We start from the raw sequence: 72,089 nt of genomic DNA on the forward strand, positions 1-72,089 counted from the left end.
AAATAGACAAAGAACTCAAGAAGTTAGACCACAGGGAGACAAATAACCCTACTAAAAAATGGGGTTCAGAGCGAAACAAAGAATTCACAGCTGGGGAATGCTGAATGGCTGGGAAAAAACCTAAAGAAATGTTCAACATTTTTAGTCATAAGGGAAATGCAAATCAAAACAACCCTGTGATTTCATCTCACACCGGTAAGAATGGCTAAGATCAGAAACTCAGGGGACAGCAAATGCTGGCGAGGATGTGGTGGGATTGCAGACTGGTACAACCATTCTGGAAATCAGTCTGGAGGCTCCTCAGAAAATTGGACATTGAAATACCCGAGGACCCAGCTATACCTCTCTTGGGCATATACCCAAAAGATGCCCCAACTTATAAAAAAGACACGTGCTCCACTATGTTCATAGCAGTCTTATTTATAATAGCCAGAAGCTGGAAAGAACCCAGATGCCCTTCAACAGAGGAATGGATACAGAAAATGTGGTACATCTACACAATGGAATATTACTCAGCTATCAAAAACAATGACTTTATGAAATTCATAGGCAAATGGTTGGAACTGGAAAATATCATCCTGAGTGAGGTAACCCAATCACAGAAAAACACACATGGCATGCACTCATTGATAAGTGGCTATTAGCCCAAATGCTTGAATTACCCTAGATGCCTAGAACAAATGAAACGAAGATGGATGATCAAAATGTGAATGCTTCACTCCTTCTTTAAAAGGGGAACAAGAATATCCTTGGCAGGGAATAGAGAGGCAAAGTTTAAAACAGAGGCAGAAGGAACACCCATTCAGAGCCTGCCCCACATATGGCCCACACATATACAGCAGTCCAGTTAGACAAGATGGATGAAGTAAAGAAGTACAGGCCGACAGGGTCCGAATGTAGATCTCTCCTGAGAGACACAGCCAGAATACAGCAAATACATAGGCGAATGCCAGCATGAAACCACTGAACTGAGAACGAGACCCCCGTTGAAGGAATCAGAGAAAGGACTGGAAGAGCATGAAGGGGCTTGAGACCCCATATGAACAACAAGGCCAAGCAACCAGAGCTTCCAGGGACTAAGCCACTACCCAAAGACTATACATGGACTGACCCTGGGCTCCAACCTCATAGGTAGCAATGAATATCCTAGTAAGAGCACCAGTGGAAGGGGAAGCCCTTAGTCCTACTAAGACTGAACTCCCAGTGAACAAGATTGTTAGGGGGAGGGTGGTAATGGGAGGAGGATGGGGAGGGGAACAGGGGGGAGGGGCTAGGGGGACGTTGGCCTGGAAATCGGGAAAGGGAAATACAATCGAAATGTAAATAAGAAATACTCAAGTTAATAAAGAAAAAAATAAAAATAAAAATAAAAAGTACCTGAGTTCCATGTCTTTGCTAAGTTCTTCCTAGAATAAAAATTACTCAGGTTCATCACCTGTAGTAGTTAATTGGAAACCAAAAAGATCTAGGCATAAACGAAGAGCATTTGAGTTTGGTTTCTATAAATTTACAGTTTCTAATGATTCCATTATGTGTAATAATTATATCTGAACTTCCTCTTTCCTAATGATGAAATTAGAGGTCTAGAGGAAGGTAGTTAGCTACGTGTTGACAGTATGCAGTGGAGTAAGGAGTAAGTAGTGTGTGTAAGATCAGCAGACACACCCTTCTGCTTGCTTTGTAACTTCTGAAAGGGGATTTAAACAGGAAAGATGGCTGTTACTTTTGAATTTGTTTCTGTACTTTCTGTGACAAAATATCTGATGGGGAAAACCAGTCACTTATTTCAAGGAAGGAACAGGGAGGCCTGACTTTTGGCAGTACATTATTGGTTCTCACAGGCTGATAGACCGGGAAGCAGATAACACAGTACTGGTACCACAAGTAGTCACAGCCATTAAAATCTACCACTGAAAACCTTCTGCTAGCGAGGCCAGACCCCAAAAGTTAAACAATCTCCCAAACAGTGGCCAAGTGTTCAAACACATGAACTCACATCTCTTTGTCTGATCCTCCCATGCACTGCTTAGCATTTGTGTTAATGTTAAATAACCCCGCCCCACACACACACATGCAGAGTTTATCTACTGTTTGTCTGTTAATGCTAACCAAAGTGTAAATCATGCTACAAATGTGATAAACCTACTTGGAAGCCTGACTGATAACTTGAATTTGATACCTGAGACTGGAAACAGAGGAAGGGAAAGATTGATTCATACAAGTTATCTTTTGATACCCACAATTCAACTTACATTCTCGTACTCCCCAAATAAATTAAGAACCGGACGTCCTTGAACTGACAGAGACCACCCTGCCTGCTTTATGAGTTCGTGAATTAACTGTGTACTCCAACATACCCAGCCACATGTTGTGGGCACCCTGCCTATAAGTACTTTGGACTTCAATGGGTAAAACCAGAATGCTGAGGTCCTGTCCAGGAAGTTAAGAAATATCAGAAGACTGACTTCTTATTTCCCCTGATGATAATTTTAATCTTTTTGCCTATCAAACATATTAAATCTGTGTGCTGGAAAAGGGGCTGAGGAGTTTAAAACATTCATTGCTCCTCCAGGACACCTGGCTTTGCTTTGTAAAACACATAATATTGGCTGACAAAGTTCTGGAACAACAAGAACAAAGGATGAAATGACCTCTTCTGATTTTTGTGGGAAGCACACGCACATGGTATACAGACAGAATACACGCAAAACATTCACACACATAAAGTCAGTCAATCCAAAGTAAATGAAACACAACTATGGTGGTCGCTTTCATGTTGACTGTACCTATTTCCAGGAGCATGTACTATTTGGTTTCTGTATTTTTATGAGTTCTCCTCAGTGAGTTAAAAACATGCTCATTTTCTGTTTTTTCTTCTGTTTCCATAGTCTAATTTACTATTATTACATTTTATGACAGTGCTTCTCAACCTGTCTGTCATACCCTATTGGAGGAGGGCATAGAACAGTCTCACACAGGTTGGCAAAGACCTTCTGAAAATACCAATACGACATTACAGTTGATGATATTATCAATCTGACACTGATGCAGTAGCAACAAAACAGTTGTATGTTTGGGAATCACCACAGCATGAGGAACTGTATTAAAGGTCACAGCATTAGGAAGGTTGAGAAGCACTGCCTAATGCAGTGACTGGCAAGGAGTGAGGATATGGAGAGTGTGAAGGGAATGCTCAAGGCTGATCTTTCTCTACTCGTTCACTACTTGCACTAGGAAGGCATAGGCACAAACACCCATCACTCCCCTTCACAAAAGGAAATAGGTTACTTCTCACATCAGTGGGGATTACCGTTGCAGATGTATTTTCTTCCCATACTTCAAGAATTGGGTCTACCCGAGAAGACACATAAACTCCAGATTTTCTAAAACTGTTCTGGCTCTTCTTAGGTTTTATGTGGATCTTTCTCCCTGATTCTCCCTGCAATGCAGAGGGGACAGTTAACTTTTTATTTGGTCCCGAAATTAACTCTTTTCTTTTATGATGCATGCTTTTAAATCAACTTTATTACTTAGGAATTACAGGATATTGACACATGAAAATTAAAATTCATTATTAAATATAAAATATCTTCTAATATGCCTACTTACAACTTAGCAGAGGAGGACGGTAATGGGGGGAGGATGGGGAGGGGAACACACATAGAGAAGGCGACAGGGAGGGGCTAGGGGGATGGGGAGGGTTTAGGGAGATGTTGGCCAGAAACCCGAAAACAGAATAAGAATCGAAATCTAAATAAGAAATACCCAAGTTAATAAAGATGAAAAAAATTGCAAGCATTTTCCTGAGGGTCAAGTCACTTAGGAGATTCCTGGATTATAGAAATGTCTGGACTTACTAAGAAGTACTTATTATATATAAGTGCACTGTAGCTGTCTTCAGACACACCAGGAGAGATCATCAGATCTCATTATAGATGGTTGTGAGCCACCATGTGGTTGCTGGGAATTGGATTCATCAAGACCTCTGGAAGAGCAGTCAGTGCTCTTAACCACTGAGCCATCTCTCCAGCCCAGGAAAACCCGTATGGGAGAGGGTGAGGGGGAAGGGATGGGGGCTCATGGACAGGAAACCGGGAAGGGGAAAAACATTGGAAAAGTAAAGAAATATATCTAATAAAGAATTTTTAAAAAAGAAATATTATGGTCTAGTAACAGTCACATTTTAAAATCAGTCAAATGTGTACTCACCTCTGCAAACAATACTTGTCAAACATCAGACATCTTCTATTGTACAAGGACTGTGTTCAATCTTCCACTCACTATGTCTTTTGAGTCCATTCTCTTATTGGCCACCACTACCCACAAGGACTTACTGCTCACTTGCAGTTTGTAGAAATCTCCACATCTACAATGTAGACTCCCTTGAGCAATCTTTCCATATAAAACTGATCCCAGTTACACTATTGCTGAATTATAACAAAATTCATAAGAAAATTAATTTCACAATGAAGCATTTTACCTTCACAGAGGAGGTAGAGCTGACATTATCCACATTCACACACCTAGGAACAACAAAGGAGGGCTTGTCAGGGAGCCTTTAGAATAACAGCATGCAACATTCTTCCAACCTCAGTTTTGTGGCTCAATCCCTTCTTCGTGAATAAGAAACCCAGGCAAACTAGCCAGTAAACTTCAGGGGATTCTCTGTCACCACCTCCTGCCTCATCGTACGTGCCCCAGGATTCAGATGCACGTGAGATCATCAGACTTCATGTGGATTCTGAGAATCCAAACTTCCATTCTCACAGACTCATGGCAAGCACTTTATCCACTGAATCATCTCCCTACCTAAGGATGTTTGTCCATATCTCATGCTGTGTGGGAGATAGGTCTAGTAGTTTGAACATGGTTTGCTCTACAAATAATTGTTTAGCTTGTGATTATAGAAGAAATAAAGAAGCTGAAATCGTTGTACACAAAGGCAAAGACAGTGTCATGTTCTGAACATTATACTTTTTACAGATTAATGTATTGTACAATGCACACATTCTCACCACGGTGATCTTCCTGTAAGTTGCATACCAGCTTCTAAATAGGGAAGCAAAATTTGTCACTAAACAACTATAGGAAACATGACAATAAGTGCAAAGGCTAATATTTGTGACCCTATATCTTTTGGCACCATTTATGAAAAGCCTTTAAAGTGAATAGTTATTTGTAAATAATAAATATATGCAAAAACCTTCCTTCCCATTTCCTAGTATATTTTAAAGACAAAGAGAAAATTTCATCAAAAGTTACTACTTATAAAAATTGTTGTGCAAATTACCTATGATCCTGATCACTATCAGACACAGAAATTACCATCTTAGCCTGAATTGTTGTCCCATAGTGAAGGGTTAAAAGGACAGCGTCATGTTGCCACTGCTGCTTTTTGCCTCTGGACTAGGGATGTTTGCAGCGCTCTAAGTGAGCATGCTCATCTGGTACAGCAGTGAAAGGGGCTGCTACAAAGGTCGACTTGAACTTCCTTCACTGTGGAGGAACATTCATTGCTACCACCGGGAAGCACAGTCTCTGGTGACTGTCATTGCAGGACAGTCAAGTATAGGAGACCCAAAGAACTTTACAAAACATTTCCAGCTGCAAGTGTGACAAAGCTCTTGAGAGATCAGTGTGTTACTGTAGTCGAGATCTTCTGAAGAAGATGTTAAGGGCCCTCAGATCTAGCATTGACCCCTAGCTCATTTCCAGCAAAAAGAAGTTCAACATCAACTTCCATTGCCGGCCATGGCAAGAGCAACTGGAAAGACTTCCTTAGTAGTTATGCAACATGAATTATTACTCCAGAGAGAGAAGCATGAAAGAAACTTGCAGATAGAGCAGCAATCTCACATAAAACATTTTTAAAATATATTTCCACATATAAACCATAGTGTGTCTCAAGTTTCACTCTCTGGATAAAGCCTGTCCTTGAAACATGCTTCAGAGAATGAACAACCCTAGTTCATTTCCTTTACAGTATGTAAAACTCCACTGCACACCCCTTGGCATTGCCCATGACCAGAGCAAGTTTTTGTCCTATCAACAAATGGGCTGAGAAAATGTCTCTATGGTGGACCATATGCTCAGCATGTGTGGGGCCTCTTTCAGTCCTCGACAACACAAACAAAACTCCAGTGCTGAAATACATTTTTAAAAAAGACACCCACATTATGATAATTCTGTTTCCCTCAGGGTTATGTGAAGAGGGTCATTTAGGTTCCTCTACACTATTCTCTGGCTGGCTCTCTCCAAAGGCACAGTAGGTATGAGAGATGCTGTGGTGTAGGTTGCTGAAAGGATAAATTCTGTGGTGCTTCTCCCACTGTTGGAATCTAATCTTATTCAGACTCAATCAAGGGATCATTCAGTGCTGTGTACTGGAGAATGATGTGGTTTTTCAACCTTCCATCTACTGTGTCAATGTTGTTTGTACTGGAAATTTTGTCTTGCAGCATATAAATCAAGTATCACTATATCTTTTGCTAATTAATAGGACTACAGGGAAAAGGTGCTGTCAGAGTAGCCCATATGGAGGCCGCTTTCATTGAATGCTAAGAATATCAGTTTTTATTCCCCAGCACTACCTACAAATCTCACACACCATTCACTTCTCCAAAGGTTCCTGAGTGAGCCAGATATTTATAATATCAAGATATTCACATTAAATGGAAGACAACTAAAAATAACTATAAGATAATCTATGAATTATCAAATAAGTATGATTGAAATATTATGAAGGGAAAAATTCCAGATTATGCTAAAAACATTTAGTCTCCAAAACATAATGAAAGTAATTGAATATTGTTTTGGTTTGTTTTTTAACCTTATCATATTTTACAGACACTAACACCTATAATACGTAGCATTAATCATATATATATTATATATAAAAAACTGAAATTAAAATGTATTTTATTACAAAGTCAACTTACTGCTATGTGTCTAGAGAAGACACAAATCATGGAATAGTGTATTTTTTGTATCATAAGACACTACACGCATGAGTAGTTCAATTTGAAGAAGCTAACACATCAGACGGTATAATTTGAATTTGACATTTCTTAGAAACAATACCTTAATAAATCTATAGTCTAAAAATTGTTGCCAGCAAGTGAACAAAGAATATAAATATATTTGTATTTGATTTCCTTATTCTTTTTATAGTAAGGGTAGAATCAGTAGAGGACTTACACTTAATCTTACCTGAATTATGCTGGATAGATGTTTTCAGAATGGATTTTAGCTGTCTTGGTGATCTTACTCAACTGTGGGGTATTTTAAGAATGTTATGTTAATATTCATATTAAACATTAATCCAATGCATTGAATTACTTCTTGTTTGATTTCCTAACTTATATTACATTACAAGTCTGGGAATACTTTCCTTTCAACTTTTCCCAATGTGGAAAAAAGGGAAGGAATTTAGCAACACAAATGAAACCATTACACAGTTACACACACACACACACACACACACACACACACACACACACACACACACACCTTTCCAGCTTTTGCTCTCATAGCTATACCAAGTGATATTTTTAATCTGTAGATGCAATGGAATTAGTCCCCTGACTACATTAATCATAACAGTCTCTGCCCCTGATGCAACAAAGCACCTTTTCCCATGATACTTTGTGAATATTTCACTATCTATGATGGTATCACCCAAGTGGTTTGCTTGTCGAACATCAAATAGATTTCTGTTGCTGCTAGAACTCTTCAAAACCCACCACTGCTTTTGTAATGTTCAAGCTGCTCCTTCTTAACTCATGCATGAATGAATCCTGAAGTCACAATATGCCTGTTTCTGTGCCATTTATGCGTTTTTATGAACATAAGAAGGTAATAACAGAAAAAAAGAACAATAAGACTAAGCGCATTGAGACTGTGAAACTGTTTGCACTTCCAAGTATAAGTTAAAATGCATATTTTGCAAGGAGTCTTTGAACAGTTTTAGTATGGAAAAGTTTGAATCTTGATTTTTGACATTAGCTTGTATGATTTAGGAAATTTTAAACATGGAGGGAATAAGTCATTTGATAGTATTTATAAAATGTTTTCCTGATGTAGAGCCCAAATAAAGAGAACAACATAATTGTCTTCTCTTGTGGAGGTAATTACTCTTAATGAGCACAGAATTAGCTTGAAATACACCTTTTAATTTTCTACCAAACCAGTGTCTAACCTAGCATCCTGGACAGGAATGGATGGGCCTTCACCTGTATGTTCATGTCCAACTGATGTGGAAGGCAAAAACCCCTTTTATACAGAGATAAATAATTGTCACATGGTCATTTAGTTCTATACATTCAGCTAACCTATTGAGATTCAAAGGATCTGTTACTGTGGAAAGCAGATCATATGAATGGATAATTGACGGGTGGAACTTTCAGGAAGACATGGGACTTGTGGAATAATTAAAAGGTGAATGATTCCCTCTAGTTCCCATGCCAGGTGGAATCACATGCTCTAGATGTTTCTCTGTCCTCCATTTTCACACACTGTCTCCATAAAGGGTTGTTCCCAACCTGAAACCCACATCACGTTCCGTGGGCCATGCTAGTGTGGCCAAATGTCAAGCTAGCCCCAAGCATTCTATAGCCTAGCACGGCTTCCTGTCACAGACTCTTCTCACACTCCCAACAACCCAGTGAAGTCATGACTCAACAAACTGTAACCCAGCAACCAGAGTCATATGTTAATTACTTAATGAACAATACATTCGCACAATTAACTCATAACTAACTTATAAGGACATAAACCGCCCACCAAGATAAGATATAGTTTGTTCATCTAGACACACAAAATCCTGTACATATCCATCCCTTCAGAATAACCATAACACCCAATAAATGTACAGAGAGAATTCTTAACATCCACCTTCAAATTCTCTCAGCCTGTCATTGGATGGACTGCAACTCATGGGTGTCTTCCAACATCTATGATATATGCTACACCTTTGCATTCATAGCTGGTGCCAAAGGAGGAAAGAAATTGTTGCCATTCTCTAGTAATGACTGACTGAGAATCATTCCAAATTATGTAACATGTCAGACAAGATGAATGACTGAAATGATAACTATGAGTGTGGGTCTTAGTGCACAAGTATTTAGTAAGGCTTTGAAAAGCCAAAGAATCTTAAGTAGACACTAACTTGCACAGTTAATCCTAGCAGGCTCTTTTTAAAAACTGTATAGTTTGTTCTTGGAAATGGTGGGTGAGTATAATTTTCATTTTCTTATGAAATACACTGAACAAGTTTTCAACCTAAAATTATATTCAGAATATTGTGGGACCTGTAAGACACAAGTCTCAAAGTATACCCAAAATAATTTACTTATTATCTTTGCATTTCTCTAGTATTAATGTATTGTTAAACCTTACCGGGACAAAGGCCTTTCATCGTTAAAAACAAATACTTCTGAAAATAAAAACAAAGAATGTATTATTACAAGTATAGAAGAATATTACGAATAATCAGACTCATTATTAGTATCAATGTCTATAAGAGCAATCTAGAGAGTATTCTAGAGTAAATATTCATTTGTAGCCAATTACTTCACTTAGAACCAATCCATTCCCTATATATTTCAAATCAAGGATGACAGCAATTTATCAAACATTAATGTCTAGAAATAAATAGCCATAAACAATTGCGATGATCCTAACTGAACTCTCTCAGAATGACAGAAAGCCCAATCCTTACCAGTATGAATATAATCAACTGTGATTCTTTTTACTCTGGGCTAATGATTCTGGAAAGAATAACAGATTGGGTCTGGTGGTGCATAACATGAATACCAACACTGAGGAAGCAAAAACACATTGATCACTGTGATTCCTTAGACAAACAGAACTACAATTTAGTGAGACAATGTCTCAACTTCACCCGTAAAAAGAGAAAAACACAGAGCCCACCTCAGGACACTGCACCTGAAAAACACCCAGGGATAAACAGTTGGTTGAGGGCCAGCATGAGAATACATTCAACAAGAGCCAAATCAACATGACACATCCTGAGCCCAGATATCCTACTACAGCAAGACCTGGATATCCTAACACAATCAAAGCACAATGAAATTACTTTGAAACCAATCTTATTGATATGATAGAGGAATTTAAAGGAGAAATTAATAAATCCCTTAAAATGTACAGGAAAATATAATCAAACAGGTGAAAAATGAATAAAACATGTCAATACCTGCAAATGATAAAAAAAGAAATAAAGGAAACAAACTGATGGAACCTTGGAGATGGAAAATCTACAAAAGAGAACAAGAACAGAAGCACAGCCAACACAATAAAAGAATTGGAAGAGATGATCTCAGGCATAGAATATATACTTTAAGAAATTAATACATCATCCAAAGAAAAGGTTACCTAAAAAAATGACTGACCCAAAATGTTCAGGTAGTCTGAGACACTGTGAAATTTCCTACTAAGAATAATAGCCATGAGCAAAAGTGGAGAGTACGAGCTCCAAGGATGAGAACATATGTTCAGCAAAATCATAGAAGATAATTTATACAACGTAAAGAAAGAATGCTTATGAACATAAAAGAACCTCACAGAACACCAAATTGATTAGTGTTCCCAACATATAATAATCTCTTCACAAAACGAGAATGGTAGGAATTAACACTCATTGGCTATTAATATCTCTCAATATAAGTGAACTCATCTTCCCCACTAAAAAGACACAGCCTGACAAGCAGGATGTGAAATTAGGACCAAATCTATGAAAAATAGGAATGGAAGAAGTTTCCCAGAGTAAAGGCACAGAAAATATCCTCAACAACATCATAGAAGAAAACATCCCAAACTTCAAGAAAAAGATGCCTATCTACACACAAGAAGCTTAAAGTACAAATAATACTTTATTGTGCCAGAAAAGAAAATCCTCCAGCTACATAATACCAAAACAGTAAATCCACCAAAAAAGAGAGAAAATTAAAAAGCGGCAAGGAGAAAGAGGCAAGTAACATATTACATATAAAGGCAAATCAATCAGAAATATACCGAACTTCTCAACAGAGAATTAAAAGCCAGAAGTGCCAATGAGATGTCTTCTAGACCCTAAGAGACTACAACTGTCAGCCCAGACTACAACACTTAACAAAATTTTCAAACAACATACATGGAGTAAAAAGATATTTTGTGACAAAACCAAATACAAACTATATCTTTCTACTAATCCATACCTACCAGGGATGCTACAAGCAAAACTCCAAGACAAGTAGAGTAACTGAACTCAACAAAACAGAAGAAATTAATAATCACACAGCAAAACCAATAGAAGAGAAAGACATGCAAACCAACATCAAAATAATAAGTAAAAGCAATCGTTAGTCATTAATACCTCTGAACAGGAACAGATTCACTTGCCAAACAAAAAGACAGGGTCTAAGAGAGCAGATGTATAAACAGAATCTATCGTTCTGTTGCATATTGAAACGGAACTCAGCCACAAAGATAAAAACTACCACAAAATAAAGGGCTGAACCAAAGGACTGAAAAGCAAATGGACCCAAGACACAAGCTGAAGCAGTCAATCTAATAACTGGTAAAATAGACCTTCGATCAGAAATAATCAAAAGAGATGGGAAAGGACACTGCATACAAATCAAAGGAAAATACACCAACATGATGTCTCAATTCTGAACAATGCCTGAGATGCAAGGGCATCCTGCTTCATAAAAGAAACATTTACTAATTTGGCTAAAGCTTAAACCACACCTCAAACCTCACAAATTAAGAGTAGGGGGCATCAACTACATATTATCACTATTATGACCAAAGGACATGTCACCAAAAGAGAAACTAAACTGAAAAATTATGCAACTCATAGATGGCATGTACCAAATGGACCTAACAGATATCTACAGAACCTTTCACACAAATAAAAAATATGTACCGTCTCAGCATCTCATGGAATGTTCTCCAAAATTGAACATATATAGATACAGATCTACATCAACAGATAAAAGAAAAGGGAAAAAAAGAACCAACAACAATCCCCCCAAAAAACTCTTGCATCTAATAAGGTCACCATGGACTAAAGCTGGACTACATCAACAAGAAAACAATAGAAAGCATACAATCTGATAGAAACTGAACAATGCTATGCTCGGTGACCACTGGTGCAAGAAGAAATCGAAGACTTTCTAGAATTCAATGAAAATGAAGGCACAAAACATCCCAACTTAGGGAACACAATAAAAGCAGTGCAAAAGGAAAGTTCATAGCACTATGTCCCTTCATAAAATGGAGCAATTTCATAAATCAGCTAAACATCAAATCTGAAATATTGAAAAAAGAAGCAAACAGGCTCAAGAGAAGATGGTATGAAAATAAACATAGAAACATGGCAAACAATACAGAGAACAAAACCAAGGGCTGCTTACTCAAACCCACTGACATGTGATTTGACACCCATCACAAAACAAGGTGACAAACTCAAGTGAGAGTAAATGCTGGCAGGATGTGGAGCAAAGGGAAGTCTACTTCATCACTGGTGGGTGTCAACAATAACTGGATATCAATTGGGTGGTTTCTCAGAAAACTGAGAATAGTTCTACCTCCAGGGCCAGCTATAACTCTCCTGGGTGTAGTCAGAAAGATGTCACACGATACCAAAGAACCACATCTTAAACTATGTTCTAGTAGCTTTGCTCATACCAACCAGAAACTGGAAACAACCTAGATGTCCCTCTACTGAACAATGGATAAAGGAAAAGATGTGTACCTACATGATGGCATACTATGCAGCCATTAAGAACAAGGGCAGCATGAATTATACAGTCAAAGCAATGGAACGTGAGAACATCATCCTGAGTCCCAACAGGACATGTGTGGTATGTACTCACTTATAGATGGTTATTGGTCAAAAAGTGCAGGTACCATAGAACTATCCACAGACTCAGAAAAGCTACACAAGAAGGAATGCACAAGTGAGGATGCCTGAATCTCACTTAAATGAGTGTACAAAGCAGTCCTAAGAGGAAGTCGGAGGGAGTGAACTGGATAGAGAAGCGATACAGAGGGGTGGGGAGGGGTTCAGAATCAGGTGTGGGGAAGGAAGAGGAGTGATGGGTGGAAGGTTCTGAAAATGAATGGAAATCTGCAACTGACAAGGGTGAAGAGCAGGGGGCATCTCTGATGAGACAGAGACCTAGAATCATTGAGGCACCCAAGAAAAAACTGGGATGACCTTAGCTGTGACTGACCACGTTGGGGATATGGCACCCATAATTTATTTTGTCTACCAAAAATATTGCAAGTCCAAGGTTAGAGCAGAGACTGAGAGTATGGCCAACCAAGAGCAGCCCAAATTGAGACCAATCTCATGAGCAGGTACCAATCCCTGACATTATTAGTGATATTCTTTAATGTTTGCAGGCATGAGCAAGCTGTCATCTGAGAGGCTCCATCCAGCATCTCACTTGGACACATAGATACAGATACCCACAGCCAAACAGTGGAGGGAACATGGGAATCTATGTGGAAGAATACAGGAAAGTACTGAGTACCCAAAATGGGATAGCAATTCCACAGGAAAACCAACAGAGTAAACTAACCAGAACCCTTGAGGCTCTTAGGCTAGGGACCACCAACCAAAGTACATACATGGGCTGGGCCTAGGCCTCCCCGACCTACATAGCAGACATGCAGCTTGGTCATCATGTGGGTCCAAAGAACTGGAGCGAGGGCTATCCCAAAAGCTATTGCATATCCTTGGGATATGTTGTTCTAACTAGGCTGATTCGTCGGGACTCAATGGGAAAGGAAGCACCTAGCCTTGCAGACACGTCAAGTGCAAGTCTCCTACCCACTCAGGGGAGAAGGAGTGGGAGATGGAGGAAGGATTGTGTAAAAGGAGTGACCAGGAGACAATCGATGAGCTGAATTTAAAGTGAATAAGTAAAGAAAAATTATATTAAGTAAGAATAATAATTTATAGACCTGAGATATGGGTCAGCATTTAAGCACACATGGTGCTCTTCCAGAGGACTACAGTTCAGTTCTCAGTCCCGTCTCTAAAACTCTTACTCCAACTCTATGAGAATGACTACTTCTGGCTTCATAGGTCACATGTACACATACTTTTTTTTTTTTATTAACTTGAGTATTTCTTACTTACATTTCGAATGTTATTCCCTTTCCCGGTATCCGGGCCAACATCCCCCTAACCCCTCCTCCTCCCCTTCTTTATGGGTGTTCCCCTCACCATCCTCCCCCCATTGCCGCCCTCCCCCCAACAATCACGTTTACTGGGGGTTCAGTCTTAGCAGAACCCAGGGCTTCCCCTTACACTGGTGATCTTACTAGGATATTCAATGCTACCCATGAGGTCAGAGTCCAGGGTCAGTCCATGTATAGTCTTTAGGTAGTGGCTTAGTCCCTGGAAGCTCTGGTTGCTTGGCATTGTTGTTCATATGGGGTCTTGAGCACCTTCAAGCTCTTCCAGTTCTTTCTCTGATTCCTTCAATGAGGGTCCTATTCTCAGTTCAGTGCTTTGCTGCTGGCATTCGCCTCTGTATTTGCTGTATTCTGGCTGTGTCTCTCAGGAGAGATCTACATCCAGCGCCTGTCGGCCTGCACTTCTTTGCTTCATCCCTCTTGTTTAATTGGGTGGCTGTATATGTATGGGCCACATGTGGGGCAGGCTCTGAATGGGTGTTCCTTCTGTCTCTCTTTTAATCTTTGCCTCTCTATTCCCTGCCAAGGGTATTCTTGTTCCCCTTTTAAAGAAGGAGTGAAGCATTCACATTTTGATCATCCGTCTTGAGTTTCATGTGTTCTAGGCATCTAGGGTAATTCAAGCATTTGGGTTAATAGCCACTTATCAATGAGTGCATACCATGTGTGTTTTTCTGTGATTGGGTTACCTCACTCAGGATGATATTTTCCAGGTCCAACCATTTGCCCCTTGAATTTCATAAAGGCATTGTTTTTGATAGGTAAGTAATATTCCATTGTGTAGATGTACCACATTTTCTGTATCCATTCCTCTGTTGAAGGGCATCTGGGTTCTTTCCAGCTTCTGGCTCTTATAAATAAGGCTGCTATGGGCTGGAGAGTTGGCTCAGCAGTTAAGAGCACTGTCTGCTCTTCCAGAGGTCCTGAGTTCAATTCCCAGCAACCACATTGTGGCTCATAACCATCTGAAATGGGATCTGATGCCCTCTTCTGTGTGTCTGAAGACAGCTACAGTGTACTCATATAAATAAAATAAATCTTAAAAAAATAAATTTTTAAAATGAAAAAAGACAATGTGGGATACCATTCACCTACTAAGGACAAAGATAATGAATTTTGCTGGTGAATGAATAGAACTTGAGAGTATCTTCCTGAGTGACATAACCCAGACCCAAAAGACATGGATGGTGTATACTCACTTCTAAGTGGATATTAGCAATAAAGTACAGGATATCACTACTATACTCAGGACCAAAAGAAGATGAGCAAGAAAGAACCAAGTGAGGATTTTGAATCTAACTTAGAACATACTGTAAAATAGTCAGAGGAGGCAGAGGAAGGAAGGAACTAGGTGGGAGTGGGTAAATTTGGGACAATTGAGTGTTTCAGGATCGGGTCTGGGGAGATACAGAGGAGATGGCTTGACAGCCATGAAAATGAATAAATAGCTGCAGCTGGTAGGGGTGGGGTTATGAAAAAATTTTACTTGATCATCACATTAGATGCTGATAAAGCCATATAAAAACAAACACCCCTTCATGTTAAAAGTCTTAGAGACCTCAGTGATCAAATTTGCATACCTAAACCAGCCAATAGACAATAACAACTTAAATGCAGAGAAACTTAAAACCAGAGAGTAAGCAAAGCTGCCCACATACAAAGGAGACCTCGCAAAATCTACCAAAGTACACCTACACCAAAGGTGATAAACCCTTACAGAAAAGTGTCTGGATACAAGATTAACTCCGAAAACCAGCAGCCCTCCCTCATACAATAGTTAAAAGAGATAAGAAAAAATTCAGCCAAGCAAAACCCTTCACAGTAACCACAGGGAACATTAAATAGCCGAGTACAACTCTAATCAAGCTACTTAAAGTCCTGTCTGTCAAAAACATTATGTCTCTGAAAAAGGAATTAACAGGACATCTGAAGATGGAAAGGTCTCCTATGCTACTGATGGATAGGATTAACAAGGTGAAAATGGCCATCTTATAAAAAGCATCATCACATTCACTGCACTTCCCATCAAAATTGCAAGACAGTTATTTACAGACCTTGAAAGAGCAATTCTTTCAAAAAAAAAACCCAAGATCGCTAAGACATAGATAGATAGATAGATAGATAGATAGATAGATAGATAGATAGATAGATAGATAGATAGAGTTAGATATCGATATAGATATAGATCTTGAAAAATGAAATAATTCTTGGAGGTATCACCATCCCTGATCTCAAGACATATCACAAAGCAATCTTAACAAAAGTTGTATAGAATTAGTACAGAAACAAAAAGTTGATAGGTGGAATCAAATCAAAGAAAAGACACACATACCTACCAACACATGATTATGACAAAGAAGGCAAAACCATACAATGGGGGAAAAATGAAAGTATCTTCAACAAATGATGCAGGTGTAACTGGATGTCTGCATGAAGAAGAATGCAAATAGATGAGTATTTATCACCCTGCACAAAACTCAAGTTCACATGGATGAAAGACCTCAGCATTGAAGCAGAAACATTAATATCCTTGGAACATTAGTACAGTAGACAATTTCCTAAACAGAACACCAATGTCCCAGCCTCTAAGACCAACAACTGATAAATGGGGACTCATGAAACTGAAAACCTTCTGTAAAGCAAAGGAAACCATTAAAGGACAAAACAGAAGCCTACGCATTGGGAAAAGATCTTCACCAGTCCTGCACTTGAAAGAGAAATAATGGTCAAATTATATATAAAAACCCAAGGAGTTAGACACCAATAAACCAATTGGAAAGTGAGGTAAAGTGGTAGATGGAGAATTCTCAACAGAGGAATCTCAGGAGGCAGAGAAATAGTAAATGTTCAGTCTTCAGTCATCACTGAATGCAAATAAAAAGAACTCTTAGATTTCATCCTACCCCAGTCAGAATGGCTAAAATAGAAAACACAAGTGACAGCACATGCTGGCAAGGATATTGAGCAAAGGAAACACTCCTCCATTGTTGGTGGGAGGACACATTTACAACCCCCTTTGAAAAGGAACTTGACAGTTTTTTTTTCTAAAAATTAAGAATGGATGGGATTGGCAAACATCATAATGGATGAGGTAACTGAAACCGAGAAGGACAGGCATGGTATGTACTCACTTAAAGGTGAGGACCTTAGCAGCCATAAATTACAGAATAACCAGGCCACAGTGCACAGACCGAAAGAAGCTAAGTAATGAGGGCCCAAGGGAAGATGCGTGAATCTCACTCAGGAGAGAAAATGAAATAGATATCAGGATTCAATTGAGGGAGGGAAATTTGTGGGAGATGGGGAGGGGAACTAAGGTGCAGAGCAGGTGTTGTATGGGAGCTGGGACAGAAGATACCAGTGGAGAGGCATCTCTGTCGTGAAACAAAGACCAGGAACCATGGGGGCTCTTAGCAGTCTATCTATGGAGCTGAGACTCTCGGAGCCTACTAGCAGCAGGTGATATGCAGCTTTCAGTGGTCATCTTCTGTACACAGGGGAGACTTCCAGGAGAAGGAGGAGAACACCAAAGCACTTAGAAAAACATCAACCCAAAATTTATCCTACCAGCAAGATAGGCAGGTTAAAATGGAACGGACATTAAGGAGATACCAAACCAATAACTGGACCAACTTGAGACCCACCCTGTGGAAGAGAGCCAATCTTTGACTCCATTAATGATATTTTGCTATGCTTGCAGACAGAAACCTTGGCTAATTGTTCTGAGAGTCTTCATCAAGCCCTGGATAGAAACAGATGTGCACACCCACAGCCAAATAAATATCAGGTGGAGGTTGGGGCGTCTTGTGAAAGAGTTGGGTGAAGGATATTGAATTCAAAGGAGGACAGTGCCATTGAAGGTTCAGAAACACAACAAGAAAACCTACAGATTAACCAACAGGGGACCATGAGGGCTCACAGGGACTGAACCACCAATCAAAGAGCACGCAAGGCTGCACATAGACCCCATATTCACAGGTAGCAGACGTGCAGCTTCATGTGCTCTTCATGTGGACTCCTGGTTTACTGAACTGAGGGCAGGTTCACATTCTGTTCACATTTGGATTCCTTTCTGCTAGCTGGGCTGCCTTGTGTGGTCACAGTAGGAAAGGAGCTAAAATGTCTGCACTATTTTATCTAGGGTGAATAAGACCAGCTACAATATAGTAAATTTATATATGATATAAAAATCTTACCTTTGTTAAATCTGACATGCTTCACTTTTTTTTTTATGTGCTGGTCTTCTTGCACTGTGGCATAGATTTTAAAGTTATGGTTATCGTACTATTCATAAGAAAAACATTTAGCGAGCATTTGAAGCCCTTTATATTTGAGTCCCCTGTGTCTTAGTTTAGATGTTTACAAACATTCTTTTTTGAAACCGGATCTCACTATGTAGCCATGCTGGTCTGAAACCCACCCCATAGACCATGTTGGACTTAACTCACAAAGGTCTGTGTCTCCTACCTCCCACAGTCTGGGATGTAATTCATGGAACTACAGGTCTAGGCAAATAATCTTTAATTCATTTTTCAGCAAATGATTATGATTATTGACTGGTATCCTCCCGAATTTCACAAGAGAAAACATGAGGCATGGTTAAGTTTTAAATAGAGCACAAACTAAAAGGCTCGAGAAAGCATACACACAATCTTTCCCTCTTTCCCTCTTTCCCTCTTTCCCTCCCTTCCTCCCTCCCTCCCTCCCTCCCTCCCTCCCTTCCTCCCACTTAAAAACTCTAATGACAAGATTTGCCTTGCTCAGGGATGTATGGCAGTAGACTCTTAGGGAACACTAGGAGGAAAGATTCCAGGTCTGCAAGGAGATAAGAACTCCAGAGGACAAACAACAGAGTGAAATAACCTGGACACCTGGGGCTCTCAGAGACTGAACCACCAACCACAGAACATACACGGGCTGGACTCACACCTTCCCACTCATATGTAGCAGAAGAGTAGCTGGATTTTCATATAGGTCCCAGTCAACTGGGATGGGGCCTATCAAAAAGCTGTTCCTTATACATGGGATACCTCCTTCTAGCTGAGCTGCCTTGTCTGACCTTGGAGAGAGAGGAAGTGTCTACCCTTGCAGAGACTTGAAGTGCCTGGGTGTGGGGATATATAGGGGATCCATGACTGCTCAGAGGTGAAGGGGAAGGGGAACCGGAAAGGACTGTAGAATAAGGAGACTGAGACAGGGTCAGTGAGTTTGATGTAAAGTGAATAAGAAAAAAAATAAAATTAAATATTTCAAAGAGCATTAAAGTTTTGAAATGAGAGTGAGCTCTCTCTAGAAAGGCTCACCTTAAAGCACAGATCTGTTGTCTGGAAATAATGGCTCAACATAAACAATAGGTAAACATGTGTACTAAACAGGGAATTTCAGCATAAACAATTTTATTTCATATGGAAAGGAATATAGCTTTGTAAGATCATTTTGTAGAGCTAAACATTAACAAAGTCTAGGACAAGATTTATAATTCTACAATACCAGAATATGTGGAAGGAAATGAACTATTTATATATCCACATTGAAAGCTCCATCTGAAATATGACAAAAAAATGTCTTGGACTGCAGTATCAAGAACATTGCTGGTTCATTACAGGATGAAAGTTTACAGAAAACCTCCTAGCAAAAGGTAGTTTTCTGCTGCATTGGACATTTCAAAACTCAAACAGATCATTAGGAAACACTATTTATTACCTGTGATTATGTATGTATAATTCTAAACATGTGGCTTATGCTGTCATTTTTAGAGTCAGAAATTATAAAATTTCAGACTCAGGGACTGGGGGTGTTTATTCATGGTAGAACATTTGCCAATGACACACATGACCTTTAATTCAGTGGCAAACTGTGTCAAAATAAAAAATACTGAAGTGGACCAACAGCTGATCTAGCTTATTCTTTGTCTTGGTTCATGACTCACGAACTGAACTACTGAACTATGTAGTAATCCTGGTACTGCTGTTCTTTTGTTGTGTTGGAACAGTCTCCGTATTTCCTGTGTCATAAGCTTTCTAAATATTTGTCTCTGAGTTTTTCAAATCATTTAATATCATTTGAATATTCATACTTAAGTAATTGTCACCATCAAGAACAACACTAAGATTGTAGGGAAGGGAGAGGTAGCAATGAATATCCTAGTAAGAGCACCAGTGGAAGGGGAAGCCCTGGGTCCTGCTAAGACTGAACCCCCAGTGAACTAGACTGGTGGGGGGAGGGTGGCAATGGGGGGAAGGTTGGGAGGGGAACACCCATAAGGAAGGGGAGGGGGGAGGGGGATGCTTGCCCGGATACCAGGAAAGGGAATAACACTCGAAATGTATATAAGAAATACTCAAGTTAATAAAAAAAAAAAAAAAAAGAACCTATTCTGCATACAGGCAACATCCTTTAGGATAACCCATGCTGTAATTGTTTGGGACTCACACAAAGATCAAGCTGCACATCTCATACCTATGTGTGTGGAGGCTTAGGACCAGCCTCTGTATGTTCTTTGGTTGGTGGTTCAGTCTCTAAGAGCCCTAAGAGTCCAGGTCAGTTGATTTTGTTAGTCTTCCTGTGGCGTTCTTATCCTCTGAGGGACTGCAATCCTTCCACTTATTTTTCCATGACAGTCTTCAATATCCATCCAATTTTAGCTGGGAGTGTTCATCTAAGTCAGCTTCTGGGTGAACCCTCTCATGGGACAGCCTATGCTAGACTCTGTCTGCAAGCATAACAGGATATCATTAATAGTGTCAGGGACTGTTGCTTGACAATGTGATGGGTTTCAAGTTGGGTAGGCTGGTGGTTGGCTTTTCCCTCAGTCTCTCCTCCAGTGTCCCGCGTGACCTCGCCAGCAAGAATACATGGGAACACACGAATTCTTACTGCAGCTAAACATTTTTTGAATCTTAAGGAGAGGCCCGGGACGCCGGCAGGGTGCGTCTTATATACACCCTAGCGTGGCACATCCACACCTGATTGGTCGCTTACCCAAGATCTCATTAGGCACGCCCCGGAGTGGGCAAAGACCTGGCACGAAGGCACTCTTGCACATACACACACAGTTAACTTCCTGAAAGGAAGTCGGCTGGCGCGGCGGCGGCCAGCGCCATCTTGTGGTGGCGAATGTTATTGCGGCCCTCTACACTCCAGCCCTGTTCCTTCATTGACTGTAGACAGGAAAAAAATTGGATGTAAAGTTTTGTGGTTGGGTCGATGTTCGAATTGCTCCAGTGGGCTTGCTGCGTAGCTAGAAGAGCCAGTCACCCCAGGTTCTGTATCCCCAAGGCTATGATTCACAACCTCCAGTGATTCTTGTGTGCCTCCCCTATCCCATTCTCTGTCTCTCTCTCTGAGGTTGTACCCTCACTCAACACCCTTACAAGTTACAGATCTCCATGTAAGGTTTGTATGTAAGGTTGTGGACATGACCTGTGGATGATTAACAGACTATGGCCATTTTTTATGCGTGATTGACAGGCTGTGAAAATTTCTTCTGGATGACAGAGAGTTGAGAGTTGCTTGTAGATGACTGACAGGGCAAGGAGGTTTCCAGTGGATGATTGACAGGACTTAGGCAATACTTATTGATGATTGCCAGGCTGTGGGATTTCCCTATGGATAATTGACAGACTATGGAGGGTTTGCGGACAGATTTTTTGATAAGCTGTGTGTCTTGTGGATGAGTGACAGGCTGTGGGTCTTAGGCTGGATGATTGACACAATGTAGACATGACCTACGGATGCAGTTTTCAGACCACGTGTATCTATGTAAATTCTTACCAACAAATGAACAAGGAAACCCCCAGTCACTAGTACTTTGATTTTTTTTTCATTTCCAAATTTCATTTTTTATGCCCAGGAGTAATGTTTCTGTATTTGCTTCCATCAGGATCACAACATGCTTCTTAGGTAATAGATAAAGTATCAATGGTAACACAGGGACTAAAAGGTAGCAAAGCAGGACTTCACGCTTTATGGTAAAATGGTCAGTGTGTGCCTGGACTTACACCAAAATTGGTAAATATCACTATGAGGTGAGAAACAATGGCACCCCAGCTCCTGGATTTTAGATTCAAAATGGTTTAAGCAAAATGAAATGAGGGTCCCAAAGACCAGGGTTCATTTCATAATATTTAAATTTATGAACTGTAAGGATCTTGACTGGCTAAAGAAACAAAAAGGTGTAAGAATGGGACAATCTTGAGAAATAGTAGAATGGGGATTCTACACAGTACATGTTGGAAGTTACATGTGGGGAGTAAATGGACTGACAGAATGAAAAACTACAGTTCATCAAGTCGGAGTATTTAAAGAATATGTTCAATAAACAGAGGAATATTTTGGAATTAGAATGCATAATTTATTATTTATATGAAACTGCAGCTTAAAGACTAATTAATTAAGCCTTTAGAACTACAAGATGATCAAGAAGCATGTGGACAATGGAATGTCTACTACTGTGCTACTGGTTCTCCTTCCTAAGCTAGTACAGCCTAAAAATAGGAAATAAGGGATAGAGACTGGGGTGCTTGGTAAAACTCAATTGGCAAAACACTTGTCCTAAAAACCTCATTGCAGATGTGGGTATAATGGCGTCCCCAAAGCTTACTTTCCTGCAAGTATGAAGATAATTTTGCTCCAAGACAGAAAATCAAACACACTAGGGATTTGAGTGAGTGAACAGTCTCCAAAATGGAGGGACCAGGGGTGGAACGAAAATGAGGGTTGATGGCCTGAATTCAGTCCCTAGAACCCACAGTCTAGCAGAACAGAACTGTCAAGTGGCATTGTCCTTTGGCCCAAACACAGTAATCCACGTGTGGGGGGTAAAGTGAGAGAAAGACAATATCAGTCTCTATCTTTCATATGTGGATCAATGCACAAACAAGATGTACACATGTACACAATGTGAGTACTGGGGTTCAGGGTCATAGATCCAATTCAAAATGTCTTTGACCCATCTGCAAACACAGGTCACATTGGAGTAAAATGTTCTTAGTGATTTTTTTTTTACGTAAACTAGACAGTGTATTGAAATTTCATAAGATTTTATGATAAAATTTACCATGTTGAGATATATATATATATATACCTTTAGAGATGGATGGGCTGTTAAGAGTTCTAGTTTTGATTGTAGAGCTCTCAGTTTTAATTGCTAGCACATTGCTGGTCACTCACAACTATCTGTAACTCCAATTCCAGGGGAACCAGTACTGAATTCTATCACACATACTGCATAGAAAATGCACAGCAGCAAAATCTCCTACATATAAATCTAATCAATTTAACGATATAAAAAGAAAACAAAATGCAATTTCTTTAACTTAAACATATTAAAGTGCTCAATAGATGAGCTCTAAAAGAAACATTGGAAAAGTATTTATGACTTAATTCAATGATTTTGTTTTCTTATAGAAGGCCTAGGATTGGCTTTCTTTAGTTATACAGGCCTCTTATGCCTAGGAGCCCTAAATAGGAATGCAATCCAGTGGGGCTCAGTGAAAAGGAAGGTAAGCATGACCCTTCCCTCTCAGGAGGCAGCCCATAAAATACAGGATGCCCATGATAGACTCTACAGACCCAAGAAGGTAGAAAAAGAAGGGCACAAGAAAGGATATTTGAGAATATAGAATGGTCATGGAAGGCATATGGATGGATGAAAGGAGCTGATTAAGAAAGGAGATAGAAAGGGATAGGGTCAGGCAGGGTTCAGTGTGGGAAGGAGGAGGGAACCATGATAATGAATGGAGATCTGTAACTTGTAAGGGTGTTGAGTGAGGGTACAACCTCAGAGAGAGAGACAGAGAATGGGATAGGGGAGGCACACATGAATCAGTGGAGGTTGTAAATCACAGCCTTGGGGATACAGAGCCTGGGGTGACTGGCTCTTCTAGCTACGCAGGAAGCCCACTGGAGCAATTCGAACATCAACCCAACCACAAAACTTTAAATCCAATTTTTTTCCTGTCTACAGTCAATGAAGGAACAGGGCTGGAGGAGAGACTGAGGGAAAAGCCAACCACCAGCCTACCCAACTTGAAACCCATCACATTGTCAAGCAACAGTCCCTGACACTATTAATGATATCCTGTTATGCTTGCAGACAGAGTCTAGCATAGGCTGTCCCATGAGAGGGTTCACCCAGAAGCTGACTTAGATGAACACTCCCAGCTAAAATTGGATGGATATTGAAGACTGTCATGGAAAAATAAGTGGAAGGATTGCAGTCCCTCAGAGGATAAGAACGCCACAGGAAGACTAACAAAATCAACTGACCTGGACTCTTAGGGCTCTTAGAGACTGAACCACCAACCAAAGAACATACAGAGGCTGGTCCTAAGCCTCCACACACATAGGTATGAGATGTGCAGCTTGATCTTTGTGTGAGTCCCAAACAATTACAGCATGGGTTATCCTAAAGGATGTTGCCTGTATGCAGAATAGGTTCTTCTAGCTAGATTGTGTCCTCTGGACTCAGTGGGAGAGGAAGGGATTAGTCTCACAGAGACTTCATGTTCCAGGGTGGGAAGATAACCAAATGGCCCCTACCCACTGAGAGGAGAAGGAGAGTGGGGCACAAGGGAACAATTATGGGAGAGGCTCACCGGGAATGGGCAGTGAGCAGGATGTAAAGTAAATAAGTAAATATTAAAATTGAAAATAATTGAAAAAAGTTTCCAGGAAGCATCACATGGCACAACTGAGACTCCAATGAAACAATCAATTTTTACTTCAGTCTACAATCAGATTGAACATTTTATTTTAAAATTTATATATATGATCAATTCTCCCACACAGACTATGTTTTGATATTCCATTCGATCCTGGAGGAGCATCAAGGGTCTAGGGATCAGGAGCCGCAGCCACTAGAAGAAAAAGAAGAATTATCAACAGTATCATCAGGCACATCACTGGTGATATTGTCATGCCCAGCATCAACAACATCAGTGTCATTATCATCTGGATCAATGTAGAGAGAAACAGTGAGAAGGTGGATGCTTCTCTTGTTATTTTTAATCTCAGAAGTTGCTTCTTTTGGAATGTTGCGGTCAAAGGCTATGCTAACTTCAGAAGTCAGAGTTCAGAATGACAGCGATAAATAGACAATAACATTTAACAGGAAGTTTTCCCGGCTTAGTCATTCAGGAAACACATGTTTTCACTGGAAGTGACAATAATCTCCTCATTCTAGAATAGGAAACATCCAAGTAGGAAAAAAATATTACCTGGTCAGTTGTATTTCTCTAAACTGGATTTGTTACATTATGAAAATTATTTTCTATAAATTGAGAAAAAATAAATTTTTCAGGTTCTAGGTTATGCGTAAATAGCCCTATAGAAGTATGAAATTTATTAACAAAAGAGACCTAGGTTTCTACTAAAACAATCTTAATCTATTTTAAGCTACTATTTTAGTTTAACTTACCTGGTCCGACTCTCTTGTTAGTGGGAGCTCCTTGGCCATTTTCTTCATGCCATGCTTGTTGAATTTGGATTTTCATCCATGTTATGATGGATAAAAGTGAGGATATAAGCCATATGAAGAGCAAAAAAGGTATGCGTGGTATCTCTGTTGCCCGAAGATATCCACTCTCCCTGAGAAGGTTCAAGCTGTGGTTTATTGGTTCAGCTCGTGCGGAAGCATGAAAAATATCCTCAGCACCCTGAGTAGCAGGCAGACCTTCTTCTACGTCAGGGGTAAAAGAAGATTTCTCATCTGAAGTAGCAGAATCAAATATTTCTTCTTCACTAAGGGATATCAAAAGAGTCAAGTTAGTCATTTGAATGGAGTCAAGGGAATAACAAGTGCAGGAACCAGGAGTGGGATCTGGGTCAGCATGGGGTTTGTACCTTGTACTCTCCTTGTAAAGAGGTAAATCAACAACATAATCCAATCCAATGTGACTAGCTGGTCCTGAGTCATGACTCTCAACTAACACACTACTGTCAGCAGCACATGTAACAGACAGCCGAGGTTCAAGAGCAGCCAGACAGTCAGCAACAATGGCAGGATCTGTAGGCTCAGCATCAATAGCAGCCATACTGTCAGCAGGGTGGGTGGACATACTGGACTCAGGCTGAACAGCAGGCAGACAGTCAGCAGTACTGGAGCAATTAGTATGTTCAGGCTCAACAGCAGTCAGAATGTCAGCATGGTGGGTGGCCATAGTTGGCTCTGGCTCAGCAGAGTCCAGACAGTCAGCAGCTTTGGTGGAATTAGTCGGCTCAGGCTCAACAGCTGCCAAACTGTCAGCAGGCTGGGTGGACATGGTTGTCTCAGACCCAACAGCAGCCTGACAGTCAGCGGCATTGGTAGAAATAGTCGTATCAGGCTCAAGGTCGTCCAGACAGTCAGCAGCAATGTTGGAATTAGGCAGCTCAGGCTCATCAACTGCCATACTGTCAGCAGGGTGGGTGGATTTGGTTGACTCGGGATCAACAGCACCCAGAAAGTCAGCAGCTTTGGTGGAATTAGTCAGTTCAGGCTCAATAGCTACCAAACTGTCAGCAGGGTGTGGGGACATAGATGACTCAGGCTGAACAGAATCCAGACAGTCAGCAGGGTGGTTTGACCTAGTTAGCTCAGGCTGAACAGTAGCCAGACAATCAGCAGCTTTGGTGGAAAAAGTAGGCTCAGGCTCAACAGATGCCAAAGTGTCAGCAGGCTGGGTGGACATGGTTGGCTCAGCCTTGAGAGAAGCCAGACAGTCAGCAGCTTTATTGGCATGAGACAGCTCATGCTCAAGAGCAGCCAGACTGTCAGAACGGTGGGTGGGCATAGCTGGCTCTTGTTCAATAGAGTCCAGACCGTCAGCAGCATTGGTGGAATTATTATGTTCAGGCTCAACAGCTGCCAAACTGTCAGCAGGCTGGGTGGACATGGTTGTCTCAGTCCCAACAGAAGCCAGACAATCAGTAGCATTGGTGGAATTAATCAGCTCAGCCTTGAGAGAAGCCAGACAGCCAGCATCTTTGTTGGCATGAGACAGCTCATGCTCAAGAGCAGCCAGACTGTCGGCACGGTGGGTGGACATAGCTGGCTCTGGCTCAACATAGGCCAGGCAGTCAGCAGCACTGGAGGATTTAGTCGACTCAGGCTCAAGAGCAGCCAGACAGTAAGCAGCATTGGTGGAATGTGTAGGCTCAAGCTCATCAGTAGCCATATTGTCAGCAGGGTGGGTGGACATAGTTGTCTCAGTCCCAACAGAAGCCAAACAATCAGTAGCATTGGTAGAATCAATTGACTCTGCCTTCTGAGAAGCCAGACAGTCAGCAGTGTTGTTGGAATTAGTCAGCTCATGCTCAAGAGAAGCCAGACTGTCGGCACGGTGGGTGGACATGCCTGGCTCTGGCTCTGGCTCAACATAGGCCAGACAGTCAGCAGCATTGGAGGATTTAGTCGACTCAGTCTCAAGAGCAGCCAGACAGTAAACAGCGTTGGTCGAATTTTTAGGCTCAAGCTCATCAGTAGCCATATTATCAGCTGGGTGTGTGGACATAGATGACTCAGGCTGAACAGAGTCCAGACAGTCAGCAGGGTGGATTGACCTAATTAGCTCCGGCAGAACAGTAGCCAGACAATCAGCAGCTCTGGTGGAAATTGTAGGCTCAGGCTCAACAGCTGCCGAACTGTCAGCAGGCTGGGTGGACATGGTTGGCTCAGCCTTGAGAGAAGCCAGACAGTCAGCAGCTTTGTTGGCATGAGACAGCTCATGCTCAAGAGCAGCCAGACTGTCGGCACGGTGGGTGGACATAGCTGGCTCTGGCTCAACGGAGTCCAGACTGTCAGCAGCATTGGTAGAATCATTATAGTCAGGCTCATGAGCAATAGGAATATCAGCAAGGTGGGTAGACATGGTTGTCTCAGACCCAACAGAAGCCAGAATATCAGCAGCATTGGAGGAATTAGTCGACTGGGGCTCAAGATCGGCCAGAAAGTAAGCAGCATTGGTGGAATGTGTAGGCTCAAGCTCATCAGTAGCCATATTGTCAGCAGGGTGGGTGGACATAGTTGTCTCAGTCCCAACAGAAGCCAAACAATCAGTAGCATTGGTAGAATCAATTGACTCAGCCTTCTGAGAAGCCAGACAGTCAGCAGTGTTGTTGGAATTAGTCAGCTCATGCTCAAGAGCAGCCAGACTGTCGGCACGGTAAGTGGGCTTAGCTGGCTCTTGTTCAACAGAGTCCAGACCGTCAGCAGTATTGGTGGAATTATTATGTTCAGGCTCAACAGCTGCCAAATTGTCAGTAGGCTGGGTGGACATGGTTGTCTCAGTCCCAACAGAAGCCAGACAATCAGTAGCATTGGTGGAATTAATCAGCTCAGCCTTGAGAGAAGCCAGACAGTCAGCATCTTTGTTGGCATGAGACAGCTCATGCTCAAGAGCAGCCAGACTGTCGGCACGGTGGGTGGACATAGCTGGCTCTGGCTCAACATAGGCCAGACAGTCAGCAGCATTGGAGGATTTAGTCGACTCAGGCTCAAGAGCAGCCAGTGTGTCAGCACGGTGATTGGACATAGTTGGCTCTGGTTCCACATCAGGCAGACTGTCAGCAGGGTGGGTGGACATGTTTGGCTCAGGCTCAAGGTCAGCCAGACAGTCAGCAGCTTTGGTAGAAGTATTATGTTCAGGCTCGTCAGCAGTCAGAATGTCAGCAGGGTGGGTGGACATAGTCGGCTCAGGCTCAACAGCTGCCATACTGTCAGCAGGGTTGGTGGACATAGCGGGCTCTGGTGCAACAGCAGCCCGACAGTCAGCGGCATTGGTAGAAATAGTCGGATCAGGCTCAAGGTCAGCCAGACAGTCAGCAGTGTTGTTGGAATTAGTCAGTTCAGGCTCAAGAGCAGCCAGAGTGTCAGCAGGGTGGGTGGACATAGTTGGCTCTGGTTCCACATCAGGCAGACAGTCAGCAGGGTGGGTGGACCTAGTTGGCTCTGGTGCAACAGCAGCCTGAAAGTCAGCGGCATTGGTAGAAATAGTCGGATCAGGCTCAAGGTCAGCCAGACAGTCAGCAGTGTTGTTGAAATTAGTCAGCTCAGGCTCAAGAGCAGCCAGAGTGTCAGCATGGTGGGTGGACATAGTTGGCTCTGGTTCCACATCAGGCAGACAGTCAGCAGGGTGGGTGGACCTAGTTGGCTCTGGTGCAACAGCAGCCTGAAAGTCAGCGGCATTGGTAGAAATAGTCGGATCAGGCTCAAGATCAGCCAGACAGTCAGCAGTGTTGTTGAAATTGGTCAGCTCAGGCTCAAGAGCAGCCAGAGTGTCAGCAGGGTGGGTGGACATAGTTGGCTCTGGTTCCACATCAGGAAGACTGTCAGCAGGGTGGGTGGACATGTTTGGCTCAGGCTCAAGGTCAGCCAGACAGTCAGCAGTGTTGTTGGAATTAGTCAGTTCAGGCTCAAGAGCAGCCAGAGTGTCAGCAGGGTGATTGGACATAGTTGGCTCTGGTTCCACATCAGGCAGACTGTCAGCAGGGTGGGTGGACATGTTTGGCTCAGGCTCAAGGTCAGCCAGACAGTCAGCAGTGTTGTTGAAATTAGTCAGCTCAGGCTCAAGAGCAGCCAGAGTGTCAGCAGGGTGGGTGGACATAGTTGGCTCTGGTTCCACATCAGGCAGACAGTCAGCAGGGTGGGTGGACCTAGTTGGCTCTGGTGCAACAGCAGCCTGAAAGTCAGCGGCATTGGTAGAAATCGTCGGATCAGGCTCAAGGTCAGCCAGACAGTCAGCAGTGTTGTTGGAATTAGTCAGCTCACGCTCAAGAGCAGCCAGACAGTCAGTAGCATTTGTAGAATTTGTCGGGTCAGGCTCGGCAGCATCCAGGCTGTCAGCAGTAGAGGTGGAAGCTTCACGATCAACAGTAGCCTTAGGAATAGAATTTCTATGCTCAGAAGACACAGCATAGAAATTATCTGTTTTATATTTTTCATCCTAAAACGAAAATTAGCAGTGATACTTTTGATTGAAAATTTACTGATTTTATTCATTCTATCACCCTTCTGATAATGTCAGAACCTGGATTCATAGTCCCCAAACTATTTGTGTATTCTGTCGAAATTTAGCACTACATTCAGTGACATTCAGTGAAGTCTGCTTCCTGTCTGCTTGAGTAATTGGCCCAGAGTTTTTCAAAGTCTTTACTGTGGATCTCTTTAGGTTTATACTTAGATTTCTTCTGCTCTTTGCTACCTAAAGTCATTTTTCCTTGTAAGATGGAAATATATAAATAGAAAGGACAAAATGTGACTCTTGGCCTCTGATGTTTTGCTCTACTCTTCCTCTAAATAATGATTTTGTAATATTCTCTTTCCTTCATATTCTATGGTTCATTCTGCACTATTTCTCTCTGAAACTCTCCAAGTAAAAAGGCCACCTCCCTCCCTCTGCCCCTCCCTCCCTCCTCTCTCTCTCTCTCTCTCTCTCTCTCTCTCTCTCTCTCTCTCTCTCTCTCTCTCTCTGTCTTTTTGTACTTTCTGCTGCACTACCCCTCAAGTAGCCACTTTTCTTATTCCTTCGTGAGAGAGTTGGGAATATTCTTTATACCAAATCTTTCTCTGGATAATCACCTTCTCTTTCATGCAATTAAGCATCACTTTTAAACGAGGTGCTTCATTCTATAAACTAAGGTTACATTGATTACTTAGCATTAAGGGTGGGTACTAAGGAAATGTCTACATTCCAGTTTGAGAGATTAAAGGTCTGTGCAAAGGCTGAACCACAGCAATTAGTAGAAATTTGTTTATAAGTAAACAACGCAATCTGGGAGGAGGGCACAGTATCGTCAACTATTCTGTAACATCATGACTATTGCTACACTTACAGGATGTATATTAAGACCTCATCCAGCACCTCTGTGGTGGCTTGAATGTCAACAGCCCCATAGGCTCACATTATGCTTGCTGTGGAGAGCGCTGAATTATTTTCAAAAGGAGTAGGTGGTGGGGCTGTTTTGTAGTAAAACTGTTGCCAGGATGAGGTTTAAGATTTCAATAGAGAGACAGAGCTGGAAACAGAGTAGAACAACAGTGCTTTCTTTTGGCATCTGAGACACCGCCGGAACCTGAAGGGACCGACCATATAAACAGTTCTCTGCACCCAAATCCCGTGGGAGGGAGAGCTAAACCTTCAGAGAGGCAGACATGCCTGGGAAACCAGAAGAGACTGCACTCTGCACACATTACTGACTCCAGAGGAAAACCAAATGCCATCTGGAACCCTGGTGCACAGAAGTTCCCGGAAAGGGTGGCTCAGAACTTCCTGGTGGCTGCCGCCGCGGAGAGCTCATAAGCAACACCCCATGAGCAACCTTGAGCCTCCGGATCACAGGTAAGACCAACTTTTCTGCTCCAAGTGACCTGCCTGGTCAATTCAGGGCACAGGCCCACAGGAACAGCTGAAGACCTGTAGAAAGGAAAAACTACACGCCCCAAAGCAGAACACTCTGTTCCCATAACTGGCTGAAAGAAAACAGGAAAACAGGTCTACAGCACTCCTGAAAAACAGGCATATAGGACAGTCTAGCCACTGTCAGAAATAGCAGAACAAAGTAACACTAGAGATAATCTGATGGCGAGAGGCAAGCACAGGAACCCAAGCAACAGAAACCAAGACTACATGGCATCATCGGAACCCAATTCTCCCACCAAAGCAAACACGGAATATCCAAACACACCAGAAAAGCAAGATCTAGTTTCAAAATCATATTTGATCATGATGCTGGAGAACTTCCAGAAAGACGTGAATAACTCCCTTAGAGAACAAGTAGAGGCCGACAGAGAGGAATCGCAATAATCCCTAAAAGAATTCCAGGAAAACATAAATAAACAAGTAGAAGCCCATAGAGAGGAGTCACAAAAATCCCTGAAAGAATTCCAGGAAAACACAATCAAACAGTTGAAGGAATTGAAAATGGAAATAGAAGCAATCAAGAAAGAACACATGGAAACAACCCTGGAAATACAAAACCTAAAGAAGAGACAAGGAGCTGTAGATACGAGCTTCACCAACAGAATACAAGATATGGAAGAGAGAATCTCAGGAGCAGAAGATTCCATAGAAATCATCGACTCAACAGTCAAAGATAATGTAAAGCGGAAAAAGATACTGGTCCAAAACATACAGGAAATCCAGGACTCAATGAGAAGATCAAACCTAAGGATAATAGGTATAGAAGAGAGTGAAGACTCCAAGGTCAAAGGACCAGTAAATATCTTCAACAAAATCATAGAAGAAATCTTCCCTAACCTAAAGAAAGAGATACCCATAAGCATACAAAAAGCCTACAGAACTCGAAATAGATTGGACCAGAAAAGAAACACCTCCCGTCACATAATAGTCAAAACACCAAACGCACAAAATAAAGAAAGAATATTAAAAGCAGTAAGGGAAAAAGATCAAGTAACATAAAGGCAGACCTATCAGAATCACACAGACTTTTCGCCAGAAACTATAAAATCCAGAAGATCCTGGACAGATGTCATACAAAACCTAAGAGAACACAAATGCCAGCCCAGGTTACTGTATCCTGCAAAACTCTCAATTAACATAGATGAAGAAACCAAGATATTCCAGGACAAAACCAAATTTACACAATATCTTTCTACAAATCCAGCACTACAAAGGATAATAAATGGTAAAGCCCAACATAAGGAGGCAAGAGATACCCTAGAAGAAGCAAGAAACTAATCGTCTTGGCAATAAACAAAGAGAAGAAAAGCACACAAACATAACCTCATATCCAAATATGAATATAAAAGGAAGCAATAATCACTATTCCTTAATATCTCTCAACATCAATGGCCTCAACTCCCCAATGAAAAGACATAGATTAACAAACTGGATACGCAACGAGGACCCTGCATTCTGCTGCCTACAGGAAACACACCTCAGAGACAAAGAGAGACACTACCTCAGAGTGAAAGGCTGGAAAACAACTTTCCAAGCAAATGGTCAGAAGAAGGAAGCTGGAGTAGCCATTCTAATGTCAAATAAAATCAATTATCAACCAAAAGTCATCAAAAAAGATAAGGAAGGACACTTTATATTCATCAAAGGAAAAATCCACCAAGATGAACTCTCAATCCTAAATATCTATGCCCCGAATACAAGGGCACCTTCCCACATAAAAGAAACCTTACAAAAGCTCAAAACACACATTGCACCTCACACAATAATAGTAGGAGATTTCAACACCCCACTCTCATCAATGGACAGATCATGGAAAAAGAAATTAAACAGAGACCTAGACAGATTAAGAGAAGTCATGAGCCAAATGGACTTAACGGATATTTATAGAACATTCTATCCTAAAGCAAAAGGATATACCTTCTTCTCAGCTCCTCATGGTACTTTCTCCAAAACTGACCATATAATTGGTCAAAAACGGGCCTCAACAGGTACAGAAAGATAGAAATAATCCCATGCATCTTATCAGACCACCATGGCCTAAAGTTGGTCTTCAATAACAATAATGGAAAAATGTCCACATATACATGGAAATTAAACAATGCTCTATTCAATGATAACCAGGTCAAGGAAGAAATAAAGAAAGAAATTAAAGACTGCTTAGAATTTAATGAAAACGAAGGTACAACATACCCAAACTTATGGGAAACAATGAAAGCTGTGATATGAGGAAAACTCATAATGCTGAGTGCCTGCAGAAAGAAACAGGAAACAGCATATGTCAGCAGCTTGACAACACACCTAAACGCTCTAGAACAAAAAGAAGCAAACACACCCAGGAGGAGTAGAAGGCAGGAAATAATCAAACTCAGAGCTGAAATCAACCAAGTGGAAACAAAAAGGAACATAGAAAGAATCAACAGAACCAAAAGTTGGTTCTTTGAGAAAATCAACAAGATAGATAAACCCTTAGCCAGACTAACCAGAGGACACAGAGAGTGTGTCCAAATTAACAAAATCAGAAATGAAAAGGGAGACATAACTACAGATTCAGACGAAATTCAAAAAATCATCAGATCTTAGTATAAAAGCCTGTATTCAACAAAACTTGAAAATCTGCAGGAAATGGACAATTTCCTAGAGAGATACCAGGTACCAAAGTTAAATCAGGAACAGATAAACCAGATAAACAACCCCATAACTCCTAAGGAAATAGAAGCAGTCATTAAAGGTCTCCCAACCAAAAAGGGCCCAGGTCCAGACGGATTCAGTGCAGAATTCTATCAGACCTTCATAGAAGACCTCATACCAATATTCTCCAAACTATTCCACAAAAATGAAACAAATGGAGCACTACCGAATTCCTTCTATGAAGCCACAATTACTCTTACACCTTAACCACACAAAGACCCAACAAAGAAAGAGAACCTCAGAACAATTTCCCTTATGAATATCGACGCAAAAATACTCAATAAATATCTGGCAAACCAAATCCAAGAGCACATCAAAACAATCATCCACCATGATCAAGTAGGCTTCATCCCAGGCATGCAGGGATGGTTTATATACGGAAAACCATCAACGTGATCCATTATATAAACAAACTGAAAGAACAAAACCACATGATCATTTCATTAGATGCTGAGAAAGCATTTGACAAAATTCAACACCCCTTCATGATAAAAGTCCTGGAAAGAATAGGAATTCAAGGCCCATACCTAAACATAGTAAAAGCCATATACAGCAAACCAGTTGCTAACATTAAACTATATGGAGAGAAACTTGAAGCAATCCCACTAAAATCAGGGACTAGACAAGGCTGCCCACTCTCTCCCTCCTTATTCAATATAGTTCTTGAAGTTCTAGCCAGAGCAATCAGACAACAAATGGAGGTCAAGAGGATACAGATTGGAAAAGAAGAAGTCAAAATATCACTATTTGCAGATGATATGATAGTACATTTAAGTGATCCCAAAAGTTCCACCAGAGAACTACTAAAGCTGATCAACAACTTCAGCAAAGTGGCTGGGTATAAAATTAACTCAAATAAATCAGTAGCCTTCCTCTACACAAAAGAGAAAAAGCTGTGAAAGAAATTAGGGAAATAACACCCTTCATAATAGATCCAAATAATATAAAGTACCTCGGTGTGACTTTATCCAAGCAAGTAAAAGATCTGTACAATAAGAACTTCAAGACTCTGAAGAAAGAAATTGAAGAAGACCTCAGAAGATGGAAAGATCTTCCATGCTCATGGATTGGCAGGATTAATATAGTAAAAATGGCCATCTTACCAAAAGCGATCTACAGATTCAATGCAATCCCCATCAAAATACCAATCCAGTTCTTCAAAGAGTTAGAAAGAACAATCTGCAAATTCATCAACAAAAAGCCCAAGATAGCTAAAACTATCCTCAACAATAAAAGGACTTCAGGGGGAATCACTATCCCTGAACTCAAGCAGTATTACAGAGCAATAATGATAAAAACTGCATGGTATTGGAACAGAGACAGACAGATAGTCCAATGAAACAGAATTGAAGACCCAGAAATGAACCCACACACCTATGGTCACTTGATTTTTGACAAAGGAGCCAAAACCATCCAATGGAAAAAAGATAGCATTTTCAGCAAATGGTGCTGGTTCAACTGGAGGTCAACATGTAGAAGAATGCAGATCGATCCATGCTTATCACCCTGTACAAAGCTTAAGTCCAAGTGTATAAAGGACCTCCACATCAAACCAGATACACTCAAACTAATAGAAGAAAAACTAGGGAAGCATCTGGAACACATGGGCACTGGAAAAAATTTCCTGAACAAAACACCAATGGCTTATGCTCTAAGATCAAGAATCGACAAATGGGATCTCATAAAACTGCAAAGCTTCTGTAAGGCAAAGGACACTGAGGGTAGGACAAAACGGCCACCAACCGATTGGGAAAAGATCTTTACCAATCCTACAACAGATAGAGGCCTTACATCCAAAATATACAAAGAACTGAAGAAGTTAGACCGCAGCAAGACAAATAACCCTATTAAAAAATTAGGTTCTGAGCTAAACAAAGAATTCACAGCTGAGGAAGGCGAAATGGCTGAGAAACACCTAAAGTAATGTTCAACATCGTTAGTCATAATGGAAATGCAAATCAAAACAACCCTGAGATTTCACCTCACACCAGTGAGAATGGGTAAGATCAAAAACTCAGGTGACCACAAATGCTGGCGAGGATGTGGAGAAAGAGGAACACTCCTCCATTGTTGGTGGGAAAGCAGACTGGTGCAACCATTCTGGGAATCAGTCTGGAGGTTCCTCAGAAAATTGGACATTGAACTGCCTGAGGATCCAGCTATACCTCTCTTGGGCACATACCCAAAAGTTGCCCCGACATATAAAAAAGACATGTGCTCCACTATGTTCATAGCAGCCTTATTTATAATAGCCAGAAGCTGGAAAGAACCCAGATGCCCTTCAACAGAGGAATGGATACAGAAAATGTGGTACATCTACACAATGGAATATTACTCAGCTATCAAAAACAATGACTTTATGAAATTAATAGGCAAATGGTTGGAACTGGAAAATATCATCCTGAGTGAGGCAACCCAATCACAGAAAAACACACATGGTATGCACTCATTGATAAGTGGCTATTAGCCCAAATGCTTGAATTACCCTAGATGCATAGAACAAATGAAACTCAAGACGGATGATCAAAATGTGAATGCTTCACTCCTTCTTTAAATGGGGAACAAGAATACCCTTGGCAGGGAATAGAGAGGCAAAGATTAAAACAGACACAGAAGGAACACCCATTCAGAGCCTGCCCCACATGTGGCCCATACATATACAGCCACCCAATTAGACAATATGGATAAAGCGATGAAGTGCATGCCGTCAGGATACGGATGTAGATCTCTCCTGAGAGACACAGCCAGAATACAGCAAATACATAGCCGAATGCCAGCAGCAAACCACTGAACTGAGAACGGGACCCCCGTTGAAGGAATCAGAGAAAGAACTCGAAGAGCTCGAAGGAGCTCGAGACCCCATATGAACAACAATGCCAAGCAACCAGAGCTTCCAGGGACTAAGCCACTACCTAAAGACTATACATGGACTGACCCTGGACTCTGGACTCTGACCTCATAGGTAGCAATAAATATTCTAGTAAGATCACCAGTGGAAGGGGAAGCCCTTGGTCCTGCTAAGACTGAACCCCCAGTGAACGTGATTGTTGGGGGGAGGGCAGCAATGGGGGGAGGATGGTGAGGGGAACACCCATAAAGAAGGGGAGGGGGAGGGATTAGGGGGATGTTGGCCTAGAAACCAGGAAAGGGAATAACACTCGAAATGTAAATAAGAAATACTCAAGTTAATAAAAAAAAAGATTTCAATAGACTGGTGTCATTTCCACTAAGTTCTCTCTTTCCTGTGTAGGTCAAGATGTGATCTCTCAGCTGCTGCTTCATCGTCATGCTTGTCTGCCTGAATCATGATGGTGATTTCTGTATCCAATTTAACCAAGAGACCCACTTCACACCATCTCTTTCTTCTAAACATTTTCTTTCCCATGATATTTTTTACAACTATAGAAAGTGACTAACATAAGCATCAGCTAGTTACAATAAGAGTGTATTTAACAGAGTCTGAAGGATTCATTCAAAGCTGTGAAGTGGTGTTACCCAGGGGATTTGGTCACAAAATGTGTTATCAAATTCCATAAAGCTAGCTTAGATAGGATGCCCGGAACACTCGTTGATTTAAATAGATAAATTCAGGAAGTTGGGCTTGTGAATGGGTTTGATGCTGCATTGTAAATGGGAAGCCTCATTGACTCATACTGCATAAGAAATAAGATCTTCACATGTTTGTTCTTCCTTACACCTCAGGGAAACCCATAACATGGCAGTCTACTTTTGACTTTCAGTGCCAGGTTTGAGGATGATTTACGTTTCTTACTTGCAAAACTGACACGTCAAACATTCTCTGCATCAACAAGCAATATATCACAGAGAAGATTCAACAGAACAGGTGAAGGAGGACTGTTGATCAAAGAATAATGTTGAAGAAGCATGCATTTCCTCTTAGTGTTCACACTATTAAAATGGATCATGAGAGAATTTAAGTTCCTTGGATTTCCTGAGAAAGACAGACTTGAATATAGCAAACCATGGGGTATGTTACACACATAGTCATGTTTTCATATGCAATGTGTTACCAGACTACTTATCACTACCCCATTGAACCATCTGGCTGGCAAATATGCATATACACATGTGTGTGCACTTATACGCATGTATGTATTTCTAACTACATATGTGTACGTGAGAAGATGTGTATACATGCATATATATGCAAGTATATGTATATATGTATATATATATATATATATATATATTTACTGCTTTTAAAATAAAAGGAGAGAGATTGGTGTATAGCCGTTTAGAATAAAAATGAAATGTAGTAAGTGTGAATTTCTCATTCATGTGATCTTTTTCTTTCAGCCAAACTAGGCATCACCTTTGAAATGTGCCTGTGTCATTGTAAATCCTGCTGGCTGTACTTGTTTATAATGACTTATACCTGGTATTCCGCTAGCATGGGGTAGAGAACTGGTATTAACTAGCTAAGGTCTTTCATTTTTTTATTTTATACTCATTACACCGCATTTGCCATGTAGTCTTGTGGGAAGTCTTGTGTTCGTTTGGTTTTATTCAAATTTAACATCAGAAATGATGTTTAGTTTTACTTCAGTGACATTTATTCCTTGGAAGAATGGAAACTACCTTTGTCTTAGTTGTCTCTGTAAGATCCCACTGCTGTAATGATATTGTGGATTGTATTCTAATCATGGGCATATAAAATTTAGTTACTATATTTATCACCATTATTTGTACATTCCATAGCATCATAAAATTCTAGTTAGGACAAAATGTGTTTGCATTAGAAATTTTACTTTAGAAAATTCTAATGACTTTTCACTGCAATAGAAGGTGATTGCCGAGTGAATTTCTGTTTATTAAAGTACCTGAGTTCTATGTCTTTGCTAAGGTCTTCCTAGAATAAAAATTACTCAGGTTCATCACCTGTAGTAGTTAATTGGAAACCAAATTGATCTAGGCATAAACGAAGAGCATTTGAGTTTGGTTTCTGTAAATTACAGTTTCTAATGATTCCATTATGTTTAATAATTATATCTGAACTTCCTCTTTCCTAATGATGAAATTAGAGGTCTAGAGGAAGGTAGTTAGCTACGTGTTGACAGTATGCAGTGGAGTAAGGAGTAAGTAGTGTGTGTAAGATCAGCAGACACACCCTTCTGCTTGCTTTGTAACTTCTGAAAGGGGATTTAAACAGGAAAGATGGCTGTTACTTTTGAATTTGTTTCTGTACTTTCTGTGACAAAATATCTGATGGGGAAAACCAGTCACTTATTTCAAGGAAGGAACAGGGAGGCCTGACTTTTGGCAGTACATTGTTGGTTCTCACATGCTGGTAGACCGGGAAGCAGATAACACAGTACTGGTACCACAAGTAGTCATAGCCATTAAAATCTACCACTGAAAACCTTCTGCTAGCAAGGCCAGACCCCAAAAGTTAAACAATCTCCCATCAGTGGCCAAGTGTTCAATCACATGAACTCCCATCTCTTTGTCTGATCCTCCCATGCACTGCTTAGCATTTGTGTTAATGTTAAATAACCCCCCCACACACACACACACACATGCAGAGTTTATCTACTGTTTGTCTGTTAATGCTAACCAAAGTGTAAATCATACTACCAATGTGATAAACCTACTTGGCAGCCTGACTGATAACTTGAATTTGATACCTGAGACTGGAAACAGAGGAAGGGAAAGATTGATTCATACAAGTTATCTTTTGATACCCACAATTCAACTTACATTCTCCTACTCCCCAAATAAATTAAGAACAGGACGTCCTTGAACTGACAGAGACCACCCTGCCTGCTTTATGAGTTCGTGAATTAACTGTGTACACCAACATACCCAGCCACCTGTTGTGGGCACCCTGCCTATAAGTACTTTGGACTTCAATGGGTAAAACCAGAATGCTGAGGTCCTGTCCAGGAAGTTAAGAAATATCAGAAGACTGACTTCTTATTTCCCCTGATGATAATTTTAATCTTTTTGCCTATCAAACATATTAAATCTGTGTGCTGGAAAAGGGGCTGAGGAGTTTAAAACATTCATTGCTCCTCCAGGACACCTGGCTTTGCTTTGTAAAACACATAATATTGGCTGACAAAGTTCTGGAACAACAAGAACAAAGGATGAAATGACCTCTTCTGATTTTTGTGGGAAGCACACGCACATGGTATACAGACAGAATACACGCAAAACATTCACACACATAAAGTCAGTCAATCCAAAGTAAATGAAGCACAACTATGGTGGTCGCTTTCAAGTTTACTGTACCTATTTCCAGGAGCATGTACTATTTGGTTTCTGTATTTTTATGAGTTCTCCTCAGTGAGTTAAAAACATGCTCATTTTCTGTTTTTTCTTCTGTTTCCATAGTCTAATTTACTATTATTACATTTTATGACAGTGCTTCTCAACCTGTCTGTCATACCCTATTGGAGGAGGGCATAGAACAGTCTCACACAGGTTGGCAAAGACCTTCTGAAAATACCAATACGACATTACAGTTGATGATATTATCAATCTGACACTGATGCAGTAGCAACAAAACAGTTGTATGGTTGGAAATCACCACAGCATGAGGAACTGTATTAAAGGTCACAGCATTAGGAAGGTTGAGAAGCACTGCCTAATGCAGTGACTGGCAAGGAGTGAGGATATGGAGAGTGTGAAGGGAATGCTCAAGGCTGATCTTTCTCTACTCGTTCACTACTTGCACTAGAAAGGCATAGGCACAAACACCCATCACTCCCCTTCACAAAAGGAAATAGGTTACTTCTCAAATGAGGGGAATTACCATTATGGATTTTTTTGCTTTCCATACATCAGGTACTGGCTCTCCTCGAGAACACACATAAACTCCAGATTTTCTAAAAATGTTCTGGATCTTCTTAGGTATTATATGGAATTTTCTTCCCGATTCTCCCTGCAATGCAGAGAAGAGAGTTTACTTTTTATTTGGTCTCGAAATTAACTCTATTCTTTTAGGATGCATGCTTTCAAATCAACAATGTTCTTTAGGAATTACAGGATATTGACACATGAAAATCAAAATTATTAAATATAAAATATCTTCTTATATGCCTATTTACAACTTAATAGGATACCATCAAGAAGTTAAAATATTTATGCTAGCCTAGATTAAGAGAAAATCATTAACTGACAAACTTGACCTTGTTCTTGTTGAGACTAAGCTTAATTCATTATCAGTCAATTATTCTGCTTCTAGTTTAAGATGATTATTAATATTAATGAGGCCCCTTCTAACAGTCTTACTCTTCCATTGTGGGGAATCACAAAATGCACAGTTTTCATTTACAAATAAATGGCAATTTAATTGCTAGCACTGTCCATACCATAGAACCGGTGAAACTGCTTTATAGAAACAAATTGGTCCACTGAGTCACATTCAAAAATCATTCACACAGCCCCTCACTATAGGGCTATAGGTTATATAGAAACAGGTTTCTTAACCTTGAGCAGCTCACAGTGATAAAGCAGCCTCAGACTGAATATGGAAATATCTAAGTAAAGCACTACAATATTTTAACTGTTTGAATGTGGCACAAAGAATATAAGTTTATATTATTTTAAAATCCATAAAGAAGAACTTAAATGGAAATATACAGTAATTGACTCCCTGCATCTAAAAATGCTGGATAATTGGGAAAAACACTTGTTGTTTTTCTAGATGAAGAGCTTTCAACATACCCTCATAGAATCAAATAGAAAATGCTCTATTCTCATAAGACAAATTTGATGAACATATTACAAACTGCTACATAGCCACAATTTCTCCTTAGTGTAAATACACATGAAATAGAGAGACCAAGGAGATGCTCTCATACAGAATCCTAAAATAGCAGTGTCCAAAGGTAGATAAAAATTGCATGCATTTTCCTGAGGGTAAAGTCACTTAGGAGATTCATGGATTATAGAAATGTCTGGACTTACTAAGAAGTACTTATTATATATAAGTATACAGTAGCTATCTTCAGACACACCAGGAGAGATCATCAGATCTCATTATAGATGGTCGTCAGTCAACATGTGGTTGCTGGGAATTGGATTCATCAAGACCTCTGGAAGAGCAGTCAGTGCTCTTTTTTTTTTGTTTTTTTGTTTTTTTGTTTTTTGTTTTTTTTTTTTTTTTGGTTCTTTCAGTCAGTGCTTTTAACCACTGAGCCATCTCTCCAGCCCAGGAAAACCGATATGGGAGAGGGTGAGGGGGAAGGGATGGGGGCTCATAGACTGGAAACCAGGAAGGGGAAAAACATTGGAAAAGTAAGTAAAGAAATATATCTAATAAAAATTTTTTAAAAAAGAAATATTATGGTCTAGTAACAGTCACATTTTAAAATCAGTCGAACATGTACTCATTTCTGCAAACAATACTTGTCAAACGTCAGACATCTTCTATTGTACGAGGACTGTGCTCAGTCTTCCACTCACTATGTCTTTTGAGTCCATTCTCTTATTGGCCACCACTACCCACAAGGACTTACTGCTCACTTGCAGTTTGTAGAAATCTCCACATCTACAATGTGGACTCCCTTGAGCAATCTTTCCATATAAAACTGGGATAGTTACACTATTGCTGAATTGTAACAAAATTCATAAGAAAATTAAACTCACAAAGAAGAATTTTACCTTCACAGAGGAGGTAGAGCTGACATTATCCACATTCACACACCTAGGAACAAGAAAGGAGGGCTTGTCAGGGAGCCTTTAGAATAACAGCATGCAACATTCTTCCAACCTTGGTTTTGTGGCTCAATCCCTTCTTCATGAATAAGAAACCCAGGCAAACTAGCCAGTAAACTTCAGGGGATTCTCTCTCACCACCTCCTGCCTCACCATAAGTGCCCCAGGATTCAGATGCACATGAGATCCTCAAGACCTCATGTGGATTCTGAGAATCCAAACTTCCATTCTCACAGACTCATGGCAAGCACTTTATCCACTGAATCATCTCCCTTCCTAAGGATGTTTGTCCATAACTCATGCTGTGTGGGAGATAATTGTTCAGCTTGTGATTATAGAAGAAATAAAGAAGCTGAAATCAGAGTACACAGAGGCAAAGAGAATGTCAGGTTCTGAACATTATACTTTTTACAGATTAATTTATTGTAAAATGCACACATTCTTACCATGGTGATGTTCCTGTAAGTCTCTTACCAGCTTCTAAAGAGGGAAGCAAAATTTGTCACAAAACAACTATAGGAAACATGACAATAAGTACAAAGGCTAATATTTGTGACCCTATATCCTTTGGCACCATTTATGAAAAGCCTTTAAAGTGAATAATTATTGGTAAATAATAAATATATGCAAAAACCTTTCTTCCCATTTCCTAGTATATTTTAAAGACAAAGAGAAAATTTCATCAAAAGTTACTACTTATAAAAATTGTTGTGCAAATTACCTATGATCCTGATCACTATCAGACACAGAAATTATCATCTTAGCCTGAACTGTTGTCCCATAGTGAAGGGTTAAAAGGACAGCGTCATGTTGCCACTGCTGCTTTTTGCCTCTGGACTAGGGATGTTTGCAGCGCTCTAGGTGAGCATGCTCATCTCGTACAGTAGTGAAAGGGGCTACTACAAAGGTCGACTTGAACTTCCTTCACTGTAGGGGAACATTCATTGCTACCACCGGGAAGCACAGTCTCTGGTGACAGTCGTTGCAGCATAGTCAAATATAGGAGACCCAAAGACCTTTACAAAGTATTTCCAGCTGCAAGTGTGACAAAGCTCTTGAGAGATCAGTGTGTTACTGTAGTCGAGATCTTCTGAAGAAGATGTTAAGGGCCCTCAGATCTAGCATTGACCCCTAGCTCATTTCCAGCAAAAAGAAGTTCAACATCAACTTCCATTGCTGGCCATGGCAAGAGCAACTGGAAAGACTTCCTTAGTAGTTATGCAACATGAATTATTACTCCAGAGAGAAGCATGAAAGAAACTTGCAGATAGAGCAGCAATCTCACATAAAACATTTTAAAAATATATTTCCATATATAAACCGTAGAGTGTCTCAAGTTTCACTCTCTGGATAAAGCCTGTCCTTGAAACATGCTTCAGAGAATGAACAACCCTAGTTCATTTCCTTTACAGTATGTAAAACTCCACTGCACACCCCTTGGCATTGCCCATGACCAGAGCAAGTTTTTGTCCTATCAACAAATGGGCTGAGAAAATGTCTCTATGGTGGACCATATGCTCAGCTTGTGTGGGGCCTCTTTCAGTCCTCGACAACACAAACAAAACTCCAGTGCTGAAATACATTTTTAAAAAAGACACCCACATTATGATAATTCTGTTTCCCTCAGGGTTATGTGAAGAGGGTCATTTAGGTTCCTCTACACTATTCTCTGGCTGGCTCTCTCCAAAGGCACAGTAGGTATGAGAGATGCTGTGGTGTAGGTTGCTGAAAGGATAAATTCTGTGGTGCTTCTCCCACTGTTGGAATATAATTTTATTCAGACTCACTCAATGGATCATTCAGTGCTGTGTACTGGAGAATGATGTGGTTTTTCAACCTTCCATCTACTGTGCCAATGTTTTTTTTTACTGGAAATTATGTCTTGCAGCATATAAATCAAGTATCACTATATCTTTTGCTAATTAATAGAACTACAGGGAAAAGGTGCTGTCAGAGTAGCCCATATGGAGGCTGCTTTCATTGAATGCTAAGAATATCAGTTTTCATTCCCCAGCACTACCTACAAATCTCACACACCATTCACTTCTCCAAAGGTTCCTGAGTGAGCCAGATATTTATAATATCAAGATATTCACATTAAATGGAAGACAACTAAAAATAACTATAAGATAATCTGTGAATTATAAAATAAGTATGATTGAAATATTATGGAGGGAAAAATTCCAGAATATGCTAATGATATTTAGTCTCCAAAACATAATGAAATTAATTGAATACTGTTTTTGGTTTGCTTTTTAATATGATCATATTTTCACACACTGACACCTATGACATGTAGCAATAATCATATATATAGTATATATGCTAAAACCTGAAATAAAAATGTATTTTATATCAAAGTCAACTTGCTGCTATGTGTCTAGAGAGGACACAAATCATGGAATAGTTTTTTTTTTTTATCAAAGTTCACTACATGCATCAATAGTTCGATTTGAATATAGTAGCATTGCAGATGATATAATTTGAATTTGAAATTTCTTAGAAGCTCTGGTTGGTTGGCATTGTTGTTCATATGGGGTCTCAAGCCCCTTCAAGCTCCTTCAGTCCTTTCTCTGATTCCTTCAACGGGGGTCCCGTCCTCAGTTCAGTGGTTTAATGATGGCATTTGCCTATGTATTTGCTGTAGTCTGGCTTTGCCTCTCAGGAGAGATCTACATCCGGTTCCTGTCGGCCTGCACTTCTTTGCTTCATCCATCTTATCTAGTTTGGTGGTTGTATAAATTTTTAAAAATCCCATAAAAGAAAAAAGGAAAAAAAAAAGAAAAAAAAAAGAAATACAGGGTAAAAAATGGAGCAGAGAGGAAAGGAAAGGCTGTCCAGTGACCGGCCCAACTTGGGATCTATCCCATGCATAGGCACCAAACCCTGACACTATTACTGATGCCATGTTGTGCTGGCAAACAGGAGCCTAGCATGGCTGTCCGCTAAGAGGCTCTACCAGAAGCTGACTAAGACAGACGCAGAGACAGCCAACCACTGGATTGATGTCTAGAATGCCTATGGAAAAGTTGTGTAAAGAAATAAAATGTAATTCAATAAAAAGAATGCAAATACATAAAACAACTTTAAAGGAAAAAAAGAAATTTCTTAGAAACAATTTCTTAAGTAAATCTGAATTCTAAAAATGGTTGCCAGGAAGTGAAGAATGGATATAAATATATTCATATTTGATTTCCTTACTTTCCTAGCACAAACAAAGTTCTTTCTATAGTTAGGGTAGAATCAGTAGAGGACTTACACTTAATCTTACCTGAATTATGCCGGTTAGAGTTTTTCAAAATGGATTTTAGCTGTCCTGGTGGTCTTACTCCACTGTGGTGTATTTTAAGAATGTTATGTTAATATTCATACTAAACATTAATCCAATGCATTGGATTACTTCTTGCTTGATTTTCTAACTTATATTACATTATAAATTGTTTTAAAAAGCTATTCATTTGTTCTTTAACCAGTTGAGTATGTCTGGGAATACTTTACTTCCAACTTTTCCCCATGTAGAAGAAAGGGAAGGAATTTAGGCCCAAAAATCAGCCCAATGAAACCATTATACAGATACATATATACACACAACCACCTCTCTAGCTTTTGCTCTCATAGCTATACCGAGTGATATTTTTAATCTATAGATGCAATGGAATTAATCCCCTGACTACATTAATCATAACAGTCTTTGCCCCTGATGCAGTAAGGCACCTATTCCCATGATACTTTGTGAATATTTCACTATCTATGATGGTACCACCCAAGTGGTTTGCTTGTCGAACATCAAATAGATTTCTGTTGCTGCTAGAGCTCTTCAAAACCCACCACTGCATTTGTAATGTTCAAGCTGCTCCTTCTTAACACACGCATGAATGAATCCCGAAGTCACAATCTGCCTGTTTCTGTGCCATTTATCCATTTTTATGAACATAATAAGGTAATAACAGAAACAAAGAACAATAAGACTAATTGCATTGAGACTGTGAAACTGTTTGCACTTCCAAGTATAAGTTAACATGCGTATTTTGCAAGGAGTCTTTGAACAGTTTTAGTATGGAAAAGTTTGAATCTTGATTTTGACATTAGCTTGTATGATTTAGGGAATCTTAAACATGGAGGGAATAAGTCATGTGATAGTATTTATAAAATGATTTCCTGATGCAGAGCCCAAATAAAGAGAACAACATAATTGTCCTCTCTTGTGGAGGTAATTAATCCTAATGAGCACAGAATGAGCTTGAAATACACCTTTTAATTTTCTACCAAACCAGTGTCTAACCTAGCATCCTGGACAGGAATGGATGGGCCTTCACCTGTATGTTCATGTCCAACTGATATGGAAGGCAAAAACCTCCTTTATAGAGAGATAAATAATAGTCACATGGTCACTTAGTTCTATACATTCAGCTAATCTATTGAGATTCAAAGGATCCATTACTGTGGAAAACTGATCATATGAATGGATATTTGATGGGTGGAGCTTTCAGGAAGACATGGGTCTTGTGGAATAATTAAAAGGTGAATGACTGGTTCCCATGAGTTCCCATGCCAGGTGCAATCACATGCTCTAGATGTTTCTCTGTCATCCATTTTCACACACTGTCTCCATAGCGGGTTGTTCTGTGGGCCATGCTAGTGTGGCCACATGCCAAGCTAGCCCCAAGCATTCCATAGCCTAGCACCGCTTCCTGTCACAGACTCTTCTCACACTCCCAACAATCCAGTGAAGTCATGACTCAACAAACTGTAACCCAGCAACTGTAACCCAGAGTCATATGTTAATTACTTAATGAACAATACATTTGCACAATCAACTTACAACCAATTGATAAGGACATAAACCACCCACTTAGGTAAGATATAGTTAGTTCATCTAGACACACACAAACCAGTACATATCCATCCCTTAAGAATAGCCATAACAACCTATAAATGTAAAGTGAGAAATGTTAATATCCACCTTCATGGAATCTCAGCCTTTCATTGGATGGACTGCAACTCATGGGTTTCTTCTAAGATATATGATATATGCTACACCTGACAAAAAGTTCCTTTGCCTTCATAGCTGGTGTCAAAGGAGGAAAGAAATGGTTGCCATCTTGTAGTAATGACTGACAACTGAGAATCATCCCACATTATGTACCGTGTCAGAGAGATGAATGCCTGAAATGATAACTATGAGTGTGGGTCTTAGTCCACAAATACAATTTAGTAAGGCTTTGAAAAGCTGAAGAATCTTAAGTGGACATTAACTTGCAGAGTTAATCCTAGCAGGCTCTTTTTAAAAACTGCATAGTTTTTTCTTGGAAATGGCATACTTGTGAGCATACTTTTCACATTCATATAAAGTACACTGAACAAATTTTAGGCTAAAATTATATTCAGAATACTGTGGGACCTGTAAGACACAAGTCTCAAAGTATACCCAAAAAGAATTTGCTTTTTATCTTTGCACTCCTCTACTACTAATGTACTGTTAAGCCTTACCAGGACAAAGGCCTTTCATCTTTAAAAAACAAGACTTCTGAAAATAAAAACAAAATGTGTATTATTACAAGTATAGAAGAACATTACAAATAAAATTATGAAACTCATTTTTAGTATCAACGTCTATGAGAACAATCTATTGAGTACTCTAGAGTAAATATTCATTTGTAGCCAATTACGTCACTTAGAACCAATCCATTCCCTGTATATTTCAAATCAAAGATGGCAGTAATTTATCAAACATCAATGTCTAGAAATAAATACCCGTGAACAATTGTGATGATCCTAACTGAACTCTCTCAGAATGACAGAAAACCCCATCCCTACCAGTATAAAAACAATCAACTGTGATTCCTTTTACTCTGGGCTAATGATTCTTGAAAGAATAACAGATTGGGTCTGGTGGCGCACAACATGAATCCCAACACTGAGGAAGCAAAAGCATATGGATCACTGTGATTCCTTAGACAAAGAGAGCTACAATTTAGTGAGACCATATCTTAACCTAACCCCTAAAAAGAGAAAAACCCAGAGCCCACTTCATGACTCTTGCACCAGTAAACACCCATGGATAAAGAGTTGGCTAAAGGCCAGCATGAGAATACACTCAACAAGAACAAAACAATATAACACACCTAGAGCCCAGCTATCCTACTACATCAAGACCTGGATATGCTAACAAAATCAAAACACAATAAAATGACATTGAATCCAATCTTATGAATATGATAGAGGAATTTAAAGGAGAAATTATCAAATCCCTTAAAATATACAGGAAAATACAATCAAACAGGTGAGCAAAATGAATAAAATATGTCAACACCTGCAAATGATTAAAGAAGCAATAAAGGAAACCCAAAATGATGGAACCTTGGAGACAGAAATACTCCAAAAGAGAACAAGAACAGAAGCACAGCCAACACAATAAAAGAATTGGAAGAGATGATCTCAGGCATACATGATATACTCAAAGAAATTAATACATCAACCAAAGAAAATATCACCTAAAAAGTTACTGACTCAAAATATTCAGGTAGTCTGAGACACTGTGAAATTTTGTACTAAGGATAATAGGAATTGTTCAAAAGTGAAGAGAGTACCAGCTCCAAAGATGAGAACATATGTTCAACAAAATCATAGAAGGAAATTTATACAACATAAAGGAAGAATGCCTATAAACTTAGAGGAACCTTACAGAACACCAAATTGATTGGTGTTAACAAAAATAAATAATAATCACTCATTCACAAAATGAGAATGGCAGGAATTAACACTCATTTGTTGTTAATATCTCTCAATATCAGTGAACTCATCTTCCCCATTAAAAAGGCACAGCCTGATAGGCTGGATGTGGAATCAGGGCCAAACTTAAGAAAAATAGGAACAGGAGAAGAAGATTCCCAGATTAAAGGCCCAGAAAATATCTTCAACAACATCATAGAAGAAAACATCGCAAACCTCAAGAAAAAGATGCCTACATACACACAAGAAGCTTACACTACAAATAAGAGTTTACTGTGTCAGAAAATAAATCCTCCAGCTACATAATAACCAAAACATTAAATCCCCAAAGCAAAGAGAGAAAATTAAAAAGCCACAAGGAGAAAGAGGCAAGTAACATATTACATATAAAGACAGAACAATCAGAATTATACCAAACTTCTCAACAGAGAATTAAAAGCCAGAAGAGCCAGAGAGATGTCTTACAGACCCTAAGAGACTATAGCTGTCAGCCCAGACTACAATACTTAGCAAAATTTTCAATCAATTTTACTCAAGATGGAGTAAAAAGCTATTCTGTGACAAAACCAAACGCAAACTATATCTTTCTACTAACCCATCACTAATCAGGATGCTACAAGCAAAACTCCAAGACAAGGAGAGTAACTGAACTCAATGAAACACGAGAAACTAATAATCGCATAGTAAAACCAACCAAGAGAAACACATGCAAACCAAAATCAAAATACCAAGTAAAAGCAATCATTAATTATTAATATCTCTGAACAGGAACAGATTCACTTACCAAATAAAAAGACATAGTCTAAGAGAGTAGATGCATAAACCGAATCTATACTTCTGTTGCATATAGAAATGCAACTCAGCCACAAAGATAAACACTGCCACAGAATAAAGGACTGGACAAAAGGTCTGTAAAGCAAATGGACCCAAGAGTCAAGCTGCAGCAGCCAATCTAATATCTGGTAAAATAGACTTTCAATGAGAAATAATTAAAAGAGATGGGAAAGGACACTGCATATAAATCAAAGGAAAATCCAACAAGATGATGCTTCAATTCTAAACATCAATGCTTGCGATACAAGTGCATCCTCCTTTACAAAAGAAACATTTACTAATTTTGTTAAAGCTTAAACCACACCTCCAATTCCACACATTAATAGTAGGGGACATCACCTACATATTATCACGTTAATGACCAACAGGCATGTCACCAAAAGAGAAACTAAACTGAAATGTAATGCAACTAGTAGATGGCATGAATCAAATGGACCTAACAGATATCTGTGGTGGTTTGCCCTGAAGTTTCTGTATTTTGATGCTAATTCCACTGCCCAAAGGACAGCTGCCTAGTCACAGACTCAGAACTCAGATGACTTCACCAGAACCACCTCCCCATTGAATTTGTAAAATACAGGTGAGGGGCAGGTACAGGATAGTAGGAGACCTGACATTGGAGGAGAAGCAAGGATGGGCAGGAGAGAAGCTTGAAGGAAGAGAAGGGGATTAACACAGAGAAGAGGAGAGAGAGGGGGGAGGAGCCATGGCAGGTGATGTTAAGATTCTGCTCTGTGTATTTACAGGTTGTTATCAATCTTCCTAAGGGATGGATGGTACCAGGCCTTGTATGTTTAACTGGCAACTATACCTTACCAATTGGATCAAAGATTATTGTGTTGTGTGTTCTTTTATGTGAGGGTTTGAGTGTAGGAAAATGTGCGGCTGGGCTGTGTTTCCGCCAAGATATCTAGCAGATATCTTGGGGCACCAAGGTGCGGACCTAGCGGGGTAAAAGACAACTTTTACTTTTTTATTTTAATATTTTTTTCTTTTTCATTTTTTTTTTATTTAGAGAATACTTTATTAGTTTTTGTAATCAAACCCACGTATATAAGACCTTACATATTTAATACAGTGTGTTACCCCTGTACAAATGGAAAAAACTTAAGTTCAACATTTCTAGACCAATATGGCTGTTAATTTCTGTACAGTGCCAACTCAACACAGTAAACGGGGATACTTTTTTCGAAAGTTGACAGCACAGGTAAAGTTTCAAAAAATTCAAATTATATATCTGTATATATATATTTATATTTATATAAAAAGACCAATAATAGCAGTGTGTTATGCATCAACAGCAGCAACATCTTTTCCAGGTTCTGCAGTCATCTGAACAAAACTGTAGAGACATCCAGCACACTCCATTAAAAAAAAAAGTAAAAAAACAAAACCCGAGAAAACAGCACAGTTCTGTTACTCTTGTGGTACCTGGCACCATTTTTTTTAAAATTAGCTTCTCAATCATCATCTGGAAAGAAAAGATTCTGAGCAACATCATTAAAAACAGCTCTGATAAAGCACGGTCACTACTACGTATCATAAAGCAGGTACAAGCTATTTTACATCCACAGAGGTATGATACAGTACTGTCCTACATCTATAATACTAGAGGATACAATTTAAAAGGCATTATTTGAGACTTGATTCTACTTTTCCAGCAGAGGGCCCAAATGATGGTGTGACACAGCTTTGTAAAGAAACATACTCTAGACAGGATTTCCTTTCACTAGTGGCACACTTCTAAGGATTCATTCTCTCCATGAATGTCAGCTAAAACCGTTATTAAAAAAATGAAATATCCCTAGAACAAAACCGTATAACCACTGGATTCACATGAAGATGACCTAGTGGAGACAAGCTGGACCTCACCTTACCAACAAGCTATCAAATCTGTTATGTTTAAACAGTGAGACCTCCAAGGAAGGAGATGCCAAGTAGTGCTTCAAAGCTTCGGACCACAATCAAACACAGCATCCTTTTCAACAAAAGCAGAAGCTCATCTGAATATGCTCATGGATGCTGACATCAACATTTAATCATCTCCTCACTCATCCAGGAAGAGGGGGAGATCAGTTACTACTGCACTTTAATGTGTTCAACCAAATCACCATATTACAAAAATAGCAAGCTGCCATAATAAAAAATAAGGCTCCTCTATCCAGCACCAGATAGCATCATTTTACTTTCAAGCCTAGAAATTGCACACTTGTATATAAACCAACCGAAGATGAGGATTGAGAGTTCATCTTGGTGGATTTTTCCTTTGATGAATATGAAGTGTCCTTCCTTATCTTTTTTGATGACTTTTAATTGAAAATTGATTTTATTTGATATTAGAATGGCTACTCCAGCTTGCTTCTCCTGACCATTTGCTTGGAAAGTTGTTTTCCAGCCTTTCACTCTGAGGTAGTGTCTGTCTTTGTCTCTGAGGTGTGTTTCCTGTAGGCAGCAGAATGCAGGGTCCTCATTGCGTATCCAGTTTGTTAATCTATGTCTTTTTATTAGGGAGTTGAGGCCATTGATATTGAGAGATACTAAGGAATAGTGATTATTGCTTCCTGTTATATTCATATTTGGATGTGAGGTTATGTTTGTGTGCTTTCATTCTCCTTGTTTTGTTGCCAAGACGATTAGTTTCTTGCTTCTTCTAGGGTATAGCTTGCCTCCTTATGTTGGGCTTTACCCTTTATTATCCTTTGTAGTGCTGGATTTGTAGAAAGATATTGTGTAAATTTGGTTTTGTCATGGATTATCTTGGTTTCTCCATCTATGTTAATTGAGAGTTTTGCAGGATACAGTAACCTTGGCTGGCATTTGTGTTCTCTTAGGGTCTGTATGACATCTGTCCAGGATCTTCTGGCCTTCATAGTTTCTGGCGAAAAGTCTGGTGTGATTCTGATAGGTCTGCCTTTATATGTAACTTGACATTTTTCCCTTACTGCTTTTAATATTCTTTCTTTATTTTGTGCGTTTGGTGTTTTGACAATTATGTGACGGGAGGTGATTCTTTTCTGGTCCAATCTATTTGGAGTTCTGTAGGCTTCTTGTATGCCTATGGGTATCTCTTGTTTTAGGTAAGGGAAGTTTTCTTCTATGATTTTGTTGAAGATATTTACTGGTCCTTTGAGCTGGGAGTCTTCACTCTCTTCTATACCTATTATCCTTAGGTTTGATCTTCTCATTGAGTCCTGGATTTCCTGTATGTTTTGGACCAGTAGCTTTTTCCGCTTTACATTATCTTTGACAGTTGAGTCAATGATTTCTATGGAATCTTCTGCTCCCGAGATTCTCTCTTCCATCTCTTGTATTCTGTTGGTGAAGCTTGTATCTACAGCTCCTTGTCTTTCCTTTTGATTTTCTATGTCCAGGGTTATTTCCATGTGTTCTTTCTTGATTGCTTCTATTTCCATTTTTAATTCCTTCAACTGTTTGGTTGTGTTTTCCTGGAATTCTTTCAGGGATTTTTGCGATTCCTCTCTGTAGGCTTCTACTTGTTCTCTAAGGGAGTTCTTTATGTCTTTCTTGAAGTCCTCCAGCATCATGATCAAATATGATTTTGAAACTAGATCTTGCTTTTCTGGTGTGTTTGGATATTCAGTGTTTGCTTTGGTGGGAGAATTGGGCTCCGATGATGCCATGTAGTCTTGGTTTCTGTTGCTTGGGTTCCTGCGCTTGCCTCTCGCCATCAGATAATCTCTAGTGTTACTTTGTTCTGCTATTTCTGACCGTGGCTAGACTGTCCTATAAGCCTGTGTGTCAGGAGTGCTGTAGACCTGTTTTCCTGTTTTCTTTCAGCCAGTTATGGGGACAGAGTGTTCTGCTTTCAGGCGTGTAGTTTTTCCTCTCTACAGGTCTTCAGCTGTTCCTGTGGGCCTGTGTCTTGAGTTCACCAGGCTGGTTTCTTGCAGGGGAAAAGTTGGTCCTACCTGTGGTTCCAAGGCTCAAGTTTGCTCGTGGGGTACTGCCTAAGTCCTCTCTGAGGCGGCAGCAACCGGGAAGATCTGCGCCGCTCTTTCAGGGAGCCTCCGTGCACCAGGTTTCCAGATGGCGTTTGGTGTTTTCCTCTGGCGTCTGGATGTGCACAGAGTGCAGTCTCTTCTGGTTTCCCAGGCGTGTCCGCCTCTCTGAAGGTTTAGCTCTCCCTCCCACGGGATTTGGGTGCAGAGAACTGTTTATCCGGTCTGTTTCCTTCAGGTTCTGGCGGTGTCTCAGGCGCAGGGATCCTGCCGCTCCTGGGCCCTCCCCTACGGGAACCCAGAGGCCTTATACAGTTGCCTCTTGGGCCAGGGATGTGGGCAGGGGTGGGCAGTGTTGGTGGTCTCCTCCGCTCTGCAGCCTCAGGAGTGCCCAACTGATCAGGCGGTGAGGTCTCTCTCCCACGGGGTTTGGGAGCAGAGAGCTGCTGCGGGCCGGGATCCGCGGGTGTGGGACTTCCGGTAAACACAGGAAGTGCCCGGTCCTAGAGGAATTTTGCCTCTGTGTGTCCTGAGTTCACCAGGCAGGTTTCTTGCAGGGGAAAAGTTGGTCCTACCTGCGTTTCCAAGGCTCAAGTTTGCTCGTGGGGTACTGCCTAAGTCCTCTCCGCGGAGGCAGCAACCGGGAAGATCTGCGCCGCTCTTTCCGGGAGCCTCCGTGCACCAGGGTTCCAGATGGCGTTTGGTGTTTTCCTCTGGCGTCTGGATGTGCACAGAGTGCAGTCTCTTCTGGTTTCCCAGGCGTGTCCGCCTCTCTGAAGGTTTAGCTCTCCCTCCCACGGGATTTGGGTGCAGAGAACTGTTTATCCGGTCTGTTTCCTTCAGGTTCTGGCGGTGTCTCAGGCGCAGGGATCCTGCTGCTCCTGGGCCCTCCCCTACGGGAACCCAGAGGCCTTATACATTTGCCTCTTGGGCCAGGGATGTGGGCAGGGGTGGGCAGTGTTGGTGGTCTCCTCTGCTCTGCAGCCTCAGGAGTGCCCACCTGATCAGGCGGTGAGGTCTCTCTCCCACGGGGTTTGGGAGCAGAGAGCTGCTGAGGGCTGGGATCCGCGGGTGTTATTTTAATATTTTTACAACAACAGATATCTATAGAAGCTGTCACTCAAATAAAAAAATATGTATCTTCTCAGCACCTCATGGAACCTTCTCCAAAATTGAACATGTACAGATACAGATCTACAACAGATACAAGAAAATACAAAAACAACAACAACAACAACAAAAGAACACCAAAATGCTTTTGTGTCTGATAAGGTCACCATGGACTAAAGTTGGACTATGTCAACAACAAAAACAATGGAAAGCCTACAATCTCATGGAAACTGAACAACTCTATGCTAAGTGACCACTGTTGAAAGAAGAAATCAAAGTCTTTCTACAATTCAATGAAAGTGAAGGCACAAATCATACAAACTTAGGGAACACAATAAAAGCAGTGCAAAAGGAAAGTTCATAACACTATGTCCCTTCAAAAGAAATGGAGAGATTTCATAATAGCAGCTAATCAGCACATATGCAATATTAAAAATAAAAACAGAAGCATACACGCTCAAGAGAAGATGGTATGAAAATTAAACATAGAAACATGGGAAACAATACAAAGAATGAACAAAACCAAGAGCTGCTTACTCAAAACCACTCTGACATGTCATTTGAAACCCATCACAAAAGCAAAGATGAAAAACTCAAGTGAGAGTGAATGCTGGCAGGTTGTGGAGCAAAGGGAACACTAATCCATCACTGATGGACGTGAAACTTTGAACAACAACTTTGGAAATCAATTGGGTGGTTTCTCACAAAACTGAGAGAAAAAAACTGTTCTACCTCAAGGGCCAGCTATAACGCTCCTGGGTGTGTAGTCATAAAGATGTCACACTGTACCAAAGAAACACTTGTCAAACTATGTTCATAGTAGCTTTGTTCATACTAACCAGAATCTGGAAACAACCTGGATGTCCCTCTACTGAACAATGAATAAAGAAAGTGATGTATGGCTCCCAAACCCCGTGGAAGGACCAGACACTTCCGGTTTTTAGCGGGAGTCCGAATCTCGTGCTCCCTGCCTCCAGCTCACTGCTCCCAAACCCCGTGGGAGAGAGAGCTCACCGCCCGGACAGGTGGGCACTCCTGAGACTGCAGAGCAGAAGAGACCACCAACACTGTCCACCCCTGCCCATATACCTGGCCCAAGAGGAACGGTCTCTGGGTTCCCGTAGATAAGGGCACAGGAGCAGCAGGTCCGCTGCATCTGAGACACCGCAGGAACCTGAAGAGACCAGCCAGATAAACGGTTCTCTGCACCCAAATCCTGGGAGAGGGAGAGCTAAACCGTCAGAGAGGCAGACATGCCTGGAAGACCAGAAAAGTCTACACTCTGCCCACATCTCTGACTCCAGAGGAAAACACCAAACGCCATCTGGGACTCTGGTGCACGGGGGGCTCCCAGAAAGGGCGGCGCAGGTCCTCCTGGTTGCTGCCCCTGAGGAGAGATCATGAGCAACACCCCACGAGCAATCTTGAGCCTCGGGACCACAGATAAGACCAAATTTTCTGCTCCAAGTGACCTGCCTGGTGAATTCAGGGCACAGGCCCACAGGAACAGCTGAAGACCTGTAGAGAGGAAAAACTACACGCCCCAAAGCAGAACACTCTGTTCCCATAACTGGCTGAAAGAAAACAGGAAAACAGGTCTACAGCACTCCTGACACACAGGCTTATAGGACAGTCTAGCCACTGTCAGAAATAGCAGAAGAAAGAAACACTAGAGATAATTTGATGGCAAGAGGCAAGCACAGTAACCCTAGCAACAGAAACCAAGACTACATGACATCATCGGATCCCAATTCTCCAACCAAAGCAAACACAGAATATCCAAACACACCAGAAAAGCAAGATCTATTTTCAATATCATATTTGATCGATACTGGAGGACTTCAAGAAAGACATGAAGAACTCTCTTAGAGAAATGCAGGAAAACATAAATAAACAAGTAGAAGCCTACAGAGAGGAATCACAAAAATCCCTGAAAGGATTCCAGGAAAACACAAACACTTGAAGGAATTAAAAATGGAAATAGAAGCAATCAAGAAAGAACACATGGAAACAACCCTGAATATAGAAAACCAAAAGAAGAGACAAGGAGCTGTAGATACGAGCTTCACCAACAGAATACAAGAGATAGAAGAGAGAATCTCGGGAGCAGAAGATTCTATAGAAAACTATCGACTCAACTGTGAAAGATAATGTAAAGCAGAAAAAGCTACTGGTCCAAAACATACAGGAAATTCAGGACTCAATGAGAAGATCAAACCTAAGGATATAGCTATAGAAGAGAGTGAAGACTCCTAGATCAAAGGACCAGTAAATATCTTCAACAAAATCATAGAAGAAAACGTCCCTAACCTAAAGGAAGAGATACCCATAAGCATACACGAAGCCTACAGAACTCCAAATAGATTGGACCAGAAAAGAAACAGCTCCCGTCACATAATAGTCAAAACACCAAACGCACAAAATAAAGAATATTAAAAGCAGTAAGGGAAAAAGATCAAGTAACATAAAGGCAGACCTATCAGAATCACACCAGAAACTGTGAAAGCCAAAAGATCCTGGACAGATGGCCTACAGACCTTAAGAGAACAGAAATGCCAGCCCAGGTTACTTTATCCTGCAAAACTCTCAATTGACATAGATGGAGAAACCAAGATATTCCAGGACAAAACCAAATTTACACAATATCTTTCTACAAATCCAGCAATACAAAGGATAATAAATGGTAAAGCCCAACATAAGGAGGCAAGCTACACCCTAGAAGAAGCAAGAAACAAATCGTCTTGGCAACAAAACAAAGAGAAGAAAAGCACACAAACATAACCTCACATCCAAATATGAACATAACAGGAAGCAATAATCACTATTCCTGAATATCTCTCAACATCAATGGCCTCAACTCCCCAATAAAAAGACATAGATTAACACACTGGATATGCAATGAGGACCCTGCATTCCCTACAGGAAACACACCTCAGAGACAAAGACAGACTCTACCTCAGAGTAAAAGGCTGGAAATCAACTTTCCAAGCAAATGGTCTGAAGAAGCAAGCTGGAGTAGCCATTCTAATATCAAATAAAATCAATTTCCAACTAAACGTCATCAAAAAAGATAAGGAAGGACACTTCATATTCATCAAAGGAAAAATCCACCAAGATGAACTCTCAGTCCTAAATATCTATGCCCCAAATACAATGGCATCTACATACATAAAAGAAACCTTACTAAAGCTCAAAACACACATTGCACCTCACACAATAATAGTAGGAGATTTCAACACCCCACTCTCATCAATGGACAGATCATGGAAACACTAATTAAACAGAGACGTAGACAGACTAAGAGAAATCATGAACCAAATAGACTTAACAGATATTTATAGAACATTCTATCCTAAAGCAAAAGGATATACCTTCTTCTCAGGTCCTCATGGTACTTTCTCCAAAATTGACCATATAATTGGTCAAAAAACAGGCCTCAATAGGTACAGAAAGATAGAAATAATCCCATGGGTGCTATCAGACCACCACGGCCTAAATCTGGTCTTCAATAACAATAATGGAAGAATGCCTACTTATACGTGGAAGTTGAACAATGCTCTACTCAATGATAACCTGGTCAAAGAAGAAATAAAGAAAGAAATTAAAGACTTCTTAGATTTAATGAAATCGAAGGTACAACATACCCAAACTTATGGGACACAATGAAAGCTGTGCTAAGAGGAAAACCCATAGCTCTGAGTGCCTGCAGAAAGAAACAGGAAACAGCATATGTCACCAGCTTGACAGCACACCTAAAAGCTCTAGAACAAAAAGAAGTAAATACACCCAGGAGGAGTAGACGGCAGGAAATAATCAAACTCAGAGCTGAAATCAGCCAAGTAGAAACAAATGGACACTAGAAAGAATCAAAAAACCAAAAGATGGTTCTTTGAGACAATCAATAAGATAGATAAACCCTTAGCCAGACTAACTAGAGGACACAGAGAGTGTTTCCAAATTACCAAAATCGGAAATGAAAAGGGAGACATAACTACAGATTCAGACAAAATTAAAAAAATCATCAGATCTTACTATAAAAGCCTATGTTCAACAAAACTTGAAAATCTACAGGAAATGGACAATTTCATAGACAGATACCAGGTACCGAAGTTAAATCAGGAACAGATAAACCAGTTAAACAACCCCATAACTCCTAAGGAAATAGTAGCAGTCATTAAAGGTCTCCCAACCAAAAAGAGCCCAGGTCCAGACGGGTTCAGTGCAGAATTCTATCAGACCTTCATAGAAGACCTCATACCAATACTATCCAAACTATTCCACAAAATTAAGACAGATGGATCACTAGAAAATTCCTTCTATGAAGCCACAATTACTCAAACCACACACAGACCCAACACAGAAAGAGAACTTAGACCAATTTCCCTTATGAATATACACGCAAAAATACTCAATAAAATTCTGGCAAACCGAATCCAAGAGCACATCAAAACAATCATCCACCATGATCAAGTAGGCTTCATCCCAGGCATGCAGGGATGGTTTAATATACGGAAAACCATCAACGTGATCCATTATATAAACAAACTGAAAGAAGAAAACCACAAGATCATTTCATCAGACGCTGAGAAAGCATTTGACAAAATTCAACACCCCTTCATGATAAAAGTCCGGGAAAGAATAGGAATTCAAGGCCCATATACCTAAACATAGTAAAAGCCATATACAGCAAACCAATTGCTAACATTAAACTAAGTGGAGAGAAACTTGAAGCAATCCCACTAAAATCAGGGACTAGACAAGGCTGCCCACTCTCTCCCTACTTATTCAATACAGTTCTTGAAGTTCTAGCCAGAGCAATCAGACAACAAAAGGAGGTCAAGGGGATACAGATTGGAATAGAAGAAGTCAAAATATCACTATTTGCAGATGATATGATAGTACATTTAAGTGATCCCAAAAGTTCCACCAGAGAACTACTAAAGCTGATCAACAACTTCAGCAAAGTGGCTGGGTATAAAATTAACTCAAATAAATCAGTAGCCTTCCTCTACACAAAAGAGAAACAAGCCGAGAAAGAAATTAGGGAAACGACACCCTTCATAATAGACCCAAATAATATAAAGTACCTCGGCGTGACTTTAACCAAGCAAGTAAAAGATCTGTACAAGAAGAACTTCAAGACTCTGAAGAAAGAAATTGAAGAAGACCTCAGAAGATGGAAAGATCTCCCATGCTCATGGATTGGCAGGATTAATATAGTAAAAATGATCATCTTACCAAAAGCGATCTAGAGATTCAATGCAATCCCCATCAAAATACCAATCCAATTCTTCAAAGAGTTAGACAGAACAATTTGAAAATTCATCTGGAATAACCAAAAACCCAGGATAGCTAAAACTATCCTCAACAATAAAAGGACTTCAGGGCGAATCACTATCCCTGAACTCAAGCAGTATTACAGAGCAATAGTGATAAAAACTGCATGGTATTGGTACAGAGACAGACAGATAGACCAATGGAACAGAACTGAAGACCCAGAAATGAACCCACACACCTATGGGCACTTGATTTTTGACAAAGGAGCCAAAACCATCAAATGGAAAAAAGATAGCATTTTCAGCAAATGGTGCTGGTTCAACTGGAGGTCAACATGTAGAGGAATGCAGATCAATCCATGCTTATCACCCTGTACAAAGCTTAAGTCCAAGTGGATCAAGGACCTACACATCAAACCAGATACACTCAAACTAATAGAAGAAAAACTAGGGCAGCATCTGGAACACGTGGGCACTGGAAAAAATTTCCTGAACAAAACACCAATGGCTTATGCTCTAAGATCAAGAATCGACAAATGGGATCTCATAAAACTGCAAACCTTCTGTAAGGCAAAGGACACTGTGGTTAGGACAAAACGGCAACCAACAGAGTGGGAAAAGATCTTTACCAATCCTACAACAGATAGAGTTCTTATATTCAAAATATACAAAGAACGCAAATGTTAGACTGCAGGGAGACCAATAACCCTATTAAAAAATGGGGTTCAGAGCTAAACAAAGAATTCACAGCTGAGGAATGTCGAACGGCTGAGAAACACCTAAAGAAATGTTCAACATCTTTAATCATAAGGGAAATGCAAATCAAAACAACCCTCAGATTTCACCTCATACCAGTAAGAGCGGCTAAGATCAAAAACTCAGGTGACAGCAAATGCTGGCGAGGATGTGGAGAGAGAGGAACACTCCTCCATTGTTGGTGGGATTGCAAACTGGTACAACCATTCTGGAAATCAGTCTGGAGAATCCTCAGAAAATTGGACATTGAACTGCCCGAGGATCCAGCTATACCTCTCTTGGGCATATACCCAAAAGATGCCCCAACATATAAAAAAGACATGTGCTCCACTATGTTCATAGCAGCCTTATTTATAATAGCCAGAAGCTGGAAAGAACCCAGATGCCCTTCAACAGAGGAATGGATACAGAAAATGTGGTACATCTACACAATGGAATATTACTCAGCTATCAAAAACAATACCTTTGTGAAATTCATAGGCAATGGTTGGAACTGGAAAATATCATCTTGAGTGAGCTAGCCCAATCACAGAAAAACACATATGGTATGCACTCATTGATAAGTGGATATTAGCCCAAATGCTTGAATTACCCTAGATGCATAGAACACATGAAACTCAAGATGGATGATCAAAATGTGAATATTTCCCTCCTTCTTTAAAAGGGGAACAAGAATACCCTTGGCAGGGAATAGAGAGGCAAGGATTAAAACAGAGACTGAAGGAACACCCATTCAGAGCCTGCCCCACATGTGGCCTATACATATACAGCCACCCAATTAGACAAGATGGAGGAGCAAAGAAGTGTAGGCAGACTGGAGCCGGATGTAGATCTCTCCTGAGAGACACAGCCAGAATCCAGCAAATGCATAGGTGAATGCCAGCACTGAATTGAGAATAGGACCCCCATTGAAGGAATCAGAGAAAGGACTGGAAGAGGTTGAAGGGGCTCGAGACCCCATATGAACAACAATGCCAAGCAACCAGAGCTTCCAGGTACTAAGCCACTACCTAAAGACTATACATGGACTGACCCTGGACTCTGACCTCATAGGTAGCAATGAATAGGCTAGTAAGAGCACCAGTGGAAGGGCAAGTCCTGGGTCCTTCCAAGACTGAATCCCCAGTGAAAGTGATTGTTGGGGGGAGGGCGGCAATGGGGGAGGATGGGGAGGGGAACACCCATAAAGAAGGGGAGTGGGAGGGGTTAGGGGGATTTTGGCCTGGAAACTGGGAAATGGAATAACACTTGAAATGTAAATAAGAAATACATAAGTTAATAAAAAAAGAAAGTGATGTATACTCTCTTTTTTTTTCAATTCTATACATTGACCAATGTGTCTATTATTTCAATAATATGCTTTTTTTTATTAATGTAAGCTTTTTAATAAAACTTGAAATCTGGGAAAAAAAGTTTAAATCCACTGTAATGACATGTATTCTGTGTTTTTCTACAGTTTACCATACAAAGTTATCCCTTCAACCATTTCCATGGACATAAATATCAATAATTTATCAATTAAATTCAAATACATTCATTTAATCAATTTCAGGTTAGTTTACCAAATCAACTGCAAGACCTCAACTCAAATATGAGGGATGATTCTACTACAAAAATCATAACTTTTAACAACTTATGGCATCTATAATTTATTATTTGAGTATGTGCTTAGACAATATCCCCTGTAAACTTAGCTTGGCTTAAAACTCATGAACAATATAATGTAGCAGCAGTTTGATCCAGTTCTTCCACACAGCGCCATGCTCCGAGAACTAAGACTCAGACTCAAGATATATTTACAAATACCTTGAGTATATAGTGAGGCTCTTCTCTAACTAGATCACAATTTAGAATAACTGACTATTTTAACCTACATTCTGTAACATGCCCACTTAACCATGTTCAGGTACTATGTGTCTCTCTCCTCACGTCTTCCAAGGTGAATCTCCTGCCGCATTCTATCTCAGAATTATGATTTCTCCCAGATTTTCCACTTCTTATTTACCACCTAAATAATAAGCCATCAGATTTATTATTAAAAAGTGCCATAGTCATATCGATATTAGATAATCTCTCAATAATCCCCCTTTGAAGTACAATAAATGTCTCTTTTTCAAATATAAATTGAATAAAATTATAAAAATTATAATAGTTATAAGGTGTGATATATATTTACAATGTCAAGTCCATAGTATGTGGTAATTTAAAAAAAATGTCCTATTATCTATCCTATCCTGGTGAGTTCAGAGTTCTGGATCTAAATCACATTTTATCCTAACTTGCATTAACAACCTAACACCATCTTTATAGGTCTAATAAATCTTCTTAAAAATACCAACTTAAGCTTTTATTGAGACTATGATTATCTTGTATTCAACCCCAAAAGACAACTAAGTAGAAATATTTCCTGATTAAGTAGGAAGTGCAGACAAACACTTTCAAAGTTTTTTTTTTTTTTTTTTTGGAATTGCAAGCTACTTATAGTCTAGGTTAAATAGAAAAAGTCATCATTCTTTGGGAAATTTAATAGTTTAACCTCTGGTGATGTTATAAAATGGCATCGATGGTCATTTTTTTTTCATGGTGGCAGATGCCTTTTTTTTTTGTTTAATTTAGAAAATACTTTATTAGTTTTTTTAATCAAACCCACGTATATAAGACCTTACATATTTAATAGTGTGTTACCCCTGTACAAATGGAAAAAACTTAAGTTCAACATTTCTAGACCAATATGGCTGTTAATTTCTGTACAGTGCCAACTCAACACAGTAAACGGGGATACTTTTTTCGAAAGTTGACAGCACAGGTAAAGTTTCAAAAAATTCAAATTATATATCTGTATATATATATATTTATATTTATATGAAAAGACCAATAATAGCAGTGTGTTATGCATCAACTGCAGCAACAGCTTTTCCAGGTTCTGCAGTCATCTGAACAAAACTGTAGAGACATCCAGCACACTCCATTAAAAAAAAAAAAGTAAAAAAAAAAAACCGAGAAAACAGCACAGTTCTGTTACTTTTGTGGTACCTGGCACCATTTTTTTTAAATTAGCTTCTCAATCATCATCTGGAAAGAAAACATTCTGAGCAACATCATTAAAAACAGCTCTGATAAAGCACGGTCACTACTACGTATCATAAAGCAGGTACAAGCTATTTTACATCCACAGAGGTATGATACAGTACTGTCCTACATCTATAATACTAGAGGATACAATTTAAAAGGCATTATTTGAGACTTGATTCTACTTTTTCAGCAGAGGGCCCAAAGGATGGTGTGACACAGCTTTGTAAAGAAACATACTCTAGACAGGATTTCCTTTCACTAGTGGCACACTTCTAAGGATTCATTCTCTCCATGAATGTCAGCTAAAACCATTATTAAAAAAATGAAATATCCCTAGAACAAAACCGTATAACCACCGGATTCACATGAAGATGACCTAGTGGAGACAAGCTGGACCTCACCTTACCAACAAGCTATCAAATCTGTTATGTTTAAACAGTGAGACCTCCAAGGAAGGAGATGCCAAGTAGTGCTTCAAAGCTTCGGACCACAATCAAACACAGCATCCTTTTCAACAGAAGCAGAAGCTCATCTGAATATGCTCATGGATGCTGACATCAACATTTAATCATCTCCTCACTCATCCAGGAAGAGGGGGAGATCAGTTACTACTGTAATTTATTGTGTTCAACCAAATCACCATGTTACAAAAATAGCAAGCTGCCATAATAAAAAATAAGGCTCCTCTATCCAGCACCAGATAGCATCATTTTACTTTCAAGCCTAGAAATTGCACACTTGTATATAAACCAATCGAAGATGAGGATTGAGAGTTCATCTTGGTGGATTTTTCCTTTGATGAATATGAAGTGTCCTTCCTTATCTTTTTTGATGACTTTTAATTGAAAATTGATTTTATTTGATATTAGAATGGCTACTCCAGCTTGCTTCTCCTGACCATTTGCTTGGAAAGTTGTTTTCCAGCCTTTCACTCTGAGGTAGTGTCTGTCTTTGTCTCTGAGGTGTGTTTCCTGTAGGCAGCAGAATGCAGGGTCCTCATTGCGTATCCAGTTTGTTAATCTATGTCTTTTTATTGGGGAGTTGAGGCCATTGATGTTGAGAGATATTCAGGAATAGTGATTATTGCTTCCTGTTATATTCACATTTGGATGTGAGGTTATGTTTGTGTGCTTTCATTCTCTTTGTTTTGTTGCCAAGACGATTAGTTTCTTGCTTCTCTAGGGTATAGCTTGCCTCCTTATGTTGGGCTTTACCCTTTATTATCCTTTGTATTGCTGGATTTGTAGAAAGATATTGTGTAAATTTGGTTTTGTCATGGAATATCTTGGTTTCTCCATCTATGTTAATTGAGAGTTTTGGAGGATACAGTAACCTGGGCTGGCATTGGTGTTCTCTTAGGGTCTGTATGACATCTGTCCAGGATCTTCTGGCCTTCATAGTTTCTGGCGAAAAGTCTGGTGTGATTCTGATAGGTCTGCCTTTATATGTTACTTGACCTTTTTCCCTTACTGCTTTTAATATTCTTTCTTTATTTTGTGCGTTTGGTGTTTTGACAATTATGTGACGGGAGGTGTTTCTTTTCTGGTCCAATCTATTTGGAGTTCTGTAGGCTTCTTGTATGTCTATGGGTATCTCTTTTTTTAGGTTAGGGAAGTTTTCTTCTATGATTTTTTGAAGATATTGACTGGTCCTTTGAGCTGGGAGTCTTCACTCTCTTCTATACCTATTATCCTTAGGTTTGATCTTCTCATTGAGTCCTGGATTTCCTGTATGTTTTGGACCAGTAGCTATTTCCGCTTTACATTATCTTTGACAGTTGAGTCAATGATTTCTATGGAATCTTCTGCTCCCGAGATTCTCTCTTCCATCTCTTGTATTCTGTTGGTGAAGCTTGTATCTACAGCTCCTTGTCTTTTCTTTTGATTTTCTATGTCCAGGGTTGTTTCCATGTGTTCTTTCTTGATTGCTTCTATTTCCATTTTTAATTCCTTCAACTGTTTGATTGTGTTTTCCTGGAATGCATTCAGGGATTTTTGCGATTCCTCTCTGTAGGCTTCTACTTGTTCTCTAAGGGAGTTCTTTATGTCTTTCTTGAAGTCCTCCAGCATCATGATCAAATATGATTTTGAAACTAGATCTTGCTTTTCTGGTGTGTTTGGATATTCCGTGTTTGCTTTGGTGGGAGAATTGGGCTCCGATGATGCCATGTAGTCTTGGTTTCTGTTGCTTGGGTTCCTGCGCTTGCGTCTCGCCATCAGATTATCTCTAGTGTTACTTTGTTCTGCTATTTCTGACCGTGGCTAGACTGTCCTATAAGCCTGTGTGTCAGGAGTGCTGTAGACCTGTTTTCCTGTTTTCTTTCAGCCAGTTATGGGGACAGAGTGTTCTGCTTTCGGGCGTGTAGTTTTTCCTCTCTACAGGTCTTCAGCTGTTCCTGTGGGCCTGTGTCTTGAGTTCACCAGGCAGGTTTCTTGCAGGGGAAAAGTTGGTCCTACCTGCGGTTCCAAGGCTCAAGTTTGCTCGTGGGGTACTGCCTAAGTCCTCTCTGAGGCGGCAGCAACCGGGAACATCTGCGCCGCTCTTTCAGGGAGCCTCCGTGCACCAGGGTTCCAGATGGCGTTTGGTGTTTTCCTCTGGCGTCTGGATGTGCACAGAGTGCAGTCTCTTCTGGTTTCCCAGGCGTGTCCGCCTCTCTGAAGGTTTAGCTCTCCCTCCCACGGGATTTGGGTGCAGAGAACTGTTTATCCGGTCTGTTTCCTTCAGGTTCCGGCGGTGTCTCAGGCGCAGGGGTCCTGCCGCTCCTGGGCCCTCCCCTATGGGAACCCAGAGGCCTTATACAGTTGCCTCTTGGGCCAGGGATGTGGGCAGGGGTGGGCAGTGTTGGTGGTCTCCTCCGCTCTGCAGCCTCAGGAGTGCCCACCTGATCAGGCCTGATGTATACTTTCAAAATGGCATATTATCCCACTATTACAAACAAAGGCAGAATGAATTTTGCAGGTAAATCAATGGAACTTGAGAATATCCTCCAGAGTCCAAACAGGACATGTGTGTTATGTACTCACTTATAGATGGTTATTGGCCAAAAATACAGACACCATGCTATTATCCACAGACTCAGAAAAGCTACACAAGAAGGAATGCACAAGTGAGGATGCCTGAATCTCACTTAAAGGAGTGCATAAAGCAGTCCTAAGAGGAAGACGGAGGGAGTGAACTGAATAGAGAAGAGATACAGAGGGCTATGGGATGGGTTCGGAATCAGGTGTGGGTAAGGAAGAGGAGAGATGGATGGATGGTCCTGAAAGTGAATGGAAATCTGCAACTGACAAGGGTGAAGTTTTTTTTTTAATGAAAAGAGACAATGTGGGATACTATTCACCTACTAAAGACAAAGACATAATGACCTTTGCAGGTAAATGAATAGAACTTGAGAATATCTTCCTGAGTGACATAACCCAGACCCAAAAGACATGGATGGCGTATACTCACTTCTAAGTGGATATTAGCAATAAAGTACAGGATATCAATACTATACTCAGGACCAAAAGAAGATGAAGAAGAAAGGACCAAGAGAGGATTTTGAATCTAACTGAGAACATACCGGAAAATACTCAGAGGAGGCAGAGGAAGGAAGGAACTAGGTGGGAGTGGGTAGTTTTGAGACAACTGAGTGTTTCAGGATCGGGTCTGGGGAGATACAGGGGAGATGGCTTGACAGCCATGAAAATGAATGGATAGCTGCAGCTGGCAGGGGTGGAGAGGTCAAAAAAATTCACTTGGTCATCACATTAGATGCTGATAAAACTGTTGATAAAATCAAGCACCCCTTCATGTTAAAAGTCTTAGAGACCTCAGTGATCAAATTTGCATACCTGAACCAGCCAATAAACACTAACAACTTATATGCAGAGAAACTTAAAACCAGAGAGTAAGCAAAGCTGCCCACATACAAAAGAGACCTCACAAAATCTACCAAAGTACACCTACACCAAAGGTGATAAACCTTTACAGAAAAGTGTCTGAATACAAGATTAACTCAAAAAACCAGCAGCCCTTCCTCATGCAACAGTTAAAAGGGATAAGAAAAATTTAGTCAAGCAAAACCCTTTACAGTAACCACAGATAACATTAAATAGCCCAGTACAACTCTAATCAAGCTACTTAAAGACCTGCCTGTCAAAAACTTTATGTCTCTGAAAAAGGAATTAACAGGACATCTGAAGATGGAAAGGTCTCCTATACTACAGATGGATAGGATTAACAAGGTGAAAATGGCCATCTTACAAAAAGCATCTTCACAGTCAATGCATTTCTCTTCAAAATTGCAAGACCATTATTTACAGACCTTGAAAGAGCAATTCTTTAAAAAACAAAAAACCCATGATAGCTGATAGATACATAGATGATAGATAGATAGATGATAGATACATAGATAGATAGATAGATAGATAGATAGATAGATAGATAGATAGATGATAGATAGATAGATATCTTGAATAATTAAATAATTTTTGGAGGTATCATCATCCCTGATATCAAGACATATCACAGAGCAATCATAACAAAAGCTGTATAGAATTAGTATAGAAACAAAAAGTTGACCGATGGAATCAAATCAAAGAAAAAACACACATACCTACCAACACATGATTTTGACAAAGGCAAAACCACACAATGGGGAAAATAGGAAAGTTTCTTCAACAAATGGTGCAGGTGTAACTGTATGTCTGCATGAAGAAGAATGCAAATAGATCTGTATTTCTCAACCTGCACAAAACTCAAGTTCATGTGGATGAAAGACCTTGACATTGAAGCAGAAACTTCAATATACTGAGGACATCGGTACAGTAGACAATTTCCTGAACAGCACACCACTGTCCCAGCCTCTGAGATCAATGATTGATAAATGGGGACTCACAAAACTTAAAAACCTCTGTAAAGCAAAGGACACCATCAAAAGGACAAAAGAGAAGCCTACATTTTGGGAAAAGATCGTCATCAGTCTTACACTTCCAGAGAAATAATGGTTAAAATATATAAAAAGCCCAAAAAGTTAGACAGCAATAAACCAATCTGAATATGGTGTACAGTGGTAAACGAAGCATTCCCAGCCGAGGATGCTCAGGAGGCCGAGAGACATCAAATGCTCATCTTCAGTCATCACTGAATGCAGATCAGAAGGACCCTGAGTCCATCCTACACCAGTCAGAGCAGCCAGAATCAAAACCTCAAGTGACAGCCATGCTGACAAGGATATTGAGCAAAGGGAACATTCCTCCATTGTTGGTGGGAGAGACATTAAAATCCCTTTTCTTTTTTTTTTCTTTTTCTTTTTTTCAGAGCTGGGGACCGAACCCAGGGCCTTGCGCTTGCTAGGCAAGTGCTCTACCGCTGAGCTAAATCTCCAACCCCTAAAATCCCTTTTGAAAAGCAATTTGGCGGGTTTTTTTTTTTTTCAAAAATTTTGAAATAGTTTTTACCTTAAGACACAACTATGTCAATCATGGGCATATACCCCAAACTTGCTCCACCATACCACCCAAGCACACTTGCTTAACTATGTTCATAAAACCTCTCCTTGTAATAGCCATGGACAGGAGACAACTGAAAAACTGATTAAGGAAATGTGGTATATTTGCACAATGAAATAATACTCGGCTATGAAAAACATGGAATTTGAGAAAATTGCAGGCAAATGGATGGGATTGGCAAACATCATATTGGATGAGGTAACTGAAACCGAGAAGGACAGGCATGGTATGTACTCACTTAAAGGTGAGGACCTTAGCAGCCATAAATTACAGAATAACCAGGCCACAGGGCACAGACCTAAAGAAGCTAAGTAATGAGGGCCCAAGGGAAGATGCGTGAATCTCACTCAGGAGGGAAAATGAAATAGATATCAGGATTCGATTGAGGGAGGGAAATTTGTAGGATGGGGAGGGGAACTAAGGTGCAGAGCAGGTGTGGTGTGGGAGCTGGGACAGAAGATACCAGTGGAGAGGCATCTCTGTGGTGAAACAAAGACCAGGAACCATGGGGGCTCTTAGCAGTCTATCTGTGGAGCTGAGACTTGCAGAGCCTACTAGCAGCAGGTGATATGCAGCTTTCAGTGGTCATCTTCTGTACACAGGGGGACTTCCAGGAGAAGGAGGAGAACACCAAAGCACTCAGAAAAACATCAACCCAAAATTTATCCTACCACCAAGATATGCAGGTTAAAATGGAACGGACATTAAGGAGATACCAAACCAATAACTGGACCAACTTGAGACCCACCCTGTGGGAGAGAGCCAGTCTTTGACTCCATTAATGATATTTTGCTATGCTTGCAGACAGAAGCTTTGGATAATTCTTCTGAGAGTCTTCATCAAGCCCTGGATAGAAACAGATGTACACACCCACAGCCAAATAAATATCAGGTGGGGGTTGGGGCGTCTTGTGAAAGAGTTGGGGGAAGGATATTGAATTCAAAGGAGGACAGTGCCATTGAAGGTTCAGAAACACAACAAGAAAACCTACAGATTAACCAACAGGGGCCCATGAGGGCTCACAGGGACTGAACCACCTATCAAAGAGCACGTCAGGGCTGCACATAGACCCCATATTCAGAGGTAGCAGACGTGCAGTTTCACGTGCTCTTCATGTGGACTCCTGGTTTACTGAAGTGAGGGCAGGTTCTCATTCTGTTGCCTGCATTTGGATTCCTTTCTGCTAGCTGGGCTGCCTTGTGTGGTCACAGTAGGAGAGGAGCTAAAATGTCCGCACTATTTTATCTAGGGTGAATAAGACCAGCTACAATATAGTAAATTTATATATGATATAAAAAATCTTACCTTCCAAAAATCTTACATGCTTCACTTCTTTTTTATGTGCTGGTTTTCTTGCACTGTGGCGTAGATTTATAAGTTATGGTTATTGTACTATTCATAGGAAAAACATTTAGCGAGCATTTGAAGACCTTTATATTTCAGTCCCCAGTATCTTAGTTTAGATGTTCACAAACAATGTTTTTTGAAACCGGATCTCACTATGTAGCCCTGCTGGTCTGAAACCCACGCCATAGACCATGTTGTACTTAACTCACAAAGGTCTGTGGGTCTCCTACCTCCCACAGTCTGGGATGTAATTCATGGAACTACAGGTCTAGTCAAACAATTTTGAATTTATTTTTCAGCAATTCACTATGACTGTTGACTGGTATCCTTGCGACTTTCTCAAGAGAAAACATGAGGCATGGTTAGCTTTTAAATAGAACACAAACTAAAAGGCTCAAGCATGCATACACACAATCAATCAATCAATCTTTCTCTCTCTGACTCTCTCTCTCTCTGTCTCTCTCTCTCTCTGTCTCTTTCTGTCTCTCTCTCTGTCTCTCTGTCTCTGTCTCTGTCTCTCTCTCTCTCTCT

General features: G+C 40.2%; 1 protein-coding gene across 1 annotated transcript; it reads right to left on the reverse strand.

Annotated features, from left to right (window-relative positions):
- Nucleotides 1–25,520: 25,520 nt before the first annotated feature.
- Nucleotides 25,521–42,049, reverse strand: LOC134482360 (mucin-16-like). The gene is made up of 2 exons (XM_063275849.1): nucleotides 41,074–42,049; nucleotides 25,521–30,134 (listed from the first exon to the last, which is right to left on the reverse strand). The coding sequence occupies exons 1-2, from the start codon at nucleotides 41,074–41,076 to the stop codon at nucleotides 25,617–25,619; spliced, it is 4,521 nt and encodes a 1,506-aa protein (XP_063131919.1). The 5' UTR covers nucleotides 41,077–42,049; the 3' UTR covers nucleotides 25,521–25,616.
- Between the last annotated feature and the right edge of the window lie 30,040 nt (nucleotides 42,050–72,089).

This window comes from Rattus norvegicus, chromosome 16 (genome assembly GCF_036323735.1).
Source record: "Rattus norvegicus strain BN/NHsdMcwi chromosome 16, GRCr8, whole genome shotgun sequence".
NCBI lineage: Eukaryota > Metazoa > Chordata > Mammalia > Rodentia > Muridae > Rattus > Rattus norvegicus.